Source organism: Castanea sativa, chromosome 10 (genome assembly GCF_040712315.1).
Source record: "Castanea sativa cultivar Marrone di Chiusa Pesio chromosome 10, ASM4071231v1".
Lineage (NCBI taxonomy): Eukaryota > Viridiplantae > Streptophyta > Magnoliopsida > Fagales > Fagaceae > Castanea > Castanea sativa.
The window spans coordinates 40,184,673-40,255,459 of NC_134022.1; the positions used below are offsets into that span (position 1 = coordinate 40,184,673).

The following is a 70,787-nucleotide window of genomic DNA, read 5'->3' on the forward strand; positions in this document are numbered from 1 at the left end:
CCTTGTTGGCTCTCTGTAAGGCAGACTATCCCCCCCCCCTCTGTTCCGTTGTTTTAATTCTTAATGCATTGCAGATTATCAAAATATATATATATATATATATATATATATATATATATATATGATTGACAACTCATGTAGGGCAGTTTTAGTTTCGACGCACAGCCACAGACAACTTTGTTGCTCCACTCATGATCATGTCATTAGCAACTATATTAATTAGATGATTTTCAGGTCATTTGGCTTCATCGATCGCTTCAACACATTAATTATTAATTCATGATGATGATATTGATATAGCTAGCCTATAACTATATATAATCCCATTAATTTGTTTTTGCTTTTGCACCAACTCTATCCTTAATTGTACCACTGCTTTTGTGAACTTTCATCAATCAAAGTGCTTCGATCGGCTTCTTTGTATCTAACAATTAATTAATACTGGAGCCTCGATCATAATATTTTCTGGGCAGCCATTTGGAAACTGAAAGTGCCAGCTGGTAAAGTTAAAAAAACCTTTGTATGGAGGAGGGCTTGTTGAAGCTTTACCAACCAAGGTTAATTGAAATATTTGTTAACGAATCGAGCGCAATCTTAATTTGCTCAAAAGTCCCAGAATGAAGTACAACTCTACACGCCTTACGGGAAATGTGAAAAAATCAGACGTGTTTGGCAACAAGAGCTATTTGCCGTTACACTGTGGTCCTTGTGGAACTGAAGAAATAAGTGCATATTAAAATTTTAACATGATATGATTTTTTTCTCTTTTATTTTTTTTTTTATATATGAAATTTGATAATTATAGTGTGGGGGGCAAAAAGATCCTGAGGGGAATGTGGGCCTTTTGGGCCGTGTTAAGGAAGGCCGACCTGCTCCTGGGTTTAGAATTTGTTAGTACTATGGGTCGGCCCATATGCCGAGGATCCGAGGATCCAGCCGAGGGTGAACTTACCCTCGGATGAACACCAAAGAACTCGGGATTTCATAGTAAAGATTAGGGGATGACACGGTTAAGGCCAATGGTTAAAAGGGGTGAACCCTAGAACGCCCCAGAAGCACCGGTGTTGAAGAAATGTCAAAGATAAAGGCTGCTACCTCCACATTAAAGACCCTGCACCTACCACCCTGGCCGCATTTATGGGGAAGTGACACCTGAACAGTGGAAGAGAAACTTCTGGTTACTATTCAAAGGCACTGAGAAAAGAAATATCTAGGCTAAGGGGGAGGTGAGGCAACACGTGTACAAAGTATTCAAAAGAGTAGTATTTAAAGAGCAATCTAAGACAGAAAAAGGGGACGGACTTTTTGTAACCTAAAAGGAAAAAGAAATAAAGAGAAAGATATAATATAAGAACAACTCTCGGCTTACATCCGAGGAAGCAGATTTACAATATTCCTTGTTGATTCTAAGTATTTGCAATCTTTAGTTTGTCATTGAATCCTCACACACTCCTAACCTGGGTTTCAAGCCCACACTCTACAAATTCATATTGTTTAAGGCTCATTGGGCTTGAGCCCATAACTGTCCTTGGGGCCAGGTGCAATTGTGCACTTACATATAGCATCTATTGATAGAAATTTATAATGGATGTATTTTTATAAGGAACTAAATACATACATACATACATACATATATATATATATATATATATATAGTTTACTATTTAAAAAAAATATGATATATCAAGATTTTGTTTAAGGGCTTAGATATAGAATATAGAACACTTATTGCAGGGATGACAATTTTTCCCCGCTCCGCTTGACCCGCCCCTCCCTGCTTCGCCTCGTGCGGGTTTTCCCCGCCCCGCAAAGGTGATGGGGTGAGAGTTTAGACTCGCACCACGGGGCGGGGCGGGGATGGGTTTACACTTTTTAGACCCACCCCGCTCCATCCCCACCCCACCTCGCATTAATAAGAATTTAGTTATAATTTTTTCATATTCTAAAATCCTACTATTTAAACAAAAATATCATCAGCTTATTTTATTCTACCTAACATGGTTCTACATCTCTTTTCTCTCAAGCAAAGTTGGAAATAAGGTACCAATTTTAACTCTTTTTTTTTTTGTCTTTTCATTCATGATTCATATGTCTTTCTCAACTTACTTTTCATCATTAACATAATATGAGATTTTTGTGTCATACTATAAGATTTTTGTTGTGACATTGTTTTGTTAAACATTTAGATAATATTATTTAATTTTTGCTAAAAATTAGTTTGATTTGATAGGATAAATTTATTTATAATTTCAAGAATATTTTTAATATTGAAATATGTCATTTTATTTGAAAAAATGGTAATAGTTATTTGAAAAATTAACAAGAAATAAAGTTTTACGGTGTAGGGTGGGGTTTCGCGGGTCTTCGCGGGGCCTTAAGGGGTGGAGATAGGGCAAGAAAAATCTATACAGGGCGGGGGCGAAGATCCCATCCTTCAGCCCCGCCCCGCCCCATTGCCATCCCTAACTTATTGCGGTACTTTTAGTAACTTTCACAATAAGTTAACCTATTATGGTAGTTTAAAATAGGTGGTTTCAAAACTGCCATTATAGGTCATTATAGATTTCTTGTGGTTAGGGGAACATATATTTGTTATAATGTGCAAAGTTTTTATTTTAGAAGAAAACATTGTCATCTCAAAAATCAAGGAAATTAGAAAAAGCTGAATGCTCCAAGCAGTCGAAAAACGGAATGGAACAATCAGATGACAATTATGTAATTAAGTACCAATATCAATTTTTTTTTGGCTCACAAGCTTTTGTAACCATGAATATCTTATTCCCATCTCTATAACCCTCTTAGGTCTTCTGCGTTGAAAAAAAAAAAAAAGATTAAACCCTTCTTTTGTTTCTTTCAAATAAAAATCTTATTTTTAGTGGGTCAAGATTAATAACAATCACACTCAATTAATTTAATTGATGTGAAAAAAACCACAATGGAAGTCGAGAAATTGATCTATAATTACAACCACCAATCTTCCATTTCCTAGAGATTTCCCCATTCCCTCGATTTCTTCCTAAAGTTTCCTTTTTCTCTTGATCCCTCTCTTGTGAGCCTCCACCCCCCCCCCCTTTTTATTTTCTTTCAAAAGGAAAGGTCCTCCACTTGTAGGAGTAAAGGCGGTATCTATATCATCCTAGATTACCTTCCAAAAAAAAGATGAAGTAGTGGGCATAAGACACATCACTTGCCCCTCTGCCAATTTTTAGGGAAGGGCATAAGTTTGAAGTAGGTTGTTCCACTATTCAAATGGGTTATTCAACATTTAATGCTAAGTGATTGTTGGTTGGTGTCTCCTTTGCACTTGCTACCTTTCCTTGACCTGATTGAACTTTCCTATGTTGGGTGATCCTCAATCCTTCCTTGCTCAGTAGTTTAAAGAGTAGGCTGAGGAGTCCCCGCGCAAGGCCTCACGAAACACGGTTCCCTGGCCATTAGGGGCTCATTGGCATGCTAGTCTATTAATTTGGTTGTTTTTATATGCATGTGATGTAGGATAGAATCTATAATATAATATTTGTAATTCACAAATTTTGGTATTTTATGTAATTTATGTTATTTTAGGTTTATGATATTTGTAAGTGCACAATTGCACCTGGCCCCAAAGACAGTTATGAGCTCAGGCCCAATGAGCCTTAAACAATATGAATTTGTAGAGTGTGGGCTTGAAACCCAGGTTAGGAGTGTGTGAGGATTCAATGACAAACTAAAGATTGCAAATACTTAGAATCAACAAGGAATATTGTAAATCTGCTTCCTCGGATGTAAGCCGAGAGTTGTTCTTATATTATATCTTTCTCTTTATTTCTTTTTCCTTTTAGGTTACAAAAAGTCCGTCCCCATTTTCTGTCTTAGATTGCTCTTTAAATACTACTCTTTTGAATACTTTGTACACGTGTTGCCTCACCTCCCCCTTAGCCTAGATATTTCTTTTCTCAGTGCCTTTGAATAGTAACCAGAAGTTTCTCTTCCACTGTTCAGGTGTCACTTCCCCATAAATGCGGCCAGGGTGGTAGGTGCAGGGCCTTTAATGTGGAGGTAGCAGCCTTTATCTTTGACATTTCTTCAACACCGGTGCTTCTGGGGCGTTCTAGGGTTCACCCCTTTTAACCATTGGCCTTAACCGTGTCATCCCCTAATCTTTACTATGAAATCCCGAGTTCTTTGGTGTTCATCCGAGGGTAAGTTCACCCTCGGCTGGATCCTCGGATCCTCGGCATATGGGCCGACCCATAGTACTAACAAATTCTAAACCCAGGAGCAGGTCGGCCTTCCTTAACACGGCCCAAAAGGCCCACATTCCCCTCAGGATCTTTTTGCCCCCCACAATATTTATTTACTTGTTTTTAGTGCTTTAATGCTATTTAGTCAAATTAGGATTTTGTAGGTTTCCTAGCTGTCCTAGGTTTTCTAATCACCCTAGATTTTATTTTTACTATTTGAATGCATTATAGCCTTCAAAGGAAATTAAGTTTTTCATATTAATAAGATACAAACTTTGTCTATTATTTTCTCTGGTGGATTTCAGACTTATCACATTTGTAGATTTAATGAACTTATCGTGAATTCAAGGTTTACTACTAGAAATCAACAGTTTTGTTTTTGTTCCATAAAAAAGAGTATCATATGTTCTTTTTTCAGGCTTCCACAACATCAACACGTACGTCTTGGATCGACCTATGCATGGGGCACTCCACTCCCTGTACAAAAGTGGGCTTCAATTTTATCTCCCCCATGCTATCTCTTTACACATAAAAAATAATTTAAGAGGGCCAAAGATTACCACTTTTTATGGTATTGCTTTCTCCATAATCAAAAGTAAAATCTAGATGTTTAAACATTACAATAGCAAACACTCGCAAGTTTACAAGTAATATATATATATATATATATATATATATATATATATATATATATATATATATATTAATTGGATCATGCTAACGAGTGCCTTGTGTAATTGTTAACACGTGGAAGACAACATTCTCCACAAATTTGGATGGACTTTGCCGACAAAAAGAGACTAGTTACAAAACCTTTAGAGGCATTTAAGCCTATCCTATTTTACCTAACTACCTATATATAATACTGTATCCCTTTCTCCATCTTATTCTCTCTTTCAATTGAAATGTTAATCCTACAAGCATTTTATAGACTTTTTTTCCCGACATTTAGGATTTAAAGTTGCTCCAATAATGAATAATACGAATACGTTAGAGGCCACATGCCTTGGACCCCACGTTGGGCAGATTCTGAAATTCAGTCCACCCTCCCTACATAAGCTTTGTGTTCAGTGTGATGATTGTATCCGGTAACTAGCTAGGTCCTTTATGATATAACATATGCATACATGTACAACACCTTTCTCACAAGTCACATCACCGACGTGTAAGTTTTTTAGTCTATCCTTTCTCAAATGTAGTATTAATTCTTACTTTCATTCAAGTAGTTTCAGGTAACTTAGATCGATGCTCATAGTCTAACAAAACTATATAAATTGAAAGTTTCAAATATGGCATGTGATTTTATTAGTTATTTTATCACATGGACACACACACACATAGGTCGATTTCTGTCATTGATTACTGCCTATCAACCTACTTAATTATCCAAAAAAGAAGGGAAGCTGTTGACAAAATGTTCATCCCTCCCCACCATGATAACAATATCATTCCATCTTTTGTTATCCTAAAAGTATCGTACATACAATAAAAGGACTTTTTTTTTTAGAGAGAATTTCAATTTATGGCGTCCGCTCGTGATGATAGTTATTTATCATCAAACCAAGACACCAATAAGTTTTTGGTGTAGGTGGGAATTGAACCCCAGATCTCTTATTCAACCATAAGAAATTTTACCAATTGAGCAAGCTGGAACCTACAAAAATAAAAGGACTTAATTAATTAGAAAGTTCTAATCAAACTGATTGGATTATTACAGTTGGATAAGCACTTATTCAAATTAATTATTAATTATATTAAATTTTACGAAATAAGATGAATTTGGTCATTTAGCTTTAGGTTGGCAGAAATTTGTGATTGTGGCCCAACAAAATCTCTCTTTGAATGGATTTTCATGTTTGTTGTTGAATGCTTTTCTAAGTATCATTGGTGGGTAAGTCAAAAAGTAACACATTATATGATAATCCATTTATTACTTTAATATGCAACTTAATGCGACTTTTCGTAATTTGATTTACTTTGGAAATTGCCCCTTGTGTAGACTCATGGCTGCTCTGTACTTTTCTTCTCCTCTTTGAGTCTTTGACGGGTCTAATAATACTCAAAAATAATATTCACCTCTCTCACATATAAGGAGAAATACTAGTTGTGATCTGTGCATGAGAGATCAAGCGAGAGTTATGTGGCAGCTAAATAAATTTAATTTAGGGTTTAGGGTTTATGATCTTTCAGCAATGGCATGCAATATATTGCGGCCTTTATTGATTTCTGCCAACCAAGTAGGTGGCAGCTGCCTTCTAGCTAGGGGTGAAAGACTTTGAAAGTAGACTTGTGGGTAAAGCTTTATCTTGTGCATAAGAATAAGATTAAAGACATGTAACCAACTGAAATGGCAATGATTAAAGTGGGGTTTTAATTTTCTGCTTCAAAAGTTTATAAGCACATCGTCATTTGCTTTGTCTATGTCTTTTCTTCTCTCTCTCTCTCTCTCTCTCATTAGTTATGATTAAGGCATAATTGAAATACATATTTTCATCGAAGCTTTCCTTCTCAATTAATTTCCTCACGCACTGCAAATATTTGATTTCATAACAAAAAAAAACTTAAATTAATGATAAAAACATGAAATATCATATTCTATTTTTTATTTTTATTTTATTTACATGAAGCATCATCTTCTATTTGATGGGAGATTGTTCCTAATTTCACAATTTATAACTATATAATGGATTCAGCTAGACCTTGCGACAAACCAGAGGATCCAATCATAATATGAGGAGATGAATTAAATGAGCAAGAAGAGCAACATTTACAAGGCTTGGTATAGTGCACCTACATCCACAGAAAGAGAGGAATTACTACTATGGTTGCAGTTATCTCATAATTAATCTCACCATAGAGTTCAGGGGCATGTCAAAAAGAATACGAGATTGAGATTTGAACCCCCCCCGGAAGGGTGGGCTCTTTTTTCTCCAAGGTGAAATCTAACTTTGAGAAAGTTTGACCAGTAAGGACCTAACAAATACCGAATATCCCGAGAGGCATTTGGTATTATAAATTGATTTATGGTAATAAGTGTTTGCCAGTTGCCACCGATTGATAGACTTTCCAGGATCTGTTTTATTTGCTCAGTCTATAGGGTCTGTCATGTGAGATACGCATGATTAAAAAATGTAACAGTCACATTAAATGACAATTATTAATGCTTACTGTGAATAATGGTGCAGTAATGATTTATAATTGATTGGAAGATGGTCATTTGAGAAAGACACATGAACTCAAAGAAGAAGATAATTAAGATGGTATCCCTATAGACCCTAGACTAACCCAGCAGCGCTAACAATGATGCGTGGACAAGTTATAATCACAAATATCAATATGCATGGATGGCACTTAGGCAGACAAATTTCTATTGGTTGGCACTTGGCAGGCCCCTCTTGTAATTCTAGGTTTAACTTGTTATTCACAAACACTATTTTATATAGGTTTACATACCCATCTAAAAAACAATTGAAATTGTGAAGTCACAACTTTAATTGTTTATGAAAAAGTGAATTTGTTTGTAATAAACACTTCTCTTCTTTCTAATCTTTCATCCCCTGTCTCCATCCTTTCACGTCTTATCAACCCTCTCCTAAAGAGGTACTTTGATTCCAACTTTTCAACCTTACTTTCCACAAGCGAATCAATGCCACAAAGATAAAACATAATTTGACCAACAGGCACTAGGTATTGATATTGTCCTATACCATGCATGTTTCCTCTCCTCAATGCCAATTGCAGCTCTATCTATCTCGTGAATGCATTTCTTCTTATCCATTGAGCTACAGTTCTTCTAACATATGAGTATATGACAACCTCCAGCGACCTGAAATTATGAGCTTCACGTGTAGATCTCTACATATTATTTATATATGTGTGTGGGGGGGGGGGGGGGGGGGGGGGGGTGTGCGAGCCATGGTCGTTTTACTTTTCTCATATAGAAGTTGACCCACAAGAGTTATATCTGACCCACCTTGTGGGATCACAGTTTGGCATTGGTAAAAGTTAAGTTATGATGAATTTGGAAGGAAATTGAAAAGCTCACTCTTATTAATTAGTTTCTCACTATCTCGAAAGCAGAAAAATTTGAAAGCCATATGGCTTATATTCTTTGTTCCCTCCGCAAGCAAACCCCACGAGGAAAAATCAACTATGCAAAGTCCCAATAAATTAAAAAAAATAATAATAATAATTCAAAAAGATAAAGGAGACCGAAGACCATAACCTTACAGTCAGATGTTCACACTTATACAACACTTTTTTTGTTCGTCAAACAAATTAGGTGAAACACATCACATTGAAAGAGATTGAACATTAATTAAGTCTTACCTCGTTTGATCTGGTCGGTTCCTGCTCGATCTCTGCGGTTGCCAATTTCTGGCTTGCTCCTCCAGAGTTGAGTTATATGTATGTATAGTTGATGAAGATAAGAACGCTAGTACTACCAAAAGAAATATAATTAATTCTTCTTCATACATATGCTATTATTATATATAGAGGCATGCAAGAAGTTGAAGGTGTTGAGGGGAATGAAGCCTGGTCCGAAATCATTCAGATGGTAGCCTTGAGTGCTAGCTTTGCATGAATGATCTCGAACCAGACGACATTCCCCTCAACTTTTCATATATGAGAAAGAGTCTGGGTCGGCCTTAATTAGAGTTGTTGATATGGCCATGCATTATTTTTCATGGGGTCCGGTCCTTATATATACGTAAGGATGAGAAGGATTCTTAATTTATGGGGTCACATGACACAGAGTCCACTTTCCACATTACCCCTAACTTGCTTTTCACACCTAGGTATATAATTTATTAGAAAGGCTTTCAATTTCTACAATCTAAAGTTTATTTATTCATTTATTTATTTTTGGGCTCTTCAAAATGATATATATTTGCTAATATATGCTATACGTTTGATATTCTAATAGTAATAGTACTAGTAAGGTCAACCCAAATGCTAAATTTATACCCATGGAATATCAAAAAACCAGATATTATAATCTGCTTTTATCTTTATCTTTATCTTTTTTGGTTGGGTAGAGATCTCTGAAACTGCACCCAAGAGAGGCTTCATTAATTAGTGGAGCATATTACTATAGTTTTTTAGGGTCTGACTTCTTTTGTCAAGGATCTTGACCCTGTGTTTTTTCTGAGCTCTCAAGTAAAGGATATGTCTTTTGCTTGCCACTAGGGTAAAGGGAAGGTGGGAGGAGGAGAGAACCTTCATCAATGATAGCATTTGCAGCTGTGATGCCAACCTTCAATTTGAAGCTTAACACAGATTGGCCTGTTAAAGCTACAACCGGACCAGCAAATTTAGAAAGAAAAGAAATAAAAAGTTACTAGATGTGCTTAAGGACTTGTTAATAGCTCAACATGAACAAGTTTTTGTTTTATTTATAAATTGATCATATATCTAAAGTCTCTTTTTGGACATGAGAATTAGTAATATATAGTAATCACCACATACCAATGACACAGAGGAATATATCTACAAGTTCAACAAAAAAGAATAAGAAAAAGAGGAATATATCTACAAGGTTTCAAGAAAATATATATAGGGAGATCAATAAGTAGCTAGTAATAATTTCGAAATGTAGCGTTGTAATGTTCTCACCATCCTCAAGATTAAACTAAATTAAATCCAAATGCTATAGCTTCAGTTCAGTGTTAAGTTTTCAGATCCATTAATTATTTGTTCAGAGAGCCACATTTTCCCATTATTTTAGGAGATTTTTCTGTGAGAATTTCTGTACCAATCTATATCTTCATCCTTCGTAACTCTCTTGCCAACATCATTCATCAGTAGAATTTGGCTGTTACTTTCAACCCAATGAGTGAAAAAAAAAAAAAAAAAAAAAAAAAAAAAAAAAAAAACTCAAATTATTGAAAAAATTTCATTCCAACCCTTAATTTTCCAAACACCAAAAAGGGTGTGGACATGCATAGAAACACTGCCTCACCCACAGCCACAGGCCACAGTTAAATTAGAGGACAAGGGAAAGTGGGCAGTACGGACACACAGACTGAAAACTTCGCGCAGCCAATTTCCAAATGATCATAATAAACTTTACAATTAATTTGGTTGGTACTTGGTACTGCCTGCTGCATACATGATACATTCATGTGTCCTTGAACTTGTTAAGTTTATGATTGCAGGCATGGACTAGTAGTAGATCTCAAGTACCAAATAAACTCGTGGGATAGAAATAAAGATCGGCGCAGAATCACTCATATAACAAAAGAAATCCAATATTCTTGTGGGGTTACTGAGTTCAAATCAAGTTACTCTCTATTGCGTTTTATTTATATGGCACTTTTACTGCCCAAAAAGAAGAAAAAGAAAAAAGAACCTAGACAAGTTGAGATCAAGAAAATCAACTTACCCCCACCAAATAAAAAATAAAAAATAAAAACAGCAAACATTTGTATAATGATATGTATAAAACTGATTTTGAAGAAAATTTTCTTATAAATGAAATAAATGCATAAAAACTTAATTATGAGGTCAAATTAAATAATAGCTTAGCTAAAGGCCTCCAGCCTCCAGGTCCAGGCCTTCATCAAATCAATCATGCATCCTAATCCTAAAGCTAAAAAGTTTTGAATTTGATGCACACCATCCATATTGCACTATCGAATCTTGCTTTTAAAATGATAACTGCAATTTTGCATTTAGATTTTAACAATCTCCGATGAAGTGGAAATTTTAATTTGCAAACTGGACTTTGATTAATTTCACAGTACGTAGTGTAGTGAATAGTGATGTATGTACCAAATTATATATTATAATATAGTGTCTTAATCTAGCAGTAGGATGGTGGGGATTAGATCAGACTAGACAAATTAAAGTAAACACAATTATATATATGTATATATGAATTGAGATCCAGCTAAGGAAAATCTGTACCATCGATCACAAATGATATTTGTGTGTGTGGACGGACACTAGTCCTCGTGGTTTTCCACCATGAAACTCAATATCAACAAGAAAAGTGAGAAAGAACATGTCAGCAACAGCGCGTAATACGGCCAAATCATACGATTGGCCCAGAAATCTATATAACATTCACACTCACAGCAAGCAAGGAAATAATTAAAATAAAAGTTGTGCGTTATTGGAAAATTTCCTAGTCAAAATGAGCTCTTTGGGCCCTAAATGCTGGCAGAATAAAGCTCTTACGATATTACTTCCAACAACAATAGATCAAATTTATCCCCAATCAAACTATACACAAAAAGCAAATGGAATCATGACCTATATATACGTATGCAATTCCAAATTCAATATATTATGGTATGGAAGTAGCCTAAAAAAGTCAAGGCAACTTTTCGAATAGCATTCTGTTTCCACATTTCAAGCATTCTAAGTGTTGTCTTTTATTATTTGTTTGGTAGAGATGTATAATTTGAAAATTTTTCTTACCAAACATAAAAAAAGGTGTATTATTGAAAACATTTCTGTTAGGGAATGGTACCCGTCATTGTCAACCTCCAAAGGCATCTTCTTCTTTTTTTGTTCGTACAACTTCCTATGGTTAGGGGTACCACAATTACAACCTAATAATTAGTTCTAACATGATTAATAGTTCCCCAAAAAGTAAATCTACCCTAACAAAATACGTCTTGATGGGGAAATAATAATAATATTGCATAATTGTGTCTTTATTGATTCATGGAAAGAAGAAATCTTGGAAAATAATGTGATACTGTATATAGGTGAGATGTGTCCAATTGATTAGGACATTGATATGATTAATACCAAAGTATTTGCATACTTAGAGCTGTATGAGACATAGACAACCCTCCCATCTCCTTGTAAATTGGAAAGCAGATATCTATGTATAACATATGGTAGGATGATTTCTCATGAACCATTGCCCATATCTTCTCTCTATCCATGACCTCGATACATGAAAACCGTGTGTGTAATTTCATTTTTGATATATCAATTGTTGGAGATAAGGGGATTTGAATTTTAAATATCTTTATTAGAAATGTCAAGATGTGCTAACTTGTTGAGCTATAAGGCTCTTAGCATCGCATTCATATATAATTTAAGTGAATGTTTATGTTAATAATATGTGGCTATGCATAATTTGTCTTCTTTTTTTTGGCTGAAAAAGATAAAAAATAAAAATAAAAAAAAGGTTGCATTTGGTTTTGAGGATATAAACTTATGGAATTTAAAAAATAATTACTAGTATAAATTGCTCTATATAGATATAGTACATGATGATGAGTCTAAGGGCACAATTTGCACCCAAACCCACAATGAGAATGGAATAGGCTCAAAAAATTCAATACAATAAAATTTGTAAAAAGTGGGCTTGAAATCTAGGTTTTAATGATGTTAGATAACTAGAATGATAGGCTCGATCACAACATTACACACAAGGAACTGTTTATATGAAAGAAATTTGTTCTCGGACACAAGCCGATGATGATTTATATTATTTCTTTCAAAGATAGACTACAACTAAAGATGGTGATGTATACAATATTATCACTCTATTTTTCCGTCCCCTTTCTCTAAGCGCCTTCCTTTTCCTTTTATATCACCTTCCACACATGGATCAAATTCTTGATTTAGATACTTGACCCATTTCCCTCCCCTCAAGTCTTGGAAGGCAGCTGTAAGGTTGAACCCTGATTCTCAGGCCTCACTTCCCCATTAATGCTGCCAAAGAAGCAGTTGCAGAGCATTCAATGCGGTAGCGGTTGTAGTAGTTTTATTAAAAATATCCCACCGCCATTTTTCTTATCTTCTACGTATACCATGTTTATCCTTACCTATAGGATCTTTTAGAATAGTGTCTGCGGAGGTCAACCAATCTTTCTTCTACCTTGGCTTTAGATAGCCGATGACATATCCCTCCTTGGACCATTCTCTTAGATATGCTTGACCAGATATCACTTTTTTACCTTTTAGCATTGCTTCGTGGGCTGACATTTACACATCCTCGGACCATTCAGTATCCTTGGATTGGGCCTTTAGCTCAATTAATACCTTTGGACCAAACCAACATATATCCCGGGGCCCATTGACCCTACAATGAGAAATCTGGATATTTTACTCAAAAAGAATCATGTGTGATATGATGGATTTTAAATAATATGTTACATCCAGTCATTTGAAACTCACATATTAATAAAAGCTCAACAGTCCCTCTATAAATTTCATCAATTGAAGAAAAATTGTTATTTTATATAATTTTGAAGTTATTTAAATTAATTTATATAAAAAAATGAGGTTATTTAAATTAATGATTGAAATCCAAATCATTTTGAATTCCTTCATCCAAAAAATATCATTAGAAATCTCATTGTATGTTTATATAGTTGCAGAGTAAGCAAAAGTATTCATAATTTTACTTGTAGTGCAAATTCTACAATCCCAATGGTAGTCCATGTTAGTAACTATAATTTGGGGTCTATTGTAAAATTGAGATCTTAATAGTAAAAATGTAGCTGTTTAGACTTTTACTGTGAATATAAGCTATTCCACACTATATTAATTTTGTTTCAGCTTTCTATTTTTCCCTTTTTTTTTTCTTTTTTTTTTTTGGTGTTGTTGTCGTCGACTCAATCATTCACAATCCCAACAAAAATTTACAATATTAGATTTCAAGGCTTTGTTCTTAACTTCAAAGTTCACACTTCCATATGAAATATTGTAACTTTTCGAGTTATTAGTAACACAGAATAGTCTTAATAAGCTGCTTTAGTAAAACTTATCTAATTTGTTTAGAGCATTCTTATCAAAGATTTTAAACAATTTAACATTTATCCTCTCAAAATTTATATTTATAATATATAACACATCACTTTACAATACAATCTATATCAAAACTTCTAATTTTTTTACAATTTCCTTTAAATATTGTATCTTTATTATTTTTCACTAATCTTTTATTTTTTCTCTCTCTAAAAGTAATATAAAAGTGGGCCCACAGAATAAAAAAGTAATATAAATTTTTACAATTGATGAATAGTGCCATTTCATATTTGAAATGGCACTATTTATCAATTGCAAAAATTTTACAATATGAAAGGTTTGATGGAGCAGGCTTAAACCTTTTAAATGCTAAAAAAATAAAAATTTTAGAATTTGAAAGGTTTGATAAGAATGCTCTTACATTTTTGCGGTTTTGATCTTAACTTCTAATATACACTTTGATTGGATTCCTAAGAATTCTAGGCATTATGTGGCGCTATTCTATAGTACAAGAATGGCAAAATTCAACAAATTGCTATGAACGGACTATTGCTAATCAGGATAAAGCAAAGCAAATTGCAAAGCCCACTGAAAGAGAAGACTTTCCAGTGTGCTTACTTTAGAATCAAACATATTGCTGACTTATTTGACTTGCATATCTAGCAATTTCTTCACCTAATTTTGACTTCAAATTTCAACTTACCGTGAAATTCAACGAGTTAATTGCCGACCTATATATAGCTAGATAGCGTACCTTTGCCTAAAAATTATTTTGCATTTTTGTAGGAGTCTCATGGCACTATTCATGATTCCGCCAAACTTGTGAAAAACGCTGATAAACAATAAATTTTGGGTCCCACGATGCTATTCATAGCTTACTCATTTTCTATGGCTAAAGAAGACTTCAAATTCCAGTGTTGGTTAGATCTTTGTGAGAGTATTGAATGTTGATGTAGGAGTTTCAAATACATAATGTTGGTGCAAACACAATAATAATGGAAATAACACGAAGAGAAATTGAATAATATTTCTGAATTTTTATTATTTTAAAGAAAGAGATTACACAACACTATTTGGACTGAGGCACGGCACTCGCTCTCTTTAAGGAGATTCAAGCCCTTGGTTGGCTAAACTTTGTAACTAGTGCAGACCGTCTCTGACTTGTCTCCCCCAGGATACAACAACCCAATATTTGAGACAATTCAAGTTAGCCCATTAATCACCACAATTAAAAAGAACAAAATAGTCTCTCTCCTTTTCAATGTGGGATTAAACATTTTCACTAACTCCTCATCTACCACATTCACTCCCACATCTTTATATTTATGTTATAACATTTATTCATTTTAATTATTTAATATTAAAATGCTCCAACAATCCCCCATTCATTTTAATATTAAATTTTAGTTAAAGAGAGATTACTAGGCAAAGATGGGTCACTATGCATCATGAAGGTGTGCTCTGCATTGAACCTTCACTTAGTAAAATAGCGATCTCAACTCCAGAGTCGTAGTGGTCTCCGAGTTGAACTAGGACTACTTACGGGAAATTAAGTGTCACTGCTTACACATAACAACCCAGGTGTTGACATGAGCTTTTATAGCTAGCACTTTACGGCCATGTGCTGATCTCGGTTTCATGAGTGTATTTGAGATTAAGTCCAAATCTCATAGAGAGCGGCCCCACCCCCACACTCACATAGGTGAAATTTTGTCAAGGGTGCTCCTGTAATTCTGACACCCCACTCATACGAGCTACAAATTTCATTAAGAGTTTCTTACTCAACCTCTCCACATTACAGGATAAATGCACTTACATCATAGGGATGAACAATTAAAAAATTATTTACAAAATAAATAATTAACAAAATTGTGCACTTCTTACGATCATCATATGATTCGTTTTTTCCATTGAACCCAATTCTCAAGATCTCTAGTCTTTGGGTTGGGTATCCTCATACATGGCTCATGATTCTATGGACTTTAGTCCTATCCCCCTCGATGTATTCCAGACTCTATCTTTTGCCAAGGCCTTGGTAAATGGATTTGCAAGATTATCGTTAGATTTAATATAATCCACAGTTATGATGTCACTACTCAAATAAGATCGCACGATATTGTGCTTTCTTCTTATAGGTCTGGATTTACCATTATAATAACGGTTTTTAACTCTACCAATTGCAGCAGTGCTATCACAATGAATTAATATAGGTGGAATTGGCTTTTCCCAAAGTGGAATTTCATATAACAAATCTCTAAGCCAATTTGCCTCTTCACTAGCTGAAGCTAATGCTATTAATTCAGCTTCCATTGTTGAATTGACAATTATTGTTTGCTTTTTAGATTTCCAACAACTGACACCACTACCTAAGGTAAAAATATAACCAGTGGTAGATAGAGAATCACTTGACAAAGTATTTCAATCGGCATCATTAAAACCTTCAATCACAGCAAGGTATTTTTTATAAAACAAGCCATAACTTTTGGTACCAATTAAATATCTCATGACTCGCTCAATAGCTAGCCAATGATCTTTACTAGGTTTGCTAGTAAATCTGCTTAGCACTCTTACTGCATATGCAATGTCAAGTCTAGTACAATCAGTAACATAACGCAAACTACCAATGATGCTAGCATAATCCTTTTGATTAAAAATCTCATCATCATTATTCACAGGAAATAAATGAACACTAGAATCAAAATGAGTAGCTACACTTTTGTGATCATGAAAATTATATTTTTTCAATATTTTATCAACATAATGTGATTGATCAAGATATATTCCATCACACGTTTTTATAATTTTCATTCTCAAAATAAAATTAGCTTCACCAAGATCTTTCATATCAAAATAGCTTTTAAGCATATTTTTTGTCCCATTTATAACATGCATATTTGAGCCAAAAATCAACATATCATCCACATAGAGACTAATAATAATATGTAAATTATTCCATGATTTAGAATAAATGCATTTATCACATTTATTTGATTTATAACCATTCTCAATCATGCAGGAATCAAATTTTTCATGCCACTGTTTAGGTGCTTATTTTAAGCCATATAGGGATTTAGTTAGCTTACATACCTTGCTTTCTTGTCCAGGCTCTACAAAGCCTTCGGGTTGATCCATATAAATCTCTTTCTCTAGGTCCCCATTTAGAAATGCAGTTTTTACATCCATTTGATGAATTTTCAAATCAAAAATTGCAGTAATAGCAATTAACAATCTAATAGATGTAATTCTTGTTACCGGAGAAAATGTATCAAAGAAATCAAGATCAACTTTTTGTTTAAAGTCTTTTGCAACAAGTCTAGTTTTAAACTTATCTATTGATCCATCCGGTTTCAACTTTTTTCTAAGGACCCATTTACAACCTATGGTCTTACAACCTGGTGGAAGATCTACTAATTTCTAAGTTTTATTAGAAATTAGAGATTTCATCTCATCATTTACAGCTTCTTTCCAAAAAATAGCATCAGATGATGTTAAAGCCTCTTTTAAATTTTGGAATTTTCCTTAATGTTAAAAACATAATAATCAAGACCAAAATTCTTTTCAACTCTAGCTCTTTTACTCCTTCTAGGTTCCATTTCAAAATTTTCTTGATTTTGTAAATGTGAAGTAGAAGAACTAGGTTGTGACAAAATATTTTTTTTACCCCCACTATTTTTTAATTTAAAAGGAAATTTTTCTTCATGAAAAATTGCATCACCAGATTCAAAAATTATTTTGTTTTCCAGATCAAAAAATCTATAGGCTGTACTATTAAATGCATAACCAAGAAAAGCACAGGTAGTAGCTCTTATACCTAATTTACGTATTTTATGGTCAGTAAGCCTTACATAAGCAAGGCAGCCCCATACTCTCAAATATCTCAAATTTGACTTATGTCCTTTCCACATCTCAAAAGGTGTGGTGTGTGACTTTTTATGTGGCACCCTATTTAAAACATGACATGCAGTTAAAATAGCTTCACCCCAAAAATGTAAAGGTGCACCAGATTCAGTTAACATGGCATTTGTCAACTCAATTAAAGTTCTATTTTTTCTTTCAGCCACTCCATTAGAAGCAGGTGAATATGGTGCAGTAGTTTTATGGATAATTCCTAAAGACTGAACAAATGAGTTGAATGCACTTGATTCATACTCACGGCCTCTATCATTTCTTATTCTTTTTATTTTTCTACCGAATTGATTTTCAACTAATTTTAAAAAATCTTGAAAATTTTCAAAAGTATCACTTTTATTTTTCAACAAATAAATAGTTGTATATTTTGAGAAATCATCAATAAAAGTGATAATATATCTATTTCCTCCATAAGTTAAAATTCCCTTAAATTCACATAAATCGGAATGAATTAACTTAAGCAATTCGGTATTTCTTACAACACTTTTATGAGACCTTTTTGTAATCTTAACTTGACTACAAGTTTCACATTTTTCAAAATCTTTTGACAGTCTTGGAATTAATCCTAAACCACTCATGATTCCCACATATCTACTATTTATATGACACAAACGAGCATGCCAAAAATTAACAGAAGAAAGCATATAGACTGACCTAGTAGATGCTTTATTATTCTCAACATTCAATTTAAACATTCCATCACAAGCATAACCCTTGCCCACAAATAATCACTTTTTAGTGATTACATAATTATCAAATTCCATAGTTTGCTTGAAGCTATCCTTGTTAAGCAAAAAACTTGACATCAAATTCTTCCTCATGGACGGAGTGTAAAGTATATCTTTCAATGTTAGCACACGTCCAGAAGTGAATTTCAATTCAACCTCACTACTCCCAAGAACCTTGGTTTTGCTAGAGTCACCAAGCATAATAGTTTTTTCTTCTTCAAAAGGAGTGTACAACTTGAACCAATTTTTGTCATAGCAGACGTGCCTATTAGCACCAGAATCTGCCCACCACCCTTCAACATATTGCACCATATTGATGTCTGTAATCATAGCCACTAAAGGCTCTTTGGTTACGTTGGCCTACAGGACAGATTCACGTTTCCGAAATTTGCAAAATCGAGCAATATGCCCACTCTTGCCACAGACAAAACAGGATCTATTAAATTGATCTTGTGAAAGGGGTCATTGGTTCTTATTGTAATTTTTATTCGGGTTTCTCCTTCCTTGAGGTGATCTATTATTGTTTTTAAAGGCTTTCTTTTATGGCTTCAATTGACCATTTCTAGGAAAATGATTTTTGGACATATTATTATTAGATGAAATAAGGTTTACCTTTGTGGTGGAATTACCATTGCTCTCTTGTGTCATGAGTGCATCTTGTCCTCTAGCCTCCTCCTTCACACGGATGCGTGTGATCAAAGTCTCCAAGAATGTCTCCTTTTGTTTGTGCCGCAAAGTCTTTTGAAACTCCCTCCAAGATTGTGGTAGTTTGTCAATTATGCCGGCTACCACCAAATTGTCTCCGATCTTTATGCCTTCAGATCTCAATTCTGCTACAATCATTTGGAAGTCTTGTGCTTGATCTACCACCGATTTTCTCCAAAATCAATTGGCGCCTAGTGAATTTCTTGACTATCTATTATTACTCACTGAAGTTTTCATTTTCAATTTCACTATGAAATCTCATCCAGATGCAAAGTGATAAAAAAGCATATGACTATTTTTTCCTCCACGGCTATTATGACAAAGCAAGCGGGAAAAACTGGAGGCAACAGGAAACCATCACCAACAAGAAGGGATCAAAGGCCCACTTTGCCTAGCATTAGCAATAGCCAATGGGCACATGGACAAGGACAACTCGATCTATATTTATTTGTTCACCCGCCAACTAATAAAAGCTGCAGCTGCCCGGCCAGGCCAGGCCCCCATTTGTTTGGCATTATAATTTCGTAAAGAAAAATCATGATTTTAAACGAATAGGCATGATCGATCGAAATACACGTGCAACAAGTAAATTGAATCATACTTGTAATGATTGAGCTTGCAGAGCTTGAAGATGATGCAATTGAACATTTGCCTAACATGTCTTTTTCTTTGCATTTTTGAATTGATAGCCGGTGCTACATTTGGAGTACACCAAGCTTAGAATCCTCTACCCAATCCCAATATATGTCAACCATCATTGGAGTTTTTGTGTTAAACTTCAAACTTCTTAATTTATGCCCTCATATGATTTCTTTAACTTAAAGTTAGGTTTTTTACATTTATAATAACAATTTATATATCACTTCACTTGATTAGTGTCCAAAATTAAATTTAGAAAAAGACAAAGAAAAAAGAAAAAAGAAAAAAGAAAAAGAGAGAAGCTTTTTGGTAGTGACATTAGAAAGCATAAAAAAAGAAAAGATTGAGGCAAGTTCCATAATATAGCAAAAGTGAAAGGACTAAATACAAAACCTCACATTGCCATATACTACTTCTACTTGCACACACAGACACTCAATTTCCCGTCCCGCCCATTTTTTCTCTGCCAAAGATTTTGACTCTGTACAACCCAAATTTCTCTGTAAGTAATGTAAAATGCAATCTCAAACTCACTCACTGTATACTCTGCATGTTCTACGCTTTTCATTCTCTTCCTTTTTTCCTTTACAATTTTTTTTTTCTTTCTCTTTAGGGTTTCATAGATATACATATGCATTCGGCTCTCCAGGGTTTTTATTTACTTTATTTGCATTTTTGATTGACATATGATAGTTAGGATCCGTTTGGTTGCCTAGAAAATAAATGAATAGAATGTGTAATTGAGACCTTTTGATGTTCTGTTGATTTGGTTCTATTTGAAAGAAGAAGAACTGAGTCCATGCTATTTTTTGTATACGAAATTGGAAAACATATATTTGCGTTGTTAATGTATAAAAATAAACTTCTTCATTAAAAGTCTCAGACTGCCACATTATATATGTATGTTGTATTTTTTAGCTTGGCAAGGCAATAGTGGTAATGTAAAATTCTTTGATATTAATTGGGCATTTATTAAATCAATGGGTGATAATTATTCCTACTGGGGTTTCCTGCACTAATTTTTCATTTACTTGCTCGAGGAAAATGTACGTAGGAGTGTAAATAGTCGGATACATACATTGAGATCATTCTGTAATTTGTTTATTGGTAGATGTACATATTAATCAGTTTGCATTGGTTAATTTTTCACAGAAAACACTTAAATGGGTAGCGAAGATTTAAATGGGCATGAGGCAGGTGATATGCCTGACAACTCTCATCCTCCACAGAAACAAGGATTTGACAATAACTTCGATTTAAAAGGAGGTGAAGAAAAAAAGTGGCCCGGGTGGCCTGGAGAGAATGTGTTCAGGATGTTAGTTCCTGTGCAAAAGGTTGGTGGTATTATTGGTCGCAAGGGAGAATTCATTAAGAAAATCACTGAGGAGACAAAGGCTCGGGTTAAAATTCTTGATGGTCCTCCTGGGACATCAGAAAGAGCAGTAAGTTCCTTTTCTATAGTTTTGTTTTTATTGGGGTATATTTTTATGTTCTGGGCATATTGACATAGTTTTCCTGTCTACCTCAGTGGTTGTTAAACTTAAATTATCAATCATTTTATTTTCTTACCAGATGCTTGACTATCTAATGGTTGTACTGAATATTTATCCTGGTTTTTATATGTGAATGAGTTATGGTTTTTGTCAAAAGTACCCTTGTTCTCATGTTTCCTATGGTATGAATTTGTGCAGTTCTTAATTTACATAAGCCTTTAATCCTAAAAAAACTGGGGTTGGCTATGGTTTCTCATTCTAATTGGGATTAGTCACATCACACATCTTCTTTTGTGTCATTTATCTTATCTAAAATTGTGCTTGCTCTTGCCTCCTTGTTCAACGTATCTTTCTTTATTACTCCTGCCCATGTTGTTTCTTTTTACTCCATCAACTTGAATAAATCACTCTTTTTCACTATGTATCAATCAGTTTGCATTGCATACAATTGAACCATCATAAGCAACTCTTCCTTTTTTTTTTAGACCTCCTTTAATAAGAGTTACTCCTACCTTTGAAAGGATAACTTCATTCTCTTATCTTTCCTGTTGTTATTCCTCATACCATCTTAATATTTTTGTTTGGGCTATGCTCATTTTATGATCATGTTACTTCTTTTTTTTTTTGGGGGGGGGGGGGGGGGGGATAAGCATGTTGCTAACAGTCTTAACATTTTGTACCACCATAGCTAGTCTTATAGCAATCCTTTTCTGGTCAACTTAATAGATTTGTACAATATTGTACCATCAAATTCTTATTGTCTTGATTTTGCTTGTTTTATTGCGATCAATTGCTGTAAGGCATTTTCTATAATCTCTTTCTAGATTTTTTTCCCCTGTTGTTGGAATGGCATAAAGGTAGATGCATGGCACTTTTTTTTTGTGTGGAAATATCACTGCTATTAAACGTTAACTTGTCATACCCTTCAAATCTTGTTTCTCTGTATATTTCTATTGTTTTTGTTTCTGCTATTCCTCAGAATGTAGAACTGTATGAACTATATGTGCAGGAATCCATTATTGCTTAGGGAATTGCCTACAATCAAGGTCAAAAAATGGACTAACTATCTTGCTAGCCCAAATTCCAGCAAGTAATTAACAACAGATATAGAGCTTTGGCTATAATAAAATTTGTTCACTCCAGTATTTAAAAAAGCTGCTAAGAAAGTGATAAATTGGGACCATTGGGTTACTAAATAGTTGTTAACAATAAAAGACAATAAGATGAAGATGAAGTAAGTTGGAAGGTGAAATTAAATTAACAGAAATTAACAGAGGCTAAGTATGGAACCAAAGTAAAAGTGTCTTTTGTCACAATAACCAAAATGAATGTGTGCAGGTTCTTTGCAAATTTAAGGCAACAAATCAATTACCAAAGTGGCTTCAAACTAGAAGAACCAAAGATCAAGGTTGCAGGGATCTGTTCTGAGCATTACAAGTGCTGAAAAGTTCCTTTTGACTTAACAATCTGGAATATGTTGTGTGGAGTTTGGTATCGAGAAGCATTCTTTGTATCTGGTAACTACAGAACTTGTTCGACTGGTGTCTTGCCGAACATTGTTAAAGTTTGTACTAGGAAAATCTTAAATTGTCATCAGAATAATGCAGTATTACTAACAAGCTTCTCAATTTTTTCACACTTTAATAAGCACAAAGTACATTGAAGCATGGAAATATAGGTTGTTAAAACCTTTACTAAAGTATAGAAATATGAAATATCTCTTGATCAATTCTGCTACTGGAGTGGCATAAAAAATAATTAACTCCTGAATAGACTAAAGACTGTCACTTGAAAATTATAAGTTTAACCAAAATATGACATGTATAGAAGAATGTGTACAGAGATATGTGACTTAATCTTAAAATGCTTTTACTCAAACCTCTTATTCTTATCATATTTTAATATGTATACATCACTCAATGGTGTTTGGGGCTTGTTCTCCCACCACCACTTCATAAACCTTGAAATTGATAATGAAGTCGGTTTCTTGCTAGGAAAAAAACCATTGGGTTGGGAGACACCATTGGCATGGTTTTTAGTAATTGTTATGTTTTAGTTAAAATCATTTTTATTGTCCCCAATGGACTACCTTAAAATTGTATTCTTAGGACCCTTGGATGTGTGCGTTCTTAGTAACAGTTTCAAATTTTTAGGACTGTGGAAATTTGTTCATAGAAATATTGAAAGATATTTTTTAAGATTGATATGAATTGTATGGATGAATAGATGAATCATGAATGGAATTGAACACTTCTTTCCAAATGCTATAATACCGATGGTTAATTGTGTTATTGTAAGAAGCTAATTGTGTGTTTGAAAGGATTAGAAGGTCCACTAAAGGTGGAATAATTTTTGGGACTTTTTCTTATCTGTCATGCATGAATTGATTTTGGATACTGCCATTGGATAGTTTTATGAAATGAATCATGGTCTGATGATGTTGCTAATTTCACTGTTTGTTTCTCTGGCCTTTTTGTAAGGTGATGGTTTCTGCCAAGGAAGAGCTAAATCTTCCGCTTTCTCCTGCCATGGATGCTTTATTGAGAGTTCATAAACGAATCATCGATGTAGACACCAACTCTGCTCACGCTACGTCTGGTGCTGTGGGCACAATTATCACAAGGGTTCTAGTGGCAGATTCTCAGGCAGGAAGTCTGATCGGGAAGCAGGGTTCAACTATAAAGTCCATTCAAGATGCTTCAAATTGTACTATTCGGGTTCTCAGTGCAGGTATTCTTGAAAAATATTATTTTCCATATAAAAATGTTAGATTATTATTTTTTTCCTCTTTGAATATTTTGAAATATTATTTCTTTTTCCTCACCCTCTCCCCCACCCCCCCCCCCCCCCTCTCCCAAGGTTTTACTTTCATTTTATACATCTTTTTACTTCTGTTCCACATGCTATTTTGCCATATTCTCTTATGCCTATCACATACCAGATAATGTAGTAATTTTTTTTTCCTGAGTTGAACCTTGCATTTGTTTTCTTAATTTTCTGCATGGCCTAAAATATAAAGAACTATTTTTTTATTTATTTAAATTATTACATTGTTTAATGTTTTCGAATGTGAAATCATCACAGAGAGGCTGCTTTAATATTCTGAATATTGTAGTAATTTACTGCAGAACACCTACCAAAGTTTGTGTTGAAAGATGATAGTATTGTTGAGGTACATGGGGAACCTGCTGGTGTGCACAAAGCAGTTGAACTGATTTTAAATCATCTCCGAAAATTCTTGGTTGACCGCAGTATTGTCGGAGTATTTGAAATGCAAGTAAGTTCGTTTGTTTGTATTATTTGGGATTGGTAATCATCGTGATTTCTATTTCCATGCACTGTTGTTTATATACTGGTTGACTGGCTCACTTGCTGTGGTTCACCATTCCGGGTAAGGTTAACATTGGTTTGGATTAGTTTGGCATAGATGACACAAATACTAAAAGGGTGTAGTTCCCTACTTCCCTGGGGATCTAGAATGTTAAATGCTCAAAACATCCACCCTATTTTCTTAAATTCGAAAGACATACAACGTAGGGAAAAGTGAGCCTTAGTTGACGTTCCTGTTTGAAATGTTTTTGAATTATCTTTTTATATATAAGCATGTAATGCATTACTGAAAATGGTTCGGGGCCAAAATGAACTTTATGGATCTATATGAATAAACCGGGAGTATCTCTTTGCACTAGGGATGCATGAACTCACTAAAGTGATTCAAGAGGAAATCTTTTGGTGTTTGCTTTTCATGTATGATATAGTTTTAGTGGATGAAACTAGAAGTGGAGTTAATGCCAAGTTAGAAATTAGGGGGGACATTAAAACTTATAAAGGTTTTTTATTAAGTAGGACTAAAATAGAGTACGTGGAATATAGGTTTAGTAAAAGTAAAAAATTAAAATAATATAAAGGGGCAGTAAGACTTGATGTCAAGAGATACAAAAGAGAGAGAGAGCTTTCGATTTCTTTGATCAATAATTTATAAAGATGGAGAGATCAAAGATGATGCGAATCATAGGAAAATAGCAGGATGGATGAAGTGGAAAAGCGCATCCAGAGTATTGAGTGATCCTAGAATACCTATTAAGTTAAAGGGGAAAATTTAGGATTTGAAATGAGAAAATTTGCTTAAAGATAGGGGTAATCCCTATTGTTGAAAAGACTAAGGAAAGTTGCTTAAGATAGTTTGGTCATGTGTAGAGGAGAGCAATTAATTCACCGGTAAAAAAAAAAGTGAGTTGATTCAAATTGAGGGAACAAAAAAAGGTAGAAGAAGACCAAATATCACATTAGTTGAAGTAGTTAAAAAGGACATGTAAATTAAGAAAGTAAGAAAGACTATGACTTTATATGGATTAGAATGGATGAAAAGAATACTGTGGCGTTTGGTACGAGGGAATCCACATTACTTTTGGCATCTAGATTCCTAGGAATCACATTTCTAAGAATAATCACATTCCTAAGAATGTAGCTATTCCTATGTTTGGTTTCATTGGGAATATCTTAAGATTTCTAAGAATGTGAGATGCTAATGTTTGGTTTATTTCCAGGAATCTTAAATAAATTATTTATTTTTCCTATTCTATCCTTAGATTTGAATGTGAACTACTAAGTCCTTAAAAAAAAAATCTTCCTCTAAATAAATAATGAAAAACCAAATATAAACTATTAATTATGAAAAATTCATTAAAATTATAGTCTAACATTTCAAAATGAAAGGTACAATACAAAAATAACTATTTAAATTCTCAAATGTTTTTATTCTTAATAATAATTTTAAAAGAGTTTAATCCATAATAATTTGTTTTATATTTTATTTTAATTGCTTAAATGATAATGAAAAGGGTTAAAATTGTCAATTTATAAAAAATACAATTTCCTTTAAGTTTAAGAATCTAGATTTGCACTTGTTTTAAAGGGAATCCACATTTCTACTGAGAGGAGAATCCAGATTCCCCTGGCATCTGATTCCTTAGTGTGATTTGCAACAAAATATGAGAATCTTTAAACATTCATGGGAATCCTAAAACATTACCCCGTACCAAACGCCACATACATGTGATCAACCCTGACAATCTTGTTGAGGATCCATAGTTGACCCCAAACAATTTGGGACTCAGGCCTTGTTGTGTATTTGGAAAGCACTGACGCGGCTACAGGACTGCTACACCGGCGTCCGATGCGAGGTGTGGTGGCGATGCTGCTGCCCGCGCGTCAGTGCCGCGTTGGAAATTTTTTTTTTCCCCAGATCGCGCCGACTCGGGCCAATTTGAGTCGAATCAGATTGTATCTGCCTGCCAAAACCGCCCGATTCAGGCCGATATCGGCTTTGATTCGGGCCTATTCAAGTTAAAAAAAAAAAGTGCAAATTTGGAAAGCACCGATGCGGCTATAGGACTGGTGCGGTGGGTGACGCCGTTGCCCATGCGTCGGTGCCGTGTCGGAAACCTTTTTTATTTTTATTTACTTTTATTTTTTTTTCCGTTTCTAGATCGCGCCGATACTCGCTGATTCGGGTCGAATTGGATCATATCGGCCGGCCGAAACTGCCCGATTTAGGCCGATACTGGCTTTAATTCAGGCCAATTCAAGTAAATTTTTTTTTTAAAAGAAGTGCAAAACGTGGGGTGGGGATAAAGGCAAAATATGGTATAGAGTTATTGAAACATAGAACCTACATTGCCTTTTGCACCTCATTTAAGGCTACAACAACCAATATGCAACCAAAATTCTAAGGAATCAGTGAGAAGCTTGTATAACGAATATACGTGGTTGTTGCAATACAATTTTCATCATCTTTCAAACTTGTGGGTTGTATTTAATTTAAGAATATCATGCTTTAGTTATTATCTACTATTGCTTTTAAATTTGGTATATGTTTATATAATGTGAAAAAGTATGCTTAGTAATATATAGAAAATATAAATAAAAATATTTTTAATAATTTTTTAATCGTTGCACCTACTTCCTACTTTTTCAAAGGGCAAAACTTAGGTACAGTAGCTTAGGTACAGTACATTAGGTTCCCGCTTAAAATTTTGACATCTGTCAAATTTAACATTTCAATCTAACGGCGTTAAAACTTTTTTTTTTTTTTTCCTTCTTCCTTTCCTGTACTGCAAGTCCTAATTTTTTTTCCTTCTTCCTCTGCAAACTGCTTCTCTTCCCAATTCAAAACCTTTCTCTTCCAAACTACCAATGATCCTTCTATTTGAAACCCAAAACCCAAAAAAAGAAAGAAAGAATCATCGATCAGGAAAAAAAAAAAAAAGAAGAAGAAGAAGAAAGGATCAGATACACAGATCGAGAGAGAAAGAAAGAATCATAGAATCATTTATCAGAAAAAAAGAAAAGAAAAGAAAGAATCATCGATCAGAAAAAGAAAAAGAAAAGAAAGAATCATCGATCAGAAAAAGAAAGAATCATCGATCAAAAAAAGAAGAAGAAAGAATCATAGATCAAAAAAACGAAAGACCCATCGATTAGAAAAAAAGAAGAAGAAAGAATCATAGATCAAAAAGAAGAAAGACCCATGACCCTTCTCTTTGAAACCCATGGCCATTCTCTTCGAAACCCAGAACCCAAAAAAAGAAAGAAAGAATCATCGATCAGGAAAAAAAAAGAAATCAGATACACAAACCGAGAGAGAAGGAAAGAATCATAGACTAGAAGAATCATAGATCAGAAAGAAGAATGGAAACAGACCATAAAGAATCGTAGATCAGAAAAGAAGAAAGGAAACGGATACACACCGAGAGAGAAAGAAAGAATCATAGATCAGAAAAGAAGAAAGGAAACATACAAATGCCGAGAGAGAAAGAGAGAAAGATATGAGATTTTCTTTTTTTCTTTTTTCTGGGTTTTGGGTTTCGAAGAGAAGGGTCATGGTGGATTGGAAGAGCACGCTTTTGGATTTGGAAGAGAAGCCATCTGCAGAACAGGAAGAAGGAAAAAAAAAAAAAAAGTTTTAACGCCGTTAATTTGAAATGTTAAATTTGACAGATGTCAAAATTTTAAGTGGGAACCTAATGTACTGTACCTAAGGCACTGTACCTAAGTTTTACCTTTTTTCAAAAATTGCCGAGTTCCACATCCACACCCGCACTTGCACCCGCACCAAAATCCAAAAACGCACCCGTGCTTCATAATTGTGTATGAATAAACCAGGAGTATTTGAACTTTTTGGAGTTTGAATGAACTTTAAATGTTTTTTTGACCCAGTTTAAATTCAAATTGAGTCTAGGATAGTTCAAATTTGTCCATTGTTTGTTTAGATGAGGTGGTTTATTATTTTTTGTATTCATATTGGATAAAATATAACTTATATAGTTTTTTTTATTGGTTAGATGCAGATGCCAAAAGTTCAAGCAAACCAGAACATTACCCCAAACCAGTCCTGGGGCCCTCCTCAAGGTTTTCCAATTAATGCTGGTGCCGGACCTGGTTTTGCACCTAATCCTCAATATGTGCAGCCTCCACGTCAATATGACAATTATTCGCCTGCTCCACCTCTGGAAAAACAGCATTGGCAGGGTCCTATGCATGGAAGGGATGCTTCTATGGGGATTCATTTATCCAGTGTCCATCTGCAACCGCTAGTGGCCACCAAGGTGCTTTCTTCTTGCTTTGATCTTGTAAGGATGGTTAGCCTAATAATAAAAAAGGGAATCCGTCCTATTTTGAATAGTTATTTTTAACTCATTATTATAGAGAAAGTTCCCCCTGTTTTACTCGTGTGCAGCTGTCTTTGTAGGATGGCAAAGTCTTCCTAAGTCTAGCACTTATTAGATGTTTGACCATTGTTTATTTTCTTTCATGCCGACTATGGTTATTGTATCTTTATCTTATGTGTTTATGATCTAGAGGCTTGGCTACCTCAAATTAGTTAGATAACTTTTCATACAATTTTTTTCTCGCTATGATTAGTATGGGTGGTGTAGGGATAAAAGGCCCAAAATGGGCTTTGTCTGAGGTTGTTCACTTGTTCGAGGACAGATTAATAGTAATGAAGATGTCAAACCTAATAGATCCACAAGCAAATTGTGATAGAGGAAACTAAGGGAGGTAATCCAAGGAGGGGTGTCTCCTCAGCTAAGCGAAGGAAGGATCAGATGGTACGTCATGTTGTCCAAAATGATCTTCTAGGAGGTTTGTTGATGAAGATATGTTTCATAGGGGCACAGAGCGCAAGAACAGTTATGAAATATCTAAGAGAAATTTGCTACCACCGCATTGAATGTTCTGTATCCAAATCTCTGGCCGCATTAATGAGGAAGTGATATTTAAACAGTGATTTTCAGTCTTATAGCTATTACCTAAGGACTTTAGGAAGGTGCTGATGGGACAAGTATTAATATTAGCAGTCTAGACCTACACATAGAGAGCGGAAATGAGAAGAAGAAGGAAGTATAAGATAGAAGAAGGTACTGGAGAAGGGAGATTGGAGGAAGGAGGGAGAAAAAGAAAACACTGTAGACTCAAGAAGAACATTTGTAATTTTTCCTTAAGAGAGTGAAATATAAGAATCAACCTCCTCAGCTTAAGACCGATGTCAGTTTTCACTATACAAATTATTCTAGCTTTCTCCTATTGTGATTTTAGCCCAAAGTTATTGCTAACAAAACTCATAAAAACCTAAATTTCTAGCTCACTCTCTACTAATTCATTGTATTGGGTTCTTTGGGCCTATCCCCTTCCCATTTGTAAGCTTAGGTGCAAATCGTGTCCCTATGGGTGGGATTCGCAGTTTTTCCATAGAATTTAAGCTGTTTCAATTGGTGGTTGAGGAAGGAGGAAATTTTTTCTCCTAATGTATTTTTGAATGGGGCAAACACTTCATGATGTCAGTATTCATGGGTAAGAATGCAGTATTGTGGTTGATGAAGAATATAGAACACATTGTGGTTGGAATCAATCCTAAACAGTTTTTTACACTTAGGGAAGGAGATACTGCGTACACTTTGCAGCGGGGATCAAACTCTTTTGGTCAGTTCCTTTTAGTGTCTGAACTCAAAGTTGGCGGGCATAGGTCTGTCATAATCCTTGGAGGCAAAGCACAAAACGGTTGGAAGGTCTTTGGGCTGGAATTGAGGAAGATGTTTGAACCTGACCAATATGCTTTAGGTGGTTCTGGCCAGGCCAAATAAATTTGTCTCAGCCACAAAGGAGAATGTCAGGGTTTCATCCCTTTTGGTCTTTTGTTGAGGCATTGAAGGGTCGGGTGCAGTCAAGGGATGTGATTCAGTTAGAACATATTGCAACCAAGAAAAAAAAATGATTCAAGAGGAGTCTGTGGAGAGGCAGAATTAGTCAAGGGGGTTGTTGGTGATGTATCCGAAACTTACAAGTACTAAGGTGGGGGATATTCCAGTGGGCAAGCCTGATACGACGGTGGTTGGAGGAGGGGATAGGAGGGAGCAATGCATTAATATGAATGCTAATTCAGGAGAGCAAATTCGTGCAGAAAATAGGAAACATATCCCATTAAGGTTCAGTTTGAATTCAAAAACAAATGAAAATGGGAAGAGGAGTGATATTAGGAGATCATGCTGGATAGGGAGTGGATTAATTGTAGAGGTTGATGAGAAGGGAAAGAGACGGGATTTTTGGGAAGGCACTAAAGGGGGAGTAAAAAAATTTAAATGGGTAACACGTTCTTGTATAGAACTTGGCAAGTGTAAGTTGGGTTTGGGCCCTAACAAGTTGGTAGCCCAACAACCACTTAGTAACTCTAGTTAGGCCCAAGTACCATAAGCCCAAATACCTCTGAGCCTGGGGAATGTTCCAAATAATCTATAGGGCCTATTTTCTCTGCCCATAGTCTCAAGAAGGTTGGGGAGAGCCTATTGGTGCCTCCGACGAGCTCTGTGGTGCTGACACAGGTGGCGGGATGCCTTGTGAGGCCACATAAGGCATGGGTACTGTTTTGCCGATATAGGTGGCGTGATGCACTGAGACACTTCAGAAGGATTGCGATGAGGTCAAGAAGGCTAGAGAGAGCCCTTTGGTGCCTTCGATGAGCTCGGTGGTGTTGGCACAGATGGAGGGATGTGTCGTGATGCCACAAGAGGCATGGGTTGAGGCCGAGAAGAATGAAAAGAGTGTGTCGGTGCCTCTGAGGAATATTGCTCTGTCGATACAGGTGGCGCAGTGTACCACGACGTCTCAGGAGGATTGTGATGAGGCCGAGAAGGCTGGAGAGAGTCTTTCGGTGTCTTCGATGATTGTTGTGACGCTGGCACAAGTGGTACACTGTTCCGATAAGCCTTGGAATGTTTGCTATGACGCCGAGAAGGATGAAGAGAGTCCTTCGGTGTCTCTAATGAGTATAGAATTGTGAACACTACTTGAAAATGAAAACGGCTCTTTTGTTCAGAAATGAAATGTTCCAAATGTTCCTGGAAATTCTTGCTCTCATTGGACCATTTGTATCTATATGCATTAGGATCCCGATTCATGGATCCCTTGATTCGAGAAATAAAACTACGAGGATTGAACCCTTTCTTCTGGCTCTTTTTCAAATTTGATAAATGTTAGTTGATCGTATATTTCATTATAATTCTATGATTCAGAGTATCATTTCCTATTTGATCCCTTTGAATTCCATATTCGAAGTTGCGATCGGATCTATTCATTAAAAAGAATCGATTCAATACATTTATTATGTACCCACAAGTGTTATATTGGATTTGAATTAGATTTCGGATCAATTTATATTGATTGACTGCCTCGATTATGTTGTTGCTAGCAAATGCCACTATTTTTGGTTGTGGATCTTCCAAATCATTCTCGTAGGAGGTCCGGACCCATTTTTCTCTGATCCTTCGATAAAAGGATTCATTCTCTTCATAAAAAATAGGAGGTAGAACCAATAAATATTTCTTTTTCGATTCATCCTTGGAGTTGAATATCTCATTCAAGAATTGTTTTTGATCCAATCTGCAGGAATCAATAGAAAAGGTAAATCCCTTATGATACGACAGATCCGGCTCGGTTATTGATCCGGCTCGGTCATCTGTGATGGAATTTGCGTTGTTGGCTGCAAACTGATGAATGGAGGATCGGTTTGAACAGTTCTATGGTTGTCAAACTTCATACTAGTGCCATAATTGGTTGGCCCTTCTCTCTTCAATCTTCTTATGGGGTTGTCGAGAGTTGGTCTTTTGGGTTTGGGAGATAGGGGTGGGGAGGAGAATGTAGTGTACCATGTAGATTCTCTTAGATTATCTGGGGTTTCCTTTTCAGCGGCAAATGTAATGGTTTATCAATGGGTTTTGGTGAGAGTGAGGAATTCTCAAATTGTGTTCCTTTGAAGATTGTTGCTCCAAATGGGTCAATTACTTCAGTAGAACAAGAGGGGGATGGTGAGATTTTGAGTCTCGAGGCTAAGTTGAATATTTCTGGATGGGTGAAACGCAGAATTCCTGATTTTAGTAAATTGGTTGGGCTTTCTATGAGCTGTCATGAGAAACTATGCATTGCTTTATTACAAAGGCTAGAATCTGTGATGGAGGTAGCCAATGTGTTACATAGAGAAGTTAGTGGTAATCGAAAAGTGATGAAATCTAAGAATAAGGGAAGAAGAGAGTTGAGAAATTTGGTCTCTTCAGTGAATTATGATGGGAGATAGAATGTTTAATTGGTACTTCTGTCAGAAGTTGGGAGACCTTAGCAGTTATGAAGCTAAAAATGATTTCATGGAATGTTAGAAGTTTAAATGATTCTCAGAAATGATTGGTAGTGAGAAATTTATTACGAGAGTGGAAGTGTGATGTAGTATGTTTATAGGAGACAAAGATTGCTAGGATAGGTGGACAAATGGTTTGTAGTATGTGGAGTTGTCCACATGTGGATTGGGTTGCTTTGGAGGCGGATCAGACTGCTAGTGGGGTATTGATTATGTGGGATAAGAGGGCCTTGGAAAAGATGGAGGCCATGGTTGGTACTTTCTCAATATTGGTTAAGTGGCAAGGGGTGGTAGATGGTTTTATATGGGCATGCTCAGGGGTTTATGGCTCAAATGATAACAATGAGAGAAGACACGCGGGATGAGTTGGTCAGTATTCAGCAATATTGGAGGATATTGTGGTGTTGTTTTGGGGACTTTAATATTGTACGGTTTCCAAGTGAACATTTGGGTGGAAAAAGTATTACTCCGGCTATGGTAAGATTTTTTGAACTTATTGAGGACCTTAATTTGATTGATCTACCGTTGGAAGGAGGTAGCTATACTTGGTCTAGTAGTACAGATCAACCATCAATGTCTAGGATTGATAGAGCTTTGATCACTCATGATTGGGAGGAACACTATCCGGATGTTATTCAAAGGATTTACCTAGTCCCATTTCAGATCACAGTCCAATTCTTTTGGAGGCAGGGGGAATGGCGAGGGGGAAGAGTCCTTTTAGGTTTGAAAATATGTGGTTGAAGACAGATGAGTTTGTGGACAGAGTTCAATCTCGGTGGAATCAGCACTCATTTGTGGGTACACTTAGTTTTGTGCTTGCCAAGAAACTAAAGGCATTGAAGGAGGACATAATTTAGTGGAATCGTAGAGAGTTTGTTAATGTAGATCGTCATAAGAATCAATTGCTGGAGGAGTTGAAAAGTTTAGATGCTAAGGAAGAGGAGTTTGGACTCACTGATAGGAAGAAATGTTATAGAGAGGTTCCTAGAGACAAAAATCTAGAATGTTATATATTAAGGAAGGGGATAACAACACCAAGTTCTTTCACAAGATGGCAAACTCCCATAGGAGGCATAATCATCTGAGGATATTGGAGGTGGATGGGGTGGTTTTTGAGGAGGAATCTGAGGTAATTGCTCAGGTAGTATAGTTTTATAAAAACTTGTATAAGGAGTCTGAGGGGTGGAGGCCTTTTGTAGAAGGAGTTTGATTGTATTGGGGATATGGAGAGGGTTTGGCTTGAAAGAAAGTTTGAGAGGGAGGAGATTTTTCAAGTTGTAAGAGACTTGGAAGGGGACAAAGCTCCAGGCCCGAATGGGTTTACTATGCCTTTTTATTATCATTGTTGGAGAGTAGTGAAAAAAGACGTCTTAGCGGTCTTTGATGAGTTTTTTCAATATTGTAAGTTTGAAAACTCTTAGTGCTACTTTCATTGCCTTAATTCCAAAAAAGAATGATGCCTCTAATATTAGATATTTCCGAGCCTATTAGCTTTGTGGGGAGTGTGTATAAAATTTTGGCTAAGATTTTGGCAAATGGCATGAGAACGGTCTTAGATTAGTTGATCTCTGAAACTCAAAATAGCTTTGTGGGTGGGAGACAAATCCTTGATTCGGTTCTTATTGCGAATGAATGTGTTGATAGTCGAGTGAAGAGCTGGGATCCTGGGATTATATGTAAACTTGATGTTGAGAAAGCATACGATCATGCGAATTGGGAGGCTCTTTTGGATATTAATGGGTCTTCAGCTAATTTTTTTGGTAGTTTAAGGTGCTTAAGACAAGGGGATCTGCTATCTCCTGTGCCCTTTTTGATAATGATGGAGGCGTTCAGTAGGATGTTGAGAAGAGTGGAGGGAGCTGGCTTAATCCATGGTTTTAAAGTTAAGGGTAGGAGGGGTGATGGGGAATGTGTCTCACATCTATTGTTTGCAGATGACACTATTCTTTTTTGTGATGTAGATGTGGAGCAAATTTTGCATATTCGGTTGTTACTTTGTTTTCAGGCTTTGACAGGTTTGAAGGTCAATGTGCAGAAAAGTGAAATGGTTCCAATAGGGGAGGTAGATGATGTGCATGCCTTGGCTGAAATTTTGGGATGCAAAGTTGGAACTTTACCCATGTCTTATCTTGGCATGCCGTTGGGGGCTTCACATAACTCTCCTTCAATTTGGAATCCTATCTTGGAAAAAATTGAGCAGAAGTTGGCCGGGTGGAAGAAGTTGTATTTATCTAAGGGGTGTAGATTGACGTTACTTAAGAGTACGTTATCTAGTCTTCCCACCTACTTTCTATCGCTATTCACCATTCCTACTTATATGGCTAATAGAATTGAAAAATTGCAAAGGGATTTTCTATGGAGTGATAGCAAGACTCATCTGGTAGGATGGGATAAAGTTTGTGCGCTCATAGCCAATGGTGGTTTAGGTATAAGGAAACTTACTACTTTTAATAAAGCATTATTGGGGAAATGGTTGTGGCGATTTGGGAAAGAGGAGAATTGGCTGTGGAGGAGGGTGGTAGCTTCAAGGTTTGGGGAAGAGTGGGGGGGGGGGGGGATGGAACTCTAAGTTAGGTAGGGGAATGCATGGGTGTGGTTTGTGGAGAGGTAGTCGTATGGGCTGGGAGGATTTTAGCAAAAATACTCAGTTTGTTGTTGGGTTGGGGAATAAAGTGAGATTTTGGCAGGATGGGTGGTATGGTGATCAACCTTTCCAAGTGGCTTTCCCGAGGTTGTATGGCATTGCTATTGACAAGAAGGCCTCTATTGAAGCTTCTTTGTCAAGGCAAGGGGAGGAGGATAGAAAAATCTGGGATGTTCGTTTTATTCGTGAATTTAATGATTGGGAGATGGATGAAGGACTGTATTTTCTTCGTATCTTGGGAACCAATACCCCTTCAATGGATGTTGGAGATAGGTTGAGATGGAAGTTGAAGCCTAATGGAGATTTGGACATCCGGTCGTATTATAACAAGTTGTGGGATTCTCCCTTAATTGTTTTTCCTTGGAAAGGTATATGAAGAGTTAAGGTCCCTAGATGTGTTTCTTTCTTTGTTTGGTGTGTAGCTTGGAATAAGATCCTAATGGGTGATAATCTGAGATTGAGGGGCTTGGATTTTGTAGACTGGTGCATTATGTGTAGACACTGTGGGGAGACGGTGGACCATTTACTTCTTTTTTGCGAGATGCTTATCAGTTATGGAGTTTTGTTTTTATAACCTTTGAAGTGTCGTGGGTCATACCTAGATCGATTCTAGATTTGCTTTTTAGCTGGTGGAATTGATTGGGGAAGCATTCATCTCAGATCTGGAATTTAGTTTCGTTTACTATGGTGTCTTTGGAAGGAACGGAATCGATGGACTTTTGAGGATTTGGATAAATCTAGTGATTAGATGCGTGCTTCTTTTAGTGGAACTCTCTTTGATTGGTCTCGGGCTTGGGGACTCATGACTAGTGATTCTCTCCCTTCTTTTCTTAGCTCTCTTTCTCTTTTGTAATTAATCTTCTCTTTTTTTTTTTTTTTTTTTTTTTTGTATTTTCCTTGTTTTCTTTTTTCCTTGTAATTTTCTGGTGTGCTCTATGCTTTTCTTGCATAGAGTAGCTTTTCGTATATATATCATCTTACTTATCAAAAAAAAAAAAAAAAATCGGTTTAGTTGAAAAATTAAATCATGGGTACCATTTATAACTTCAAATGTTGGAAGAGTAAATATTTTTAGACATGCTTTTCTTCTATAAGAGAAGAGCCTTGTAACTCAACTGGTTGACACCTCTGAAAAAATGGAATCTGAACTTCCAGTTATACTTATATATATAAAAAAATGCTTTTCTTCAACAAACTGGACCTGGTGTCCTTTGAGGCTTCAACACTCTTCAATCAGGGACTGGGCCACTGATGTTGATGCTAGAGGGTTGTTTGAAGCTTCATTGTGCCGGAATATTGTTCATACTATCCTTTTACTGAGGAAACTGCTGATGTGAAATGAATATTTTATTATGAATTATGATGTCAGTTATTTCAGTCTGCTAAGTGGCAGTTGAATATAATGTTAAAATAGTTTAGGAAGGGTTCCGGGTGAGGGTATTTTCCCAATAATATGAATCACATTAAATTGTGCAAGTAGCAACTGTACTTTTTTCATTTGCATATTATTGTCTTGAAAATCCAGAAAGAGAAAACAAAGAGAATGAGAGAATGTCAGACCTTGTTGAGGGCTAGGCTTATTCTGTTACAGAATCATTTCTGATATATGCTGTTTACATTTTTCTTTGTAGGTTACGCACCACATGCAAGTTCCTCTATTATATACAGATGCTGTAATTGGGATATCTGGTTCTAATATAAGCTACATACGTCGTGCCAGTGGGGCGACTATTGCAATACAGGAAACAAGGGGTATGCCTGAGGAGATGACTGTTGAAATAAATGGATCTGCTTCACAAGTACAAACAGCTCAACAGTTAATACAGGTATTCTACAATTCCTATGATTTCCATGTGTGCAATATTTGCCTTTATTCTCTTGTTACCTCCAGTTTGTTTTGCTTTTTTTTTTAGTTCCCTTGTTTTGCAATCTTATTTTTTAGTTTGTATTTCATATGTTTATATTGTACTTTTGAAATTAAACCTGTCATTGGATTTGGTAATGGCATCAAAGCTGTTGTGTATTTGTTTCTGTATTTCAGATCTGTGTTTAATTTGTTTCCCTGTAATTTGGACTTTTAATATGTAGGGTATGAATTGATGTAATTTTCTAAAAATTATGTGACAGTCATATGTTGAAACTATGTTTGTTATAGTGATAGTTCTGTTGTACTTTTTTTTCTCAAAAAAATAAGAATGTCAAAAATTTAGGTTTAATTTCAGGGGTGGTTTCATTTTGTCATTACATAACAGGCTGAAATTGTGAGCATTGGTAACAAAATGCCCACGTGTCACTTAATCACAGTAAACAAAAATTGTAATTGGCATTAAAAAAGAACCTCAGCAGCTTAAAAAAAACCTCACATTAACATAAAATAGCCACAGCACCCTTTCTCAATCTTCAAGAAAAAAAAAAAAAAAAAAACTCTAATCCCCCACTTTCTTTTCTTGTCCTTCACTTTCTTGGACACCAAACACAGTACATGCTTTACCCCAAGTTTCATGATGATGTAAGTATTCCAGAATCCCAAAATTGCTCTAGGACTTTCAATTTTCAATTTTTTATTTTAATAAAAAAAACTGACAATTTAGTACAAATTTGAAGTTGGGTCCGTGTTAATTCAATAGATCCAAGTCTCACTCCAAACAGCGGTAGAGGGTCAGGCCAATGGAGTCATCCACCAGGGGGGTGGGGGGGGGGGTTGGAGTCTTCTGGTTGGGTTGCAGTGGTGCAGCTTGGCTAACGGTCGCAATAAGCACACCCTAGCCTTGTGTTCTAGCAAGCTTTTATCAACAGTGTGAGGCTTGGAAACTAGAGGCAGGACAACAGAGGAGCTGGGATTTGCCTACTGTTGTGAGTTGGCTTTCCCAAAACTTTGAGATCTCCAGCAAACAGTTGGTCAGACTTGTGCTTTGATGGATTTGATGATGCAAAAGCAATGGAATGATGCAGGACAATAGGCACTTTTGTTGTGGGATCTTTAGGAATTCAGCACTAAATTAGGTTTCTTGGTGGTATCTTGATGGGTTCTTGAATAAGGATTGATGTTCAAGGGTTTAAGTGTGAAAAGATTAGATTTTGAATATGTTTGATGAGAAATAAAGAAAGATAAAGTGGTAATCACACCTAGGTTTTCCTAATTATTCACACTTAGGTAGGAGAAGGCAGTTTTCTCAACCAAAAAAAAAAAAATAAGGAAGGGTAGGAGAAGGCAATTATGCATTCAAAGCTTAAATAAGTTGCTGAATTTTTTTAGTAAAATCTATCTTGCTATGCATTTTACTACAATAAAGCCTTTATATAGGCTATTGCTATATCCTTTCCTAGAAGGATTAGGACTTCTAAATAACTTGTTCCTAGAAAGGCTAAGATTACTAATAACAAAGAAAAATAATTAACAACTTTTCTAAACCAAATAGGTAGCTGTTGTTAGGGTTAATGGTTGAAATGGGTGGGTTCAACTTGAAAATTCTCTTTTTTTCTTTTGGGTTATGACCGGAGGTTGCAAGGTATGGTTGATTTTGGTTTGGAGTTTGGTGGTTGTTCTATTCTGGCTTGGGTTTGGTTTTGAGCATGAAGGTTGCCAATTTGGGTGGCGCAAAGAGGTTTTGGTTCATGGGTTGGCGTTGCTGGAATTGATACACACAAATCAAAGTTTTGGTCTGATGGAAATAATAATAATCACAACAAATAAGCTGCTGATTTTTTTGGGGGGTTTATTTTAGTCCTTTCTTTTTATTGCTAAAAAGAAAAAGAAAAGTGCATTTGTTTGAGGGGGGACGAAAACGACAGTAAATTGCCTTCCGTTTCCAAGTCCCCCCTCAAATAAGCTGGAGAAGCGCGCCTATGATGCACTTCATTAATCCAGCTTTGTTTCAATCAAGTGTAGCGTTTAGACCTTTGACCTTTAAGCAAGCCTAGACACACCTTTTTAAAAAGCACCAGTAAAGCTTCATTAAACAAGCTTTTGCTTCAATCAAGTGCAGCACGTGAACCTTTGAGCTTTAAGCAAAGGCTAAGCACGCATTTTAACAAACCCACAACCATGGTAGAATTACTCAGTTACCACTGCAGCACCTTTTCTTTATCTAATATCCTCTTCTTCCTATTTGCATGATACAGAATTTCATGGCTGAAGCTGCAAGCTCTACACAGAACCCAGCTGGGGGATCCATCAGTAAGGGATATAATGCTTATCCATCTTATGGTCCTTCCTATGCATCTTCAAAGCCCACCACTGCTGGACACACAGGCCATGCACCTGCCCCAGACTATGGTTCGGTGTATGGCAATGATTATGGTTATTGAGAAGCTGATATAATTCTGTAGGTTTGGGCTCAGCATTTTGCAAACATTGTTCTGTGCCGTATCAACTGGATAATACCAGATAATTTCATATGCTGATGTTCTGAATTTGGTGACATTTTATTGTTCATTCTTTTAAATATATTTTGTTAAAAGTGGCAATGTGCTTTTTAGCTTTGCTTTCTTTCCCTCAAATCCTTATTGCTACTTTGGTCTTTTTCTTACTGGTCTTTGCTGCTAGCATTGAATTTTATAGGCTGTTTAGGACAGTTCAACACATTCGGCATTATTCTGGTTGATAATCTGGTATATTTCATAAATTCTTAGCGTGAATCTGTGAATGACCCTTTGATCACAATGTTCGTGCTGGCCAAACATTCTTACACGTTTTTTCTCCAATTCCCGTATATTTTGCAATACTGTCCATGTACTTATAGGATAAATTTCATAAACTACCCTTAGGTTTGAACTAATGCTAAAAAAGTCTAAAAATTTCAAAATTGATAAACTTGATCCCTAAACACGTTAGGCCTGTTACTCTTTTCTCCTTGACTCTCTCCTCTCTCATCCCATTCTCTCTAACCTTGGATTAGCCACAGCCCAAAACAAACCTGTACCAAAACCCATAGCAAAACCTCCATTGCATCGGAACCCACAACCCCCACAACAAATCCACCACCACCAAAACTCTCACATCTAAAAAATCCATGGCAAACTAGGACCCACCACCGGCAACCCACAATCATCTTTAATGACTACCCACAGCCAAATCATGTAGCTATTGTAGATTTGAGGGACACCCACCAAATTCAAACCCAAACCTACACACCACCACTGTTGCTTAAGAGATGAGATTGAGAGCCAAGGAGAGGAGACTGGGCTGGGTTGGAGAGAGAGAGAGAGAGAGAGAGAGAGAAATAAATAAATAAATAACGAGCGTAAGGGTGTCTAGGAACCAAGTTGACTAAATTGATAAGTTTTTAAAATATCTTAGACCTAGTTGGCGTTAGCCCAAATCTCAAGGGTAATTATTGAAATCTACCCCTTTTTAATCCAAAAAGTTGTATTGTCTTTCTTGCTAAGCATATTGCTCATCTTTTGGGTCTCATACAAAATGAAATGTGCCCATGGTAGGGAGGAAATTTGGGTCTTTAAGAATTTGGTGTTTGGTGGTCTGGTTGTAAACACAATTCAGACTTCAAAGTTACACTAGATTCTGGTGTATTGGACAACCATTACGAAGGGAACGCTCATCCCTTAGACTACTATTATCACTTCATGTTTTAGGGGTATCCAATGTAGCCTAGATAAAGAAAATGAGCATCTCCGCCATGTCAGAAGTGGAGAGTGGTAGTCTTGAATGTGAATTGAAATCTACCACTTTTTTCATCCAAAAAGTTCTTTTTTAATCCAAAAAGTTGTATCGTCTTTCTTACCAAATTCTTAGAGACCCAAATTTCCTCCCTACCATGGGCACATGGGGATGGGAGCAAAACATGGGGAGTTCGATCTCAAGAGTGCGTACAGAATTGCTTTAAGCCTAGGTCCTTCTCAACCTTTCCATGGTAAATGGGTCTGGGACCTTAAAACCCTTCCAAGAATCCAGACTTTCTTATGGAAGTGTTGCCACAATAGTATCGGAGTTAGATAGTGCCTTGTATCAAGAGGAATGGTTATGGACACCACTTGTCCTCTATGCCACGGTGGTGTGGAATAAATTGTTCATGCTTTTTAAGACTGTCCTATCATTACATTTTTCTGGAATCATCTAGGAATCCCATGCAGCAGTGGCCTCTCATTTTCTCAAAACCTTCATACCTGGTTAGCTGTGAACTGCACCACAGAGAAAGCCACATCACGATGCTCTTTTTCTTGGAGGGCGGTGTTTCCTTTTGTTGTCTGGACAATTTGGAACTACAGGAATCAAGTGGTCTTTAAGAATAGAAACTCCAATCCAAATCTAGCAAAAGAGATAATTCAGAGGGCAAGGGAGTTCTTTTACTGTGCTTATTTTCTAAAGTTAATAGTGAACTTGGTAATCAAACAAATCAGATGGGAAAAACCTACACGGGGTTGGGTAAAATGGAACACCGACGGATCATCATTGGGGAACTCGGGTCTGGTAGGAGGTGGATGAGTAATTTGCGATGAGGATGGTGCTTGGAATGTAGGGTTTACTAGAAATATTGGCATCACATCCAGTTTTTTAGCTGAACTATAGGCCCTTTGTGATGGCCTCTTACTTTGCATAAATCAAAATTTTAATGCTATTGAAGTAGAATTAGATGCAAAATCTGTTATAGATTTCCAAGTTGTCCTAACAATCTGATCTCGCCTTTGGTGGATGATTGTAAGCTACTGGCTACCCAAATTCCCCAGATTCGTTTTAACCATTGCTACAAGAAGCAAACAAAAGTGCGGACAAGCTTGCTAGGATGGGAGCTGTCCAAGACAACCAATTTGATCATTTTGTTTGTCCGCCTGTGAACGTCTCTAGTATTTTTATTTTTGAGTTTTAACTGTCTGTACTTAAGCAGAGAATGCCTTGAAACTTTATTTGTTCCTTAGTTTTCGCAATGATATCCTCTTTTTACCAACAAAAAAGAAAAAAAAAAAAAAATCACATTCTCTATACAACCGAAGAAGAAAGAAGACATTAATAAAAGGATGGTGTCCACTCTCTGAGACATTTATTGCCTTCTCCACAATATTATTCCACAAAATTACAGCCAATGAAATCTTGATACGAGCCTGGTTTGCATGAGTGTCCACAACTCCACATTATATCACCTGATACACCTTTGCATGTATTGCACCAAGCCACCAATGAACAAAAGCAGGTTTTGCAAAATGACACAGGACAAGCATGTATGGACAGCAAAGGAACTCGCAAAATGGTACTGGAAACTTATATTCTTTCTAGATCGATGTTGAAAGTCTACATCTTTCCTTGCAACTTCCGAGACATGTCCAAAGACAAAATTGACTACGAGAAAAGATTCAAACAGCTGAAAAGAAACATTAAATTGTTCGCTGACACACGTTTTTCGACAAACCAGTTAGTTCAACTTTAGAAGTTTAAGCAGTTTGACAACACGATTTTTATTTTTATTTTCACAATCTTAGCATGGTTTACTTTGACACAACAATTTGACGCATTTCATGAGGTGTTGGTAACTGAAGTTGGGGTATATCTTGGTAGTAATTATTTTTATCTTTGGATTGTTTGGACAGGACAGACAAATCATCAGTTCCACAACCTCAACATTGCACCAAATTTCTAGTATTTCTAATGGGGACATACAGGGTTCAATTCTCCCCTCTCCCAACTATCGAATTTTCTATAAAAAAAATATAAACATTGCACTAAATTACAAAGCTCAAAGATTCATTGAATACCTTGAAAATCAATCAAGTCATGACTTTAAATCATTCAGCTGGTGACATGGGTAGAAATCATTCAGCAGGTAACCAGTTAGTTCAACTTTAGAAGCTTAAGCAGTTTGACAATACGATTTTTTTTTCTTTTTCACAAACTTAGCAAGGTATTCTTTGACACAACAATCTGATGCATTTCATGAGGTGTTGGTAACTGAAGTTGTGGTATATCTTGGTAGTAATTATTTTATCTTTGGATTGTTTGGACAGACAAATCATCAGTTCCACAACCTCATCATTGCACCAAATTTCTAGTATTTCTAATGGGGACATCTAGGGTTCAAATCTCCCTTCCCCCAACTATCGAATTTTCTATAAAAAAAAAAAAACATTGCACTAAATTACAAAGCTCAACGATTCATTGAATAACTTAAAAATCAATCAAGTCATAACTTTAAATAATTCAGCTGGTAACATGGGTAGAAAAATAAAGAAACCATTCAAATGAATTATTATTATTTATATATTTTTCTAAAAAATAATCAGGTTTGTATGAACAATGCAAAATTCCGAGACATAAAAATAAAGGTATTAAAAGCCGATATTTAAAACCTGAAACATTGAAGTGGACCTCTGAAAATATTACCTATCTAAACTGAAATCTCATCTAAAGAAGCCTATGAATAGTACAGAATATCTCTGAAAACTGAACCAGTTAATAATTAAAAAACTAGAGAAAAATCTAAACGGACTAGATTTTCTTTACACATTGGGGGGGGGGGGGGGGAGTAGTGCTACTTGTATACCAGTACCTATATAGGTGCTGAACATGTTGTTCGAAAGTGCCCAGTCTGATTGCAGCGGCTGCAATGCACAACCCGTTTTGCACGACCACTGTCTTCTGAACGAACCCGCCTTTTCCTTGGCCGTCCCGGTGGCTTGAGCGATTTTGGAGGATTTATGATAACCTCAGCATCTTTATTATCATCATTCTGAAATACTGTTAACATCTCCTTCCAAAGAGTTTTATCTGGAATTGGGTGTATTGTTTGTGAATATGCCTTGCGATAATTTGTGACTGTGAAACAACTTTCAGTAAACCGATGAACATTCTGCCTGCAAGAAAGAAGAGCTGCCACAGCATGAGCACAGGGCAGCCCACAAAGCTGCCATCCTCGACATGAACAGCAACGAGAACGGATGTCCACTATATGTGACCCTTCATGGGATATGACTTCAAATTCAGCTTCATTTGCTCGGAGCACTTGATAGTTATGAGCACGCTCAATAGCCTCCGACACACGCCTTTCGGCAGATGGAACAAGTATACTAGTCCACTGCATGCTTGCTTCACGACGCTCATTGAACCAAGTCATTAGCTGCCGACGGATATACTCCATCATTTGAATAATTGGAAGCCCAGAAGCTTCAAGTATCCAAGTTGTCCAGTATTCAGCAATATTAGCTGTGAGATGCCCAAACCTTACACCCTCAAAATACGCTGTGGCCCACAAGCGAGGTGGGATTCGTCTGATCCAATAGGCAGCATCCTGTGATATCTCTTCAATCTCGAGGATTTTTGCTTCATATTCAAGTATAGTGAGAGCATAAGCAGCCTCCCAAAGAAGGTTGATGAGAACGGCACTGTTGAATTCCTTCCGGAAACTGTCACTAAGATGATGCATGCAAAACCCATGAAAAGCAGTTGGGAAGTTTGTTTCTACTCCATCCACAATTCCCTTCTGCCTATCAGACAAAATTGTAAGCCTTGGCATGTTCTCTGCATTAATTTCAAGCAGGTTATGCAGCTCTGAAAGAAACCACATCCAGTTATCATCGTTCTCCTCGTCAACCACACCAAATGCCAAAGGAAACATAGCACCATCTCCATCAAAACCAGTGGCAAAAAGCAAGGTCCCAAGGTACTTGCTTTTCAGAGAAGTCCTATCAAGTCCTATAAGAGGCCGGCATGCATTTAGAAAACCATAAATTGATGCTTGAAAGGAAATAAAGAGGCGTTGGAAACAGTTGTCAACAGGATTTCCATAGACAAATGCAATACTTTCTGGATTTGTCCTTCTGATTTGGTCACAATACTGAGGAAGCAAACGATAATCTTCCTCGAATGACCCACGAACTGCAGCCATGATTCGCTCCTTTCCCCTCCATGCTTGCTTATATGATAATGCGATCCCATGGATCCGGTGAATCTCTTCTAATATCTCCTTTGGTTTGTAATTAGGGTTTTCCCGCAGGCGTTGTTCCACAGACTCTGCAACCCATTGGACTGAGGCTTGATGATGACCAAGATGAGTAATTCCACCACAGGTATGTGGCTCATGGATGGTCCTAATTGTGAAGGTAGGAACACCAGGAAGCTTTGCAGCATGAATTCGCCAAGGGCATCCCTCACTTGCACATTTGGCAGTGAAACGAGTCTTGTCAGACTTGACTGTCTGCATCTCAAAGTGAAGGGAAATGGCTGCATCCCTCAGTGCCCTTCGGCAGCTATGGACATCAGGAAACTCTTGCCCAACAGTCAATTTGCGGTCAGGATCAACTAGGGCACGGGACTGAAGGACAGGAGGAGTAACTAGCATGGACTGCTGAACAGTCATATCTGAAACAGATACAATACCCATCTCCTGATTCTGCTCTACTAGGGCTAGATCTAAGCTGTCATGAAGATCATGGTTCTCTACAACGGTCAATTCATGATGGTCGGATAAACCCAAGTCGTGATTCTCAACAGTAAAAGCTAAGTCATTATCATGGTTGTCAAGATCATCAGCATGGTCTTGAGCAGCTTCAGAATCTTTATCTCCATCCAACTCTAAACCATTTTCCTCAAGATTGTCAGCATGTGTATGTCGAAGGGCCATTTCATGTTCATGTGTTGGACCAAGAGCTAGTCCATGATCATGGGCATGTCCTAAACCCAAGTCATGGTGATGGGTGTGCACTCCTAAATCCAAATCATGGTCATTGGGGGTTTGGCCCAATCCTAAATTATGAGTATGATGAGCAGGACCCAGAATCAAACTGTGATTGTGCCCAAGTGCCAAATGTTGTTGATCTGGCATTAAGGATAAGTCATTGTTGTCCATAACAAATTGAATTGAATGGGGTTACCTCTATAGATGATGCAGCTGAATCAAATGAAAAGGCTCAAAAAATAAATATAATATCTGCTTTGATTAGAGGGACCTGTTGACAAAACAAATACATAGTTGTGAATGAAAATTGAAAACCTATGCTTTTTTCCTTCCTTCCTTCCACAGAGAGCAGACCATTATAGATTAAAAGAATTACAGAAAAAGAGCATTTACCTGAAGTATAGAGTAAAGTTGGTTTGTGGGTTTTGCTCCCCAAATGTTGTAGATACGACTGAGAAATAGTATCAGTAGTAAGCACAAATTAATACGAAGAAGCCACATTTCTCATTGTAGAGACTAGTAGAACATAACATTACATTAGTTTTGGGTTTTTTTTTTTTTTTTTTTAAATTAAAAAAAAATAGAATATATATATATATACATAGAGAGAGAGAGTGAGTGACAAATTCCATTAAACTGCAATGCTTCTAGTTTCTTAGTTATCTCGAAACCAAAGAAAAGAAAAGAGAACTCACGTGACGTGCAAGTATAACGAGTAACGACGACCTCCCCAGAAAGAGAACCTGCAATTGAAAAAGAAGAAACATGTTAATTTAGGGTTTAAAGAAAAGAAATTTGATTGAGGAGAGAAAAAGGGAGGAATTGAAGAAAAGAAAAAAACTAAGTAATGGGTATGAATTGAACAAGTGAGAGAGAGCGAATGAGTGAGTGAGGCCAAAAGAGGGAAAAACCTGAAAGGAGAGAGTGAGAAGACTGAAGTTTTTTGGAGGAGGGCAAGGGAGGGGCAAAAGGGTAGCCGATGCCCGATCTACTTTTCTACGTTAGGGTTACCCTTTTTTTAGGGTATTTTCGTCATCCTTCTCTCCCCTCCTTCTCTTCTTTTCACTATTCCTATTTTACCCCCACCACTTATTTATTCATTTCTCCTCTTTTATTTCATTTTTTATTTTTACTCCCTCACCTGCTCGGGTTTTTATTTTATTTTTTAATGGGATAAATTTTACTTTAACTTGTTCTAAGTTTTTGTTGTTTGAAAGCTAACTTAATCTAAATATATATATATATATATAATTATAATTATAATTTTGGCTTATTATAGGTGGCCTTCTAATTATATAAGTGGGCTTTGTTGCTTGAATTACCCATTACTCATTAGTTCCAACATTATGCTAAGCTCCAACATATTTGGTGTATTTATGAACCTCACATATACGGTATATATATATATATTTTAGAAAGTTTCAATTTATGGCGTACGCTTTTGATGATAGCTATTTATTATTGGACTAAGACACCAATTAGCTTTTGGTGTAGGCGAAGATTGAATATTAGATATTTTATTTAATCATTTGAGACTTTATCAGTTGAGCTAACTAAAACCACACATTTACGACATATTAATACTCAGTATTAATGAAGTTAATTTTTATTTTTTAAAAACACTCACTTATATTAGTGGGCAGGTGGATGGCATTTAAGGAATCTCGGGATTTTACATTTTATTCTTTCTAAACAATACCTCATTTTACACATCTTCTAAACTTTTTTTTTTGTTGAGAATCACCCCATGAATTGTCTGAAGACATACTTACCCTCCCTAAACCATACCCTCTTTTATATTTACTCCCTAAACTATAAGAATACATATTTTACCCCATAAACTATATCTTCTTTAACACTTACTCCCCAAAGTATGAGAATATACACTCACTTCCCTAAAATAAATTGTCCATGAGATAGAGTGCAAAGTGTTACATGGGTCATAATTTAGGAGGTAAGTGTGCATTCTCATAGTTTAGGGGACAAGTGTTACACGAGTAATATTTTTAAGTGTGCATTTCCATAGCTTAGGGGTAAGTGTAAAAAATTATAATTTAAAGGGGTAAAATGTAATTTTTTAAGGAATCTTTTAGGGTGAATAAATGTATCAAGAATAAGAATCATGCATTGTATGTCACATTATTTAAGCCATTAATATATATATATATATATATATAAACGTCTGCGAACTGTTAAAAAGCAAATGAATATGCTCTTAGGAATCATTTAATTCCTGAAAAAAAAAAAATACATCTCTTGTTAAATCTCTACGCCTTCCTCAATTTTTTGTTTGGGTAGAGATATTTAAAATGAAGAAGTTTGATTTAATTTTAGTTTAGGTAATAGACTTGGTTATAGCATGAAATGAATTTTTTTATTTTTTTAATTGATAAAATTTATGGATAGATTTTAGTTTTATTAATAAGCGGATTTCAAACTACTAGATAGTAGCACAAACGTTCTTATTTACCAAAACATATATAATTTGTTGATAAATTTATATAAAAAAATTTATACTAACAATTGTTCTTCTAATGCTTTGATTTTAAATTATCAAATCTAAAGCCAACCCAAATCAATTCCCCACTTCCTTGAGAATTTTACTGATGGATATTGAAACTGAAATTTTGGACTTAAAATGTAAATATGGATCTTTAGTAAGCAGGAAGTGGTGGCTTTATATGACCCTTCATGAAATCATGAAACAGACTCATTTGGAATTAAGAGGGCACTTGGTCACCAAAGTATGCAATTTTCGAAAATAACACCGTACAGGGAAAACTGCTTCCTTTATGTTATTTAAGTATCACATTACACCGCTCTCCCTTAATACGGTGGTCATTCTACAAGTATAAATGCTTGTAAGATGTGGAGGGACAAGGGTCGGGGTTCAAGTTTCTAGAAAGGAGCTTCACACACATATACACTTAGATTATGCTAGAATAGAAACTCTATCTTGTAAAAAAAAAAAAAAAAAAAAGAGAAGAAATATCACATTACAATACCAACTTTACACAAGGAGCTTTAGGTACCTACTTGGGAAGCATTCTTATTGCAATGGTGCAAAAAAAAAAAAAAAAAAAAAATCTACAAAATCACGAATAAGTTGCTTGCAGAAACCCAATTCAGATGTAAAACTCTCTGGCACGTTGAAGCATAGCTGCTAACCTATAAAAAGCAAAACTATCACCTAAAATCCCAACGGTAAAACAGGCTATGCAACATTGCTCGCCCCTTCAACTAATTTGATACTCAACATTTACCTCATCTGATTTGGATGAAGATGAATCCAATCTGTGTTTATTGTCTCCTACCCAGGCCTCATTTCAAGGTAGTAAAATTGTGAGTGCAACCAACTGAGAGAATGCATTGGTTCTTATAAAATCTATGTCCATTGCTGGAAAGTTGCCATGTTTCCTAATCTATCAAGATGGCACTTTTCCCTCCACGGGTGAAGATTCAAGCTTAGGTAGCAGTTCTGAGACCACCTTTTGTAGTGCAATACGGTTCAACTGGTGGTTGTTTCCATTAACGAAAAATTTCGAGAGAAATGTAATTTCTTCAGTGTCCACATTTTCAGCAAGAAGTTCATTCCAAAATTCTTCATCCTCATTGAGCTCAGCCGTCTTCATGAGTTCTATTACTCTCTGCAAGGTTGCTACATTCCTACCTGCACCACAACCCATGGCGGTTGCAGCACCCACTGCATTTGCGAGTGCTAATGAATTAACCATGGGCATATTGTGTATAAAACCAAAAGCAATGGCAGCCACAAAACTATCTCCGCACCCCACAGTGTCAATAATGTTCACCTGATCACATTGCAGAATAACAGCTACTTGTTTCATTTCACATTAGGCAAGAAAGGACGATCAACAAGGAATTTAGGAAGGTTAGAATAATGCACTAGAAGAAAGTGAGCGGATATAGACCTTTTCACATTATTGGAAGAAATTTTCATTCCACCAGTATTTAGGTAACATAACAGTTTTAATACAAAATATAGCACACAATCATATTCACTGCATGTCAAACTCTTGGGTTTAATGTTATTTATTTAAACATTTTTTCACATGATTTGGTACAAAAGGCTTCCTCTATGGTGCAACAGCAAGAGAATGGGTAAATACTAAATATATAGTTTAAAATAATAAATTAAATATGACCTATCAAAAAAAAAAAAAAATTGAAGAACACACTTGAATGCCATTATTAACCCCAAACTTCTGTTATAGTTAGCCAAAACACAGACCTTCAACAACAATAATTATATTTATTATTATTTTGATAAGACTTTCAACAGAAATTATTATTATTATTTTCATTTTTATAAGACTTTCAACAACAATTATTAATATCATGGTATCAAATAAGTTCAAAAAAGGTTTCTCAAAAAAAAAAAAAAAGAAGAAGTCCAAAAAAGAAACTCATGGAAACATCATAAGAGATCATGTTGGGATTCTAAAATAATACCTTGAATGCAGGAGCACAAGATATACTTGACAAAGAGATTATAATTGACCCCCTTGAACCCATCTTAACAATAACCCATTTTATGCGCACACCTTTCTTGAGCAGCTCCTGCCCTGCTAATATTGGATTTTTTATGCCAGTCAGTGCTTCAGCCTGGCAAATCATTAACACAAGTGGAACGGATTAGGAAAAAAAAATCTAGTAAATTATGCACAAAAATAATTTTCCACCATAATTTACAAAGACAAAACCTACACTTTAAAGAAAGACTTTACTGGAAGGAAGTTATTGAAAGAATGGGGTCCTAAGCCTACTATACTTTTGCTAGGTATACCAAGGGCCACAACAGGTTCAAGACAAACTACAATTATCCAGATATGCAACTAAGAAGGTCTATTTACCAACATGAATATGGAACTCCAAAAAAATAGTGATCCAAGGAAATTTTTTTGTGATACATCGTATCTAATTTCTCACCAACATGAATCAATAATTCCATTAGGATATAAAGGCCTTTCCGATCTTTGTAAACTTTTGGTACTTATTGTATAGAGGAATCATATACAAAAGTGTACAGCCCGACAAATTGGTAGTCCATCTAAGCGAATGCAACAGTCATAGACACTAGAGTGCTGATGTACCAAAGAAGCAAAAAGGAAATTATAATATAAAGGCCAAGCAAGCTTTCATTATAACACGAAAATGTTGGGAATCAACATTTTAATTGCCCGTGAAACATACTTAGGCTAACAAATTGTGGGTAATATGACAAACAGATGTAGTTCAGACAGGCACGGAAAAAACTAATGGAAACAGCACAATGAAGATTCAATAATTAAAATTAAAGGCTTTCCAAGGACATAAGAAGAAGAAAAAGGGTGTAAAAGAAGATGGTAATGACTAAATAGAGGCTAAATGGGCATAGAGCAGAAGTATAAATGGCCCTCGGGAGAAGAATGGTGCAGTAATGCATAGTGTTGAAAAAAGTACACAGCAATTCAGCAGAAAGAAAAAGAGTGTAAAATAACAAAATATGACAAGTGAAGAGGTCCCTAAACAGAAACTAGACAAATAAAGCGGCAAAAGAGGGGGAGAGGGAGAGAGAGAGAGAGAGCATAATATTAGGTGATGTAAAGGAAAGTAAAAGAGTGAAACGGACCTCATCAGAAGTGAGAAGAAGAACGTCGCTCATTGTTAAGAAGTGGGAAAAGGCTGTCTGTTGTTGGGGAGTTCCATTGAAAAGAGTGTGTCCACGGGGTCCAGGATCGAAAAAAACACAAGTCCCAACTTCAACAGCATATTGTAGAGCAGAGGTAAGCATGTGGGGGGAAAGCTCATCAAAGCCATAACCATTACAAAAGAGGATCTTTGAGTTTTGAATGGCCATCTTGACTTGGTTGGAGAGTGTGGTCAACCAACTGAAAGCAGGCTGGTCACTGAAATCAGCTCGACTGAGAAACAGAAACAAGGTTGGTTGATTTTTGAGATACTAGAAGATACATAGATAAGAAATACTAGTAATAATAATTGTTGGGAGGGGGGGTATACCTGCAAAAACCATGTCTTTGTAAAGGGTCAACAAGAACCCAGCAGAGAAGTGTTTGATAAGAAGAGGCAGCATGAAGAAGATGATCAGAATGTTGTTGAGTGGGGGTCATCATTCCAACCATAGAAATACCCTCATCATGAAGGACGTCTAGGAGGAAGCGCCCATAAATGTCGTCACCCACATGACCAATTGTTATACAATCAAGTCCAACCCGACCTGCTGCTATTGCCATATTGCAATTACCACCGGCTTCCCAGAATTGCTATAATAAAAATCAATGAATATATTAAAAGATTGAAAGTTGCAGAAAGCGAAAGAGAAATCAAGAGAGAGAGAGAGAAAGAGAAAGAGAGACCTTATCGGGCGGTGAAGCTGATAAGCGATCCATGTAGAGCTTGCGAAGAGCAGGGTCCTTGGGGGGCAATTCGGGAACATTAAGCACAATATCAACGCACAGATTTCCCAAAGTGGCCACATCTATTTCTTTTGATTTCCCTGATATAATTCCCACGTTTGAGCTTCGCTTGGCCCTTGGAGTTGGAGTTGGAGGATACACGCAGCAGCGAGGGATTGACCACCGGGAAATGGAGCGCCTCCTCCTAGGTCTAGGTCTAGGTCTAGGGTTTTGTTGATTGTGATTATGAACATCATATTCATATTGACATGGAGCATGGTATGCGAAAGGGAGTGAAGATTTGATGAAGAGGGTGGTGGTGGTGGTTGTTGTTGTTGTCAGATGATGGATCATAGGCATTCAGTTTCCTCAACCGATATCACAAACCCACAAAACCTACAAACTAACTTCTACTGCTACAACCAACACAACGGAACAGAATTGCTTTGAGTAATGTTGTGTTGTGTTGTGTTGTGTTGGAAGCAGGATGCCAAGAGAGGGATTATAATTATATTGTTATCTACTACTCAATTCGAGGTGGTATATCCTGCACCCGGCATATATGCCGGGTACAAGATATAAAAATCGACTCAATTCACACTGCAATGCTTTCTTCTCTTCTCTTTTCTTTTCCTCTTCACAATATTTAAATACACATATATCTTTTGTTTCAATTTTTTTTAAAACTCATTTTTATTTTAATTCTTCCTATAATACTTAAATAAATTACTTCACATCAACTTAACAACACCACCATCTATATCAACCAAAAAAAAAAAACACCACCACCACACTGCCCCACATGATAACATAATATGACTAATATTAAGATTTTGTCAATTTAAATTAATATATATTTTTTAATTTACATATTTACCAAAATTATTGAACTAAAAATTCAAATTCAAATTTATTTTATATAATTATTATTTTTTATATAAGATAGAAATTCTACTTTAGTTTAATCTAAATATATATGTGTGTGAAACTCTCTTCCGTAGACTTGAACCCTTACCTTCTACACTCTACAAACATTTATATTTGTGGAGTGACTATCACACTAAGGATGCATAGTTGTATATAACTAAATTCTTTGAATGTCAATAGATTTCATATATTTTTTTGTCTACAAATGAAATTGGTGAAAACTTATTCCAACTTTTTCCTTGATAATTTTAAGCATTTTTTATTTCATAGAATTATATTTCTTTTTTAAGGGGGAGAGAAAAAAAAGTGTTCCTCCACTCAAGTTTGACAATTGACATTACAGAGTTCTTTTAAAGCGTGTGGGAACTGGGAATCTCTATGGCCAACTTTTTAGTAATTATGATGACCTATATATTATTGTTTATGATTTTATTAATTTGTTTTGACCAGAATCCTCAAATCTTTTCCATTATATTTAAGACATAAACAACACTTTTATAATCCGATATATGTATTTTTAACTTTATAATAAATTTGATAATCACAAAGAAGAGGGGGATATTTTGAATATTGGAAGTTTTCGTTGTCATTGAAAGTACTGGGTGGTGCCACAAGCTCAGCAATTGGAGTTTTCAATTTTCTATGATGTCATGTAAACTTTTATCTAATTCACAATTGAACATTACAAGCACTAGTCTATACAAATGTATCCACTACCAGTCTACCAGAGGTCCATCCATAAGATGCATATTCTATATATCTCCGTCCATTTAGAATATATTTTTTATTCTTAGATGATGGTTGTGATTTATGATAGAATTATAAAAGCATCCAAGTTGCTACCGCTTGTTAATGTAATGATCCCTCTAACGCCCCCCCCCCCCCCCCCTCTCTTTTTTTGCAGCTTTATATTCCGTTTTTGAAACATCCTGAACCATCAAAATCCCATCTCTCTCTCTCTATCACTTTAACCAACTTGAACTTATCTTTCGACTTAAAAAAAAAAAGAACTACTTTCAAAGTTGGAAATGAAGGTCCTTTGGCCTTGGTAGGAAATCACAAGGTTCACTTTTTTCCAAACTTTGACCAAATTTTCCTAAGATGGTGCAATGTAAATACGTTGGAAAAAAAAAGGATAAAAAATGCATAATTATTGTCCCATACCTATAAGAATAATCCATATTTAAAAAATTGCCTAAAGAACTCGTAGTAGCTAGTAAAGGAGGCGCTTTATTTAGCTTCTGAAACAAACCCCACAACTTCACAGCAAAATCTCGGGAGGAGGGTGTTTCTTGGACAATTCATCGAGTCTGTTCACAACTTTTTGAGCTAAATCACCATATGCTTTGGAAACTAGAGAATCAGGTGCTGACACTACTATAGGAACACCGTCATCACCACCTTTTCTAATGTCCACTTCTAATGGTATCTGAAACAGCAATAGATGCAAACTAATTATAACATATTATTAGTTGATAAATACAATAAGCGTGTGAGACATGTTTCATTATAAAATCACATTCCTAGGTCGCATTCCATAAGTATTTTGATAACATATAGTCCTACTAAAGATGCACATGGCTGTGACGAAGTTCTAGAAAGGAAGAAAGTTTTGAAATCTCCCCCCAATTATTCCAAATGCCCTAATACAAATAGTAGCACAATCACCTGGCTTCTTTCATTTACCTTTAGCAGCCAGATTAATTGTATGCGAAATACAAATATCCTACTATCTCCTCTGAAATCTCCAGCAGATAATTCGAAACCCAAATAGTCACAGGATTATTGAATTTCTTTCATCTACCTTTAGCAGTCAGATTATTTGTCAGACCCAAATATCATATCATTCTTCTTTAGAAGTGATGAACTTATACCAACTTAAAATTCTGGTAGAAATGTTAATCACAGCAAATAGCTGTATGAAAAAAATTCAGGTGGATTTGCTGATTGGAGGCATGCTCATATGGGGTCAAGGTTTCAGTGAATCAGTGCAAGAACAGCATTCTGAGTCCAAGAGAGCTTTTAGAGCCACAATATAAAAACTATAACATCTTCATCATCAGGTAATAATTTTAAGATACAAATCATAAACTGTTGATTTATTAACATTTAGAAATGCCCTACCTTATCTCTTTTATCCATGGATCCTTTACTCATTTTCAACTGGAAGTATTTGATCTGATTTAAATACAAATTATGTTTCATAGTTCATTTTTCTTTCATTTTTCAATTGAATCTTTTGGAACTTGGAAGAAATCACAAGGATGACTATTATTCCTTGACTATTATTACATCAAATTTTGTTTTCCTTGAGGAGCTCACAATTTATTTATCTTTATTATCACTCTCTCTCTCTCTCTCTCTCTCTCTCTCTCTCTCTTTTATTTTTAAAGAAAAGAAATTGGATACCTTCCCCTCCCCAAACCCCTCTCCTCCCTACATGCTCAACCCAAGACCTCCTGTTTTAAAGTAGAGAGGCACCACCTGCCTATAATTATGTTTCCCAGCTTGGTGTTATTGATCTTAAACTTTCCTACTTTCACTTTCAATCAAAAAACTGTTGCAATTCTGTAAAATCCTAATTTGAACCAAGGTTTCATGCCCTATATTTTCAAATTATTTAGACACCAACTGATTAACCAAGAAATGGGGAAAGAAGAATCAACTTCAAAGGGATCATATGGAAAGTCAACATTACCATGACATTAATGAAATAACAGAAGTAATCAGCATACCTCACCAACAAATTCCAAGCCCATTTCAGAAGCAGTCTTACGAGTTCCTCCATTACCAAAAATGAACGAAGGTTCACCACAATGTGGACATGTAAAGCAACTCATGTTCTCTACAATTCCCAAAATCTGTGAAAGCATTCAGAATTTTCATATAAATAATCCAATTATGCTTCCTGTCTTTCCTTAGTAACACATGTACAACAAGGAAAACTATAAGACAAAACTACAACTGTAACTATTGTCATTCCTAATCTACAATGTACAATATTATGTTACTAAACTTAGATTTCATCAAGCACATTACTTGTCAAAACATTTCTAGTGAGCATATCAAAACTGCATGAAGTTGAGATCTTGCAACCAACAGCATTTGACTAGATTATAATGCAAGAAACAGAAAGATCAGCAATTTAGATAACAATCCCACATGTCAGGAATTCAAGGGCTGGTAGAGAGAAAGAGAGAGACAGAGAGAAAGGTGGGGTGGGGTGGGGTGGGGTGGATAAATAATAATAAGAGGAAGAAGAAGAAGAGAACAAGAGTGATCATACAGGAACTTGGACTTTAGAGAACATTTTAACTCCTCTACGAGCATCCATCAATGCCACATCCTGAGGAGTTGAAACAATCAATGCACCTGCCAGCAGAGCAACAATGGTTACAAAAAACCAAAGAAAAGTTTCACCAAAACAGACAATGCATGTGTCCCCTGCCCACTGGTGTTGGGGGGGGGGGGGGGCCTTAATGACATAAAAATGAAACAATAGTTTGTAGCATTATCATATGAAATTTTCTATAATAAGATTAATAAAAGGTGAATATTCACAAAGGAAGCAAAATTATACCCCAAGTGTTAACAAAACATCCATTATCACTTCAAATGCCATGTAAGACACAATGGAAAAACAATTCAATGTACTGTCTGTGTCACAAAAAATGATCAGACAAGATGTCAACAACAAAACAAAAACATGAAAAGGATTGGGGGGGGGGGGGGAGGATAAGAAACAAGTTTATAACTGCCAATAAAGACAGTTCAATCATTGAATAGGAAAAAGTAAATTTGATGGAAGTATTTTCTGCAAAGTAGTACCCAACCTCATGTGAACTAAATAACATCTCAAGAAGGGATGGAGCAATTTTCTTTCTTTTAACTTTTTCCTAATCTCTAACCCTTTTTACTTGAGTAACGTGCAGGTACTGAATGAAGTAAAACTGTGGCCACTTTGTTGCCCTAAAAAATGAAAAAGTATCAGAAAATGGTGGAATATTGACAAATTTAATACTTAAAAAAAAAGAAAAAGAATAACATTACTAGTGGAGACAGTCTGGAATCTTAATAGCTTTTACTCTAAATCCCACCAAATAGCAAATAAAGCTAATTAATGTTAGCTAAATATTGCTAAGTTCTAAAATGCTTCAAATTTCATTATTATAGTTATCATACTTTAAATTTGAAACTATGGCTAGCAATCATACATTTTTAAGCAAGGGACAGTATCAGTAGTTCACTGACTTAACTGTCAGGTCTACGGTTGGATACAACTTCATGATCAAACGACAATAGTAGGCTACACTATGGGGGGTAGACTTCCCTATTTAAAATCCCTCCCTCCCATGTATTGGATCCAAGAACTCCTCCTTTACCATTTGGCTGCAATGAGTAATACAAAAATATTAATTTCACTAAAAGTTGAAATCAATTATCTATTTAACTACAACTTAAGTTTATTTTGTAAGTATTCATTTGTTCATGCATCCCACATATTATAACTTGTAATAAAGCTTTACCAAAATATGGAAATAGAGAAAAGGGAGAAGGGGGGGTGGGGTCACAATTTCTAATATATTGAAGTATACAAAGGGCCTCTGAGGGGGGAGCAGCACATCACAACATATTATCAAAAAGACAAGCAATCAATAAATGTGAGTAAACATTTAAAAAGGCATTTCAAATGGACATTAAACCAAAACTACATTTTCAGAACTCCCATTTTCATGTAATGAATTACTGAATCATCTCAAATCTGCTTTCTGCTCCAATCACTTGGATTAGTGGTAGTTCACCTGATTTACACACAAATGCTGTGGTTTTGTTTCCCTATGTTTCTCATTCAATCTTTCATATGCTAGTTTGTACCAGTCACATTGTAATCGATCATGACCAGTTCACATACTTATCTGATCCAATGAATGAATTGAACCCAGCAATTAAAAAAATGAAAGGATTGAACCCAAAAAAAAAAAAAAAAAAGAGAGACTAGAACGAAACTGAACCTGAACTGATTCACTAGCATTTACCAATCACTGGCAGATCAGGTCTGACTTTTTTAACTATGCTGAAAACAAGATAAACATATTGAGTTCTGTAAAGAACAACAGTAGATACATGCCCCTTTACTGATTTTCATGTGCATAAGGAACATATACACACCATGTTATGATCCTAGTGTCCCACATGGATTAAATATAAGCTTAACCATGTGTTTATAAGCTCTTTGGCACCCTTTCCTTGAAAGCTAGTTTTCAAGGGTGAGTTCTACCCATGGGTCCACAACATTTGGTATCAGAGCCAACAGATCCATCTAGTTTTTTATTTATTTATTTTAAATCTTTACTGCCTTTCTCATTCCAGCAAACCACAAAAAATCCATCCTCCAAATCACCATCAACCATATACCGCTGCCTACCTCATCTAGCCACCGCCCATAACCCCAAGAAAAATATAAAAAATTGCCGCAACATGTTTGACCCATATTCATGAGCACAATCAGCCACCACTTATGAATAAGCCTTCAAGGAACTAAGGCATACCTTTCAAAACTTGTCTGCAGCAGTAGATCGATTGGGCTTCCAAATGAATCGATGCAATCTATCAAAACAATGACCAACGACTTTGAAGGCAATGTTTTACACATTCAAGCCAATCCTATGGAGTCACCAATATTTCCGATAGAAGTACCGATGACAACAACAAGTGTTGCTTCAGCCTTCGTTCAACAAGAACCTACTAAAGAGCATGAACAGAAGAAGGTTCTACAAGAAAGTGATTCATTAGATGGTGCACATGCTAAAAAGTTTGAGTTTGATGAATGTTTTTATGATCAGCCTCCATGGGGCATGACCAACAAGAGCTTACTAAAGTTAGAAAGATTGAGACTACAATGCTTCCTTTGACTCAAGAAAAGACAACCACATTTGCACCAATGCCTATGCACATCGATTTTGTAATTCCTGATAAATTTAATGGTGAGGAAGGCAAGAATTTTATATCCTTGGTGCTCCTGCAGGACATGCTTAAGCCTAACACCAAAGTTCTTATCCTTCAACATTTAAGAATTTGAGGTCGAGTTTTCTCCAATTGAGGGAGGAGAACGTGGTGTGACGAAGCATCAATTTCCTATCTAGGAATCTTGAGGACAAGATTCATTTCAAGAAGAAGGGAATGCTATGACCCAATAAATTGTATTTGAATTAGAAGTATTAAAATTTTAGGCTTAGTGATAGATCTATATCTGAATAAGGTAGTAGTAGATTAGTAATGTTATTTTGCTTGTTTTCAAATTGATTCCTATGTTTTAGGATAGGATTAGTTCTTATATTTTAGGATTTGTTGATGAGGTTATCTCATGCTTGGCTATATATGTACGTTAAATGAATTAATGAGAATTATTCAGAAAATTAACCCAAAAATGTCTATTTCTTCTCTTAAGTTCAGGAGGCTAATCACCTTGAATTGACTAATCTATCTTTCAATTATCTTGGTTCACAACACACCACACATAAGATGCACCCAAGATTCCCTTATAACTTAATGCACAACCCTAGGAAACTTCAAGCTCCTAACGGTCAATTGAGACATCTAATTTTAGCTACACTTAAGGGCAAATTAAAGCAAAACAACCCAAAGCCTAAGTTCATAAATTCTTCAACTACCTGACAAATGTAGCAATTGAGAAATAGATATCTGAGCATCACCAGTGCCAGGGGGCATATCCACCACAAGAATATCAAGTTTTCCCCAGGTCACATCCCTGACCATTTTTCCCAGAGCATTCCCTACCTGCAAGAATTCAAGTTAACCCATCTAAAACATTAGCAATCTGTTTGAACAGGCGTATCACATGTAAACTTTTTCTGTCTATCTTTACAGAACTAATGGGATGTTTAAACCCAACCACGATGCGGTTAACTGCCACAAATTGAAGTATGAAGATTCCATGTTTTAAGGGAAAATCATGTGGAAGTAAAATTTAATTTGCTGTAATGAAATACACAAGATATTTTTAATCAACATATATAACAACACATCAAAATTGGTTGGCTAACATTTCAATTACATCTGACATACTTCCGTGACAATTGAGACAACCATATGGATGGTTTAAATTACATCTGTAAACTACAGTCCAATAATATCATAATCATGTAAAAATTATTAGTCCATCTTTTAAATAGATATCCTCAGGGATTAGCCAATATAAATTTGTGATTATGTGTCTTGAAGCAGAAAGTTTGCAGTGAGCTTGGAGAATATTGATTACAGAAAGAAAGAAAACATATTAGTAAAAAGAGTCATTTTATTCAATTTAAAAATGCCTTTATCCTAAGCAAGCATTGGGAAGGGGGGAGGCGGGGAGGGGGGGGGGGGATAGAGTCCTTTACATGGCACAAACTAAATAAACCTTAGGATTCATTTCAAATAATAATAATTTCAATAAGTGTTACATTGCCATCCAGTGATTTTGAACCAATGAATCCCTAGCTTCCCATTCCTTGATAGGAGAATGCGCAGAATTTCATGCATGTCAGGGAAAACAGAAAATTGTAAATGCAAATATGATTAAAACAATTGAATCAATTGCATATGCTTGGAAGATTAACAAAATAAAATATCAATTAAGTTACATACCAAATTTTTACATCCCCTTGTATATATATATATATGCGCTATCCATGATCTTTTCAATTTTATCTGATTGGCAAGGGTTCCCCATCAAAGTAAATATCATACATACAAGACCATTGACATTTGAAAGATAAAAAAGGGGTTAAAACAAATGCATCTTCAAGCAAGCACTGATAACAAGGCAGACATACCATGGGACCTCTCCACACAAAGGCAGCATCTGTCTCCACAAGCAACCCCATTGACATACACTTGACTCCGTAGTTCTCAATTGGAACCATTTTTTTATCTACCAGAGAAAGATAAAATATAATGAAATATCTCTAGATTAATAATTAAGAAGAAGGCCATCAAGAGGTATCGATTTGTATTCAGGCTAGAGCTTACCAGAATAAATCTACATGCACACACACCCACCTTCCATACTTGCAAAATGTCAAGGCAATTAGAGATCAATATCTATCTATCTATCTATAAGATGTTTAAATTTCAAGTTTTTAGTATTTTATAATTGTGCATAAAAGATGAGCTGTAGACCTAGACATCCTGATTTCCATCCCCATTAGGTGTTCCCTTGGATTACCAAATACACAATCTTGGCACGTGGGGTTGTGTATCCGTGGCTTACTCTACTCTCTAGGGATGGTTCTAAAGAGCCCTGCCTTGGTGAGGTTCCAAGTCATAAAAAAAGAAAAAAGAAAAAAAAAAGGTAGTACAAAAGCATAAAATGTAAGCATATACCTAATCGAAATTAATTTGTAAACGAACAACTGAGGACTTTCCACAAAACTGAAATTTTAGACTGCTTTGTAATAACCAATTTAGCAAAAACATGAACTAACAAGATTGTAAAATTGAAAAATGCATAGATCACATACAATTAAAATTTTTGAAGTAACTCAACCAACAACTTTTTTGTATTCTTAACCTGTTCCAATGGCGTTGGTTAGTTGATATGTGGTTTCTTCTCATAGCACATTCCAAAAAATCAACCAAAAAATAAAAGAAGAAGCTAATTCTAGAGCACCTTAGGTGATGTTAAGTTAAAGAAATACCTTCAGTCACCTCTGGCTTACTATTGATCTTCATCATGATAGGAACATTTGGTCCATACACATCAGCATCAAGCAAACCAACTTTCAGTTGGCACTTGGTAGCAAGTGCAACAGCCAAGTTAACTGCAATCCCAGAAGCATGCATAAGCCGAAAAATAAAAGTAGAAACAGTTAAAAAACATCGGTACGTGCCTTATCTAGTTCAAAGACAAGGCCATTATTAAAATCATTATATCATATATAAAATTTCAAAGATGGCAAATTGAAAACATATTCCATGTGATACTTTGACCATGCTCTTCCTAAAAAACCCCTGTTCTTTTTTTTCATAACTTTGACATGCACCATATCTTCAACCCACAACTCTACCCTGAATCCCATTCTTATAGATGGATGAGATGCTATTTGAGCTAAAGTCCATTGGTGTGTGTGTGTATTTTTGGGGTCCAATAGATGGGCTACACAACCAGGGTAGCCCTTTCTCTCCCTTAAGTCCCCCATCCCTATGGTGAGCAGGATTCAATTATATGTCCCTAGAAGAATGCCAAGAGACTTCACCAATTAGTCTAATTGGCACACATATCATTGGCATATATTTTAGGAGTTTAACTTAGATGTCCAATGAAAAAATATAGAGAGGTTGGTAATATCTTCATATGGTTTTTTATTAACCTAGACGAAGCATGTGGTAGGATCTCTAGAGAGGTTATTTAGTGGGTTTTAGAAAGGAAATGAGTTCCTATAAAACATATTAAGTTGATTAAGGATATGAATGAAAAGAGATATAATTAGTGTGATAACAAGTGGAGACATCATAAGTGAGTTTCCTATCGGTACAGGTTTGCATCAGGGATAAGCATCGAGTCCATATATCTTTATACTAGTGATGGATGAGCTTAATAAGTCAATTCAAGAGGAAGTTCCATAATTGTATACTTTTTGCAGATGATATGGTTTTAGTGGATAAACTAAACATGGGGTTAATGCCAAGTTAGAAATTTGGCAAGACATTTTAGAATCTAAAGGCTTTCTGCTAAGTAAACTAAAATAAGGTACATGGAATTCAAGTTTAGTAAAAGTAAAAACAAAAATAAATGGGTTGTAAGATTTGATGGTCAAGAGTTACCAAAGAGAGAGAGAGCTTTTGATCAATAATTCAGAAAGATAAAGAGATTAAAGTGGATGCAAATCACAAGACAAGAGCAGGGTGGATGGAATAAGTTAAGACGCACATAAAAAATATTGGTTGATAAGTTGATTGTATAATACCTATAAACTCAAAGATTTTTTTTAAATTTTTTATAGGAGTACTATAAGACTAGACACGCTTTATGGAACTGAATGTTGGAATGTTAGGAATCATCATATTCATGGATAGAGGGTAGTTGAAATGAGAATGTTAAGATGGAAAAGTGGAAATGTAAGAAATGATAGGTTTCGAATGAGGAAATTTGCTAAAAAATAGGGGTGACCCTTGTTGATGAAAAGATGAAAGAAATACGCTTTAGATAGCTTGGTCATATTTGGAGTAGAGCGTTTAATGTACCAGTGAAAAAGAGTGAGTTGATTAAAGATTTAATTTAATTTTTTTTATGGACTTAATTCAAGTTGAAATAAAAATAACATTAATTTTAGTAATAAAAAATGACATGTTAATTAAGGAAGTAAGAAAAGGGAGAAAAAAACATGTGCCCACCATGACTCCCAAAATTTTTGGGGTCTGAATGAGGCTTGTTGTTGTATGCTACTGGAAGTCTCTGCTTTTCCTAAAATGTGAATGTAAATAACTACAGAGACGGCTGCTACAACACTATGATTAAGGAATCATGAAAAATCCGCAGACCTTAACCCTTTCAGAATCAAAACTAATCAATGTAGTAATCTCAGCAAAGGCCCGAAAACTTCACAAATTTATTAGATTAAGCCCAAAAGCCAAAAACCATTTGATTAGGTGAAAAAAATTCGCCCCAAACCCCAAAAATAAAATTCAAATTTAATTTGAGAAATGTAAATAAATCAAAAGTAGACTCTAAACATTAACATCTATACAAAAACCCAAAATCTTGTTTTTGTTTTTGTTCGAGAAGAAGAAGGAAATACCTGCAGTGGTGGACTTGCCCACACCGCCTTTACCAGAAGCAACCGCTATAGCATGCTTAATCCCTTCAACCTTCTTTATGCTTGAATAACCTCTAACACCACCAACCCTCTACAAAAACAAAAATAGAATATGCCCATTCCTTTCCTTTCCTTTAAACAACAGTAACAAAAGCCTTTTCAAAAGTTTCATAAGACTTACAGTGAAAGAGCTTAAAAATCCCTTCTTCATCAATTCCTTCCTTCCAACCCAAAATGAAGATTTTTATGGAAATTCCGACAACATTCATGCCTGGAATTTCGCTCTCTCAGGTGTTTATGTTATAGTATAGTCTAGCTGGGCCTTTTTTGACGACCCAAAAAGATAAAAACCCAAAGCTTTGGTTTTCTTTTAGGGCCAGAGTTTGTATAAGAGCATTCCACATTGGGCTCTTCCAGCGGGCTTTTTTTTGCTAAATCCATAAAATAGAAAGTGGCATGAGTTGTTTCATAATCATAGGTGTTTGACAAGTGACTGCGTGCCCCTTATTTTTATTTTTAAATAAATGATATGTGCATTTTATCATAATAATATAATTTCAAATTAGAATATACTATATCAGTGACCAATAGTATAGTTGATCTTAGAAACCAATAGTATTGGTTTCCACATCGCTTATATGTTTCAAAGATATAAAAAAAAAGGTTGGTTTTTGGATTGAAGGTTAAAGCATTATCACTTAGCACTACTGTTGAGATATCAATGATTTGATTTCTTCTTATAATTAAAAAACTGTTAGAAAGATATTTATTTATTTATTACTACTATAAAATTTAAAGATAGATAGGTAGGCAATCAAAAAAGAGATTGAATGTCAACAAAACAATGATTATAACTGAAAGGGTACCACATGCATGTATTAATAATAGGTGTAGTTGGCAGATCATGGTTTGTTCAGCTTCATATATACTCCACTTCATATATTTCAGACTCAAATTAATAGTAAAGAATAAAATATATAAGAATTGAAGCTTATTCAGCATTTAAAAAAAAAAAAAACTAAATAAAGAAGAATGAAATATAATACAAACCTATCTGTTATAGCAAAAATATTATAGTCTTTAATAGTTGAACTGCCTGCAAGTTCTTAAAAAAAAAAGAAAAAAAAAAAGAAGGTTATAAACAGAATTTACAGTACAGCTTTGGGTTGGGCTTTTCCTTTATTTGGCAAAAAAAGAAACCAAAAATAAAAATAAAAATAAAAACAGTTGGTTTCAACGGTCAGTCACTTTCCCAGAGAAGGACTTCCTTGTAATTTAATAGGTACTTCCTTTTCTTTAACATCCATTTTATTTTAATAATATATATAAATATTATTTTTTCTAAAATTTTCAATTTACTAAAATTGCACCGTCGTATGGTATGCTATGCCTATGCTTAACGCGGCCTCAACCAAACCTGTGTCTCCTTGGTTGTTTCATCAAGCAGCTCCACAGCACAAGACGAGGTATGTCATGTCTATGAATTGAGGTACATACAAATACATTTATTTATTTATTTTTGGTATTGGAATGCACATTGTGTTCATTTATCTCGCCCTTTTGATCTTCATTTATTTATACATGTAGGTCCCTTTGTTCGTTCCCAATTAATTTTGTTATTTTTTTTTTTTGGACAACTTTTCTTTTTCAATCTTACAATTTGTTACCACCCACCCCAATTACAGTTTGTGGATCACTCTTCTCTATGGGCATTCTTGAATTGAATTTGGGTTTTTTTTAAAAAATAAAAATAAAAATTTAAATTTAAGTTTGTGTCCTTTTTAGTTGAGTTGATTCTGGCATTAAGTCGCACAGTTGGGTTGGTTTGAGTTTATTTTCTGCTTTTCTTCACGGTTGTCATTGTTAGTTGATTCTATTATGACAATTGCATCATCGGGTGTACAATACATTTCCTTTTTTTAGTCAATTCTTCTGTCTACTGCATATTTTGCTTTTAGCCTTTTTTACTCAATTGCCGGCATGTTTGATGTTTTTTGTTGTTCAGTTTAAGATTTTTGGCATTCTGCTTTTCTGGCCATATTTTTATGTCTCAAATTAACAAATTACTTTTTTGATTTGATTTTATTCAAAACTTCCATTGAATTCGAATCTTTGTTGGATATTGATCATTGGGCTGTGTCAGCAATAGCACGTATGATTTCTCGGAAGTGGGTTTTCCTCCTTTCTTCTATTTTGGTTTCTGAAAAGCATGTCCTTTGTTGTTCCAGTTAGATTTTTTATCTTTTAGTTTGGCTGTTCCTAAGTTTTTTTATTTATTAGTTTCTGGTCTTTGGGTTGTAAAAGCTTACAGCTACATTTTGGCTGTTCCTGAGTTGTTCCATTGTTTTCTTTGGGTTGTTGAAGCTTACAGCAACAATCAAGTTCAGAATGGGAATCTTAACTTTGAGAATTGGGGGGAGTGGAAAACTATCATTTTGACCAATCCAACCTTTCCTTGATTTACTCAATCAGGCACCTCATGCATTTTTAGAGCAATTTGGGTGGAAATGGCTGAAACTGGAGCTTCATTTGTCAAAGTAAAGAGGCATCTACCAGGCTTTACAGCTGTTCTGACATCTACAGCTTGTGAATGGTTTTTGATTTTTCTGCTGCTTGTTGATGCTGTATTATCATATCTGCTGACAAAATTTGCTAGTTATTGTAAATTGCAAGCGCCCTGTATTTTGTGTTCCAGGCTAGATCATCTCTTTGGCCATGAGACACCCGAGTTTTATCGAGATTTACTTTGCAGCAACCATGTATCAGAGATATCATCTTTGATTTCTTGTCACATACATGGTAAGCTTGCTGATGGCAGTGGGATGTGTGAGGATTGTCTCTTATCATTCACCATGAAGAACAAATCAAGCCCTGAAACACATAGGTTGTTGGTGGGTATATTGGGAATGGATCTTGTTGGTTATGGTTTCCAAAGCACATTACCAAACAAGGATTTCATTTCTGGATCCATGGGCACAAAGCTCTGTTCTTGTTGCAATAAACCTTGGAGGTCAGGACAAAATGCCCCAAGACTACTCCAACTAAAATCACCTGGAACTAAACCTAATATTCCTTTGCCTTATTTTCCAAGCCGTGGCCGCCAGAGCCATCGAAATAGCTTGAAGAAGATAAGGGATAAATTTTCTGGTCCAGTGATATCTCGTCATCTAGGAAACAGTGGTTTTGATCCCTTGTCTCATGTAGGATACTCCGAGCTGAAAATCACCTCTGATTCTGAGTCTGAGGTCCCATTTTCTGATGATGATGATGATGGTAGCAGTGTAATTCGTAAAAAGATTGAGGCTAAGGAAGATTTTGCAGTTCAACGTGCTTCCAAATTTCCACCCAGAACACTTTCCAGTGGTTTGGATCTCAAACAGCCAACCCATCATAATGATCTTGGTCCTTCACTTTTAGATTCATCTGTGCATCCTGATGGTAGCAAGCACCATGATGTGAGATTCATGGCTTCTAGTGTTTCTTTTGAAGATGGCTTAGGTGAACTTAATTGGAATCAATTCAATCAGAAGTCTGGACCTTCTGCATTACCTGAGCTTATTTCACTCGATGATATTCCTCCATTGGCCAATGTTATGGGAACTCCTTATGGAGAATCAACTGAGAGTACTCTTGTGCTTCCTCTCTGTCAGAGTTCCAATCCTTCGGCACTTGCTGAGCTTATTACTTTAGATGGCACCCCGCCATCTGTTGGAGCATCACTCGAGAAGCGTATGCTCTTCTCTTTCTCTCTCTCTGTCTCTCTATATATATATATGTGTGTGTGTGTGTGTGTGTGTGTGTATGTAGTATTTGTTACTTGTAACTGATTACTCCTATCTGAAATGATTGGTAGCAGCGGATGTTACTGGAGCAAGTGACAGCGGATGTGTATCTATCATTGGGCATGAGGAAGTAGTAAAGTTGATAAGTACAACAGATGAAGCATTCATTAAAGGCGATCAGGTTGTAAATGACCCTTCTGTTATAAAGCCGATTCGTGAGTATTCAAGTGATTTGTGTAAGCGGGCTATCAGTAGTGAGGAAAGCAAAGCATCTGATATTGTTGCAGAACAACCTACCCTGAGGGAACCTGATAGAGTTAATGAAGAATTGAGGCTGTTTCCATCTCATGATTATTCTGCCCAACAGATGAATTTATCAATAAATAATACAAGTCCCATAGTACATGGTTGTGATGAAGAACAACAGATAACTGATACTTCCAGCCCCAATGGAATTCATATGCTGCAAAAGTCGGTCTCAGTAGAATCTGGTCTTGAATCTTTGGATGGAAGTGTAAGTGAAATTGAAGGTGAAAGTCTTCTTGATAAGTTAACACGACAGGTTGAATACGACAGAAAATGCATTAGAGCTTTGTATAAGGAACTAGAGGAAGAAAGAAATGCTACTGCAGTTGCAGCAAGTCAGGCAATGGCCATGATAACGAGGTTGCAGGAGGAGAAGGCTGCACTACACATGGAGGCCCTTCATTACTTGAGAATGATGGAAGAACAAGCAGAATATGATGTAGAGGCACTGGAGAAAGCTAATGATCTCCTGGCTGAAAAAGAGAAAGAGATACAAGATTTAGAATTTGAGATAGAATTTTGTCGATCAACCTTTCCCAATGAATCAAAGACAGAGATAATACACGAGGGAAGTACTGATTCAAAGGGAGAAAATGTCACTTTGGAAAGTGCGAGTGTACCCTCCATAACAAATAATCTCAATGTTTGTTGTAAGTCAATGTTGACTGGGGTACCAAAAGGCAGTGATAAACCTTTTTCTGCTGAAACTCCTCGCTTAGAATTTGGAGAAGAAAAGTTGTATATTTCACAATGTTTGGAGAATTTGGAGAGGAAGCTTCATCAAATTTCTTGTGATGGGACTTTATCCAAAAGGCCTAATGGTGGACATTCTGAAAAATTCATAGACGGTAGAAACCACCAGGAAGAGTTTCTTAATCATAAGGTGACTCAATCAAATGGTCCAATGGAAGAGAATGGTTTGTGTATGAAAAAAGACTTATGGCTATCTAATGGAAGCTATACTTCTCATGATGGGTCAGCTGCTTCAGACAGAGATGATCATTTTGTTAGTAAAGAGAATGATCATTTTAATTCCAATGGGCATAAGTATATCATGCACCACAGAGAGATTGATTTGGTTGCTCTTGAAAATGAAATTTCAGACCTCAATGATAGACTGGAGGCACTTGAGGCAGATCACGATTTTCTTGAGCATAGTCTGAACTCTCTTCAAAATGGAGATGAGGGGCTACAATTTGTTCAGGAGATAGCTCATCAACTGCAAGAATTGCGGAAAATTGGTATAAGATTAATATGTTAATCTGCTCTTTGACACGTATCATGACGTGGTAAGCATACTGAAAAATATTAGTTCTAATTTTCAAAAGTTTTTTAATTTCTGATTTTTACAATATTGTTTTTTTTGGGGTGGGTGCATTGATGATCTCTGCATAACATTATATAAATATCGATTCTATGTCAGTGGTGGCTGAGAGCCGAAGCTTTTATTTTTATTTTTAATAATTAAATATGTATATCAATCCTTGAGCAAGCAATAAAACTGACTGTTCCTTTATTCTGGCTGCCAATGTTGATTTTGTTGTAAGTAAGTTGACTTCTGAACTGAACCTGGGGGTTGTTTGGAATGAATAGGCAATGTACACAAATTGCTCTGGTGAAGTTCTGAGCTCTTTTCATATTGATAGACATAGATGACTGTGATAATACACAGGTTGAATGGCATAGTCTAAGTATATAATCGTCTCTTGCTAAATCCTGGTGTTTAATTGAGGGGTAATAAGTCAATACAGCTGTTTTGCTTGAAAGAGTCTACTTGAGGACATAGAATCTCCATTGACTGTTGACAATTGGTTTATTTTCACTAGAATCGTCAAATTCATAAGAGTGAGATACAAATTTTCCAAAATTTAGTTCCTTATAAAATTTTGGAATAGCAATGAACTGGTGTTGGTAAATAGCAGTTTGACTTGGCACTATATCTCAGCTTTTTAGCAATGGTTCCTATTATGCATTATTTGATATCACTGAGTAGCATTCAGATTTAAGAATGAGTCTCTGAATCTGCTGACGATGGAACTCATTTGACTAGCAACTTGAGATACACCTAATGAGGGAAACATTAAAAGAAAAACCATTGTCAGCTCAGATTTGAGAATTCAAGGCACATTTGATGAGTCATGCATGTAGGGTTTGTCATGCTTATAAATTAACATCTGTT

The 70,787-nt window shown here is 35.7% G+C and overlaps 5 protein-coding genes and 1 long non-coding RNA gene across 16 annotated transcripts in view; 2 read left to right on the plus strand and 4 right to left on the minus strand.

The window, feature by feature from the left end:
* Positions 1 to 6,767: 6,767 nt before the first annotated feature.
* LOC142612990 (uncharacterized) lies at positions 6,768 to 10,207 on the minus strand. Of its 2 annotated transcripts, none has more exons than XR_012840212.1 (2): positions 8,553 to 10,207; positions 6,768 to 7,013 (listed from the first exon to the last, which is right to left on the minus strand). It is a non-coding gene; the product is annotated as an uncharacterized LOC142612990 (long non-coding RNA). The 2 variants fall into 2 exon arrangements; XR_012840211.1 differs by having other exon boundaries at positions 6,768 to 8,049.
* A 10,089-nt stretch (positions 10,208 to 20,296) lies between these two features.
* LOC142612688 (flowering locus K homology domain-like) lies at positions 20,297 to 40,223 on the plus strand. The gene is made up of 7 exons (XM_075784819.1): positions 20,297 to 20,423; positions 21,074 to 21,363; positions 23,895 to 24,144; positions 24,543 to 24,691; positions 28,758 to 29,021; positions 37,373 to 37,567; positions 39,864 to 40,223. The coding sequence occupies exons 2-7, from the start codon at positions 21,085 to 21,087 to the stop codon at positions 40,047 to 40,049; spliced, it is 1,323 nt and encodes a 440-aa protein (XP_075640934.1). The 5' UTR covers positions 20,297 to 20,423; positions 21,074 to 21,084; the 3' UTR covers positions 40,050 to 40,223.
* A 3,827-nt stretch (positions 40,224 to 44,050) lies between these two features.
* On the minus strand, positions 44,051 to 47,365 carry LOC142614312 (uncharacterized). 5 transcript variants are annotated; one of them, XM_075786907.1, is made up of 5 exons: positions 47,272 to 47,365; positions 47,056 to 47,103; positions 46,754 to 46,811; positions 46,557 to 46,631; positions 44,051 to 46,428 (listed from the first exon to the last, which is right to left on the minus strand). In XM_075786907.1, the coding sequence occupies exon 5, from the start codon at positions 46,304 to 46,306 to the stop codon at positions 44,237 to 44,239; it is 2,070 nt and encodes a 689-aa protein (XP_075643022.1). In that variant the 5' UTR covers positions 46,307 to 46,428; positions 46,557 to 46,631; positions 46,754 to 46,811; positions 47,056 to 47,103; positions 47,272 to 47,365; the 3' UTR covers positions 44,051 to 44,236. The 5 variants fall into 5 exon arrangements, with proteins under 5 accessions (XP_075643022.1, XP_075643020.1, XP_075643019.1 ...); XM_075786905.1 differs by having other exon boundaries at positions 44,051 to 46,573; XM_075786904.1 differs by having other exon boundaries at positions 44,051 to 46,631.
* Positions 47,366 to 49,255: 1,890 nt separating this feature from the next.
* On the minus strand, positions 49,256 to 54,688 carry LOC142613127 (uncharacterized). Its single transcript, XM_075785329.1, has 5 exons — positions 52,738 to 54,688; positions 52,382 to 52,644; positions 51,993 to 52,284; positions 50,834 to 50,986; positions 49,256 to 50,172 (listed from the first exon to the last, which is right to left on the minus strand). Exons 1-5 carry the CDS (start codon positions 53,134 to 53,136, stop codon positions 49,786 to 49,788), a joined length of 1,494 nt encoding a protein of 497 aa, XP_075641444.1. The 5' UTR covers positions 53,137 to 54,688; the 3' UTR covers positions 49,256 to 49,785.
* A 135-nt stretch (positions 54,689 to 54,823) lies between these two features.
* Positions 54,824 to 64,803, minus strand: LOC142613129 (iron-sulfur protein required for NADH dehydrogenase, mitochondrial). Of its 2 annotated transcripts, XM_075785330.1 has the most exons (9): positions 64,702 to 64,803; positions 64,503 to 64,611; positions 62,403 to 62,525; positions 61,539 to 61,636; positions 61,351 to 61,413; positions 60,375 to 60,501; positions 56,990 to 57,075; positions 56,439 to 56,564; positions 54,824 to 55,132 (listed from the first exon to the last, which is right to left on the minus strand). In XM_075785330.1, the coding sequence occupies exons 1-9, from the start codon at positions 64,729 to 64,731 to the stop codon at positions 54,965 to 54,967; spliced, it is 930 nt and encodes a 309-aa protein (XP_075641445.1). In that variant the 5' UTR covers positions 64,732 to 64,803; the 3' UTR covers positions 54,824 to 54,964. The 2 variants fall into 2 exon arrangements, with proteins under 2 accessions (XP_075641445.1, XP_075641446.1); XM_075785331.1 differs by lacking the exon at positions 61,351 to 61,413.
* A 1,077-nt stretch (positions 64,804 to 65,880) lies between these two features.
* Positions 65,881 to 70,787, plus strand: part of LOC142614263 (putative myosin-binding protein 4) — a 5,777-nt gene continuing 870 nt past the window's right edge. The window contains exons 1-3 of one of the 5 annotated variants that reach the window (XM_075786845.1): positions 65,881 to 65,986; positions 66,885 to 68,249; positions 68,377 to 69,897. In XM_075786845.1, coding sequence (XP_075642960.1) covers positions 67,028 to 68,249; positions 68,377 to 69,869 — 2,715 coding nt within the window. In that variant the 5' untranslated portion in view covers positions 65,881 to 65,986; positions 66,885 to 67,027 and the 3' untranslated portion in view covers positions 69,870 to 69,897. Of the gene's footprint in view, positions 66,010 to 66,884; positions 68,250 to 68,373; positions 69,898 to 70,787 lie in introns of all 5 variants that reach the window. The other 4 variants (XM_075786841.1, XM_075786844.1, XM_075786842.1 and 1 more) reach the window with 4 other exon arrangements.

What these genes read in the sequence shown, in the direction of transcription:
- LOC142612688 (XM_075784819.1), top strand. Translation starts at nt 21,085, where the DNA reads ATGGGTAGCGAAGATTTAAATGGGCATGAGGCAGGTGATATGCCTGAC. An exon ending in AACCGCTAGTGGCCACCAAG is followed by an intron (nt 29,022 to 37,372) that starts GTGCTTTCTTCT and finishes TTTTCTTTGTAG; the next exon opens with GTTACGCACCACATGCAAGT. An exon ending in CAGCTCAACAGTTAATACAG is followed by an intron (nt 37,568 to 39,863) that starts GTATTCTACAAT and finishes TGCATGATACAG; the next exon opens with AATTTCATGGCTGAAGCTGC.
- LOC142614312 (XM_075786903.1), bottom strand. Translation starts at nt 47,127, where the DNA reads ATGTTTCTTCTTTTTCAATTGCAGGTTCTCTTTCTGGGGAGGTCGTCG. An exon ending in TCGTTATACTTGCACGTCAC is followed by an intron (nt 46,812 to 47,055) that starts GTGAGTTCTCTT and finishes ACTATTTCTCAG; the next exon opens with TCGTATCTACAACATTTGGG. An exon ending in AACTTTACTCTATACTTCAG is followed by an intron (nt 46,501 to 46,753) that starts GTAAATGCTCTT and finishes CCTTAATGCCAG; the next exon opens with ATCAACAACATTTGGCACTT.
- LOC142613127 (XM_075785329.1), bottom strand. Translation starts at nt 53,136, where the DNA reads ATGCCTATGATCCATCATCTGACAACAACAACAACCACCACCACCACC. An exon ending in CAGCTTCACCGCCCGATAAG is followed by an intron (nt 52,645 to 52,737) that starts GTCTCTCTTTCT and finishes TTTTTATTATAG; the next exon opens with CAATTCTGGGAAGCCGGTGG. An exon ending in TTCTTCTCACTTCTGATGAG is followed by an intron (nt 50,987 to 51,992) that starts GTCCGTTTCACT and finishes ATGATTTGCCAG; the next exon opens with GCTGAAGCACTGACTGGCAT.
- LOC142613129 (XM_075785330.1), bottom strand. Translation starts at nt 64,731, where the DNA reads ATGAAGAAGGGATTTTTAAGCTCTTTCACT. An exon ending in GATTTTTAAGCTCTTTCACT is followed by an intron (nt 64,612 to 64,701) that starts GTAAGTCTTATG and finishes TTGTTTTTGTAG; the next exon opens with AGGGTTGGTGGTGTTAGAGG. An exon ending in CAAGGGGATGTAAAAATTTG is followed by an intron (nt 60,502 to 61,350) that starts GTATGTAACTTA and finishes GAATTCTTGCAG; the next exon opens with GTAGGGAATGCTCTGGGAAA.